The following is a 72089-nucleotide window of genomic DNA, read 5'->3' on the forward strand; positions in this document are numbered from 1 at the left end:
TTATATTATATTAACTATATTAACTATATTAACTATATTAACTATTACTAATTATTAATATTATTACTATTAAATATTACTGATTATTAATATTATTAATATTAGCTATTACCAATTATTGATATTATTAATATTAACTATATTAACTATTATATTATATTATATTAACTATATTAACTATATTAACTATATTAACTATTACTAATTATTAATATTATTACTATTAAATATTACTGATTATTAATATTATTAATATTAACTTATTACTAATTATTTTAATATTACTAATATTAACTACTACTAATTGTAATATAAACTTATTACTAATATTATTTAACAGGACCGTCTTTTTTCCATTGATTCTAAATACATGTAATATTATACAATGATCTTAAATTACATAAATCTTTCTTTGCATTTGATATCTCGTTTAATCATCATTTAATATCATTTAATATTATTTTAATAATACTTTTTGATATTTCGCGGCGAGAAATAAAAATCCGTTCGATAAAAAGAAACGGAACGGAATCGACGACAATTTCTGAATAAAAGTATCTTAGAAATTATCTTAACAAATATCCTGAAAAATCAGTGGCATAATAATCAATCGTCTGCCATAATTACGAGCGATCGGATACGCACGATACAATTACGAAACGAGTATAATTTCGTTAGCAAATGATTCATAATTTTTTAGACAACGGTGATTTCTCTTTCGTTTATAAATAGTTCTCCCCTGTCTTTTTCGTCGAGTCTTGCAAAAAAAAAACGAGCCACCATCGAGTATTTGTGGCAAGGAACGTGAACGACGCACGGGCATGAGAACTGCGAGAGCGACGTTGCGACACGTTGCGGCATTGTTCGACATTGCGGAGAAACTGTTGCGGATCTCATTGCAGAACATCCGAAATTAAGAGGTGCGAGACAGTTGTTAAGGCTGATCTATCTTCTGTGTGATTCGATAAGCCTGAACTTCTTGCTTTATAATCAGACAGATGGCGAGGACTTCAAATTGAATTTCCGTCGCAACGAGCTCGAGCTCGTCTAGTAATCATATTCTAACTAGCAAACGATTGAACCGAAATTCGGCTGCATGATCGCTGCCACTGACTGCCATGATAATTGCTAGACTGCGGGTCTCTCGATTGTCAGAGTCTGGAAGTTCGAGAAAAATGTATTTCTTCGTCTGATGAGGTTGAGATGCTAATGCATACGTAGCAATAATAAATATTCATAATACATTAATAATTATGTTATAATATTATTACATTATTATTGTAATACATTAATAATTATATTATTATATTATTATTATAATACATTAATAACTATATTATTATATTATTATTACAATACATTAATAATTATATTATTATATTATTATTATAATACATTAATGATTATATTATTATATTATTATTATAATACATTAATAACTATATTATTATATTATTATTAGAATACATTAATAATTATATTATTATGTTATTATTAGAATACATTAATAATTATTAATGTATTATGAATATTTAATATAATATATATATTTTTTATATTATTTCTGCTACGTTTTAATAATTATTAATATGTACTAATTTTTTTATATATAATATATAATTTTTTATATATTACATTATTATAGCGTTGTAAAAATAAAGTATGGCAGTGTTGGAAAATTCTTCTAAAATTTCTACAGGTTCGTATTTGACCTACTCATTGTTGCTATATAATAACAAATGCAAAGTTCATACTTTTTCGACACGTTTGAACGATCTCCTTTAATTTGGTAAAATTTTGCATAATTCGCCTTTAACTATGAACAAAAAAATAAATCAATAAATAATGAAAAGAGCTAGAATAACACATATAATATATAATCTTATTATTATATAATTATCAATAAAGATTTGTAACACACTAGTAATTTTGAAAAGAATTATTTCAATATCTTAGTATTTTAAGATAGAAGGAGAAGATCAGAGTTAAATTTTCTAGAAGATTAATTCAAAGCTGCTTAGAGAGAACAATGGCAAATAAATCGTCGAAATACGTGCAAGACACTGGGAGTGAAAAACTTTCATAGGTGGACCCAAGCAGCGCGGTATCGACGCCAATCATGGTTGAAAGCTGCCGTTTTTGGTGGATTAATAGGAAAGTAGCACGGAGCCTCGCGTTAGGAAAGAAACCATAAGGGAGCCGATGAGACGTCTCCATCCGTGCACCAGCAGCAGCAGCTCTCCCCGAGTCGACCCTTCTACCTCGGCGACACGCCCGCACGCGGAACAGCATCCCCGGTTTTCTATTTTCCCTGGCGGCACGCTCTAGTCGCTGCTCAATTTTATCGGCACAGAGAATCGTAAATAAACGGAGATACGCCGAGGGAAATGTTTAAGAGGGATACAGCTGGGAAGGAGGATCAAAGAGGAAGAGCGTCCCGATTCCTTGGCCAAGGGCTCCTGCACTGGTAACGGTAATCGGTACCTGTGCACCTGCGAGCAAGTAAGTACACCCCCAGCAGCGGCTGAAATGTCGCGGATAAAAATCTGATGGTAATAATAGTAAAAATAATAATAATAGCGATAAGAAGAATAATGTAGATAATAATGATAAAAATGATAATGACGATGACAAGAAAAATATTAGAAATAGTAATAACGATGATGATAAAGATAATAATGATGATGATAAGAAAAATATTAGAAATAATAATAACGATGATAATAAGAATAATAAAAATAATAATGATGATAAGAAAAATAATAAAAAATAAAAATAATAATAATTATAAGAAAAATAATAAAAATAAGAAGAAGATTGATGATAATAATGATGATAAAAATAATAAAAATAACAAGAAAATAATAATGATAATAATGATTACAAAATAATAAAAATAATGATAAGAATGATAATAATAATGATGATAAAAATAATAAAAATAATCAGAAAAATAATCATGATAATAATGATAAAAAAATAATAACAATAATGATAAGAATGATAACAATAATGATAATAAAAATAATAAAAATAGCAAGAAAAATAATAATGATAATAATTTAATAACGCAACCGAGTATGCTTAAAATCATATATACTCTTATTTACAAGTCAGGTAAACAATTCGTTTCGAATCCAATAATATCGACTGCAAACACATGCGTCTATTTCGTCGCTATTACCATTAACAATTTGAAGTATCCTGATAAAAAGGATCAATCTTAAATTATACCGAACCATGTATATTCGTTCACTTACAAGTGAAATTAAAATGTAACAAGATGAAACGTTCGAGGTGTCCGAAATATTAAAGTGACCCGCTGCGGGAAGGGTGCAAGTGGGAAGATTAAAAATGCAGATTCCGCGCAAGTAACTTCGGGAACGGTGCCGAAAAATGGATCAGGGAGCAATATTGCTAGTGCGACGTCCTTGTTACGATAGCGTCGCGAACGTCAACGTTGCCGTCGCGGAGAGATCGTTGATAGGAGAACAACTTGCTCGCCCATGCTCGGCTGGTACGGAACGCTCTCTAACCTGCATACGTCTCGTGTGGATTTCCCGTGACTTTAAATTTCATTTCCACGGGGAGCTAAACCCGACCCCTCCTCTCCCCCCATGCCCCGCGACTTTGTCTCTCCCGCTCTCCTTCGGGTCGATCGATGAAGGCATGTCCGGGTCGGGGAAGACCGTCGTCTTATTCCGTTCGAACGGCCACCTTCCGCATTCTTAATTCGATCGTGCTCCGCGATCTCGATAATCGAACTCGGCCGCCGTTTTCTCGCTGCCTCTCGTCGCCTCTCCGTCGGCTTTCTTGCCCGCGCAGCGGATTCTTGATTCGACCGTTATCTACCCGTGTCACCCGTACATCGGCGTGGATAATTTCATAAGAGACTTGGATAATTTTTATCGACGATCTTCGAGAAACGGGTGAAATGACTGCAGAAGCAACGTTTTGTTGCTTAACAATTGTTGCTAATAATAAATAATAATAATAATAATTGTTGTTAATAAACAATTTGTTGCTTAATAAAAACAACATTGTCTAGCTTTTAATAGTGCACGTTTATGTCAATAAACCGGTCGAAAAAAGCACAGCATAGAAAAACATTCGATACGAAATGGCCAACTTTGACCTTCCATAAGTCCGCGTGGAATCATCGCAGGATAACGATCTTTCCCTGAAATTAAAGCTTGAAACCTCTACTCTAAGACACCGTTTCTGGATTTTTAGTTGGACGCACCGCCGTCGCTGCAACCCTTCAAACGCGAGGCCATGTTTGTCCTGTTGAAAATTACCGAGTTGCATGACGAGTGCGCAAGGGTTACTTTCAAGTGCTGTAATTTCGCGGAAAAAGATCTCAGCTCCGCTCCGCTTTCTCTAAATTAAAGGGGAAGGATCGAGCTTTATTCGAATGCAAGCGGCATCATCGGCAAAAGTTACGCTAGGTCCGCGAATTTCACCGAACTTGGCACATTTCGATGCGACGAACATGGTCTCGCATTCGGAGGATTACCGTGGCGAGGATGCGTCGAACTTGAAATCGAGAAACAGTGTCTTAAAGTAGAGATTTCAAGCTTTAATTTGGGGGGAAGATCATCGTCCTACGATGATTTTTCGCGGACCTGTCGTCGGTCCAATTTGGCCAATATTTATCCAAGATATTTTTCTGTGCTGCAATTTATTTCAGCAGTGGACATTCGATGTAATTAATATTCAACTTAGCCAGAATCCACGAATGGCAAAAAGCTTGGAAAAGTACTCAGCAGCTCAATTTTTCAGTGTTCCTTTCATTCGAGAAATTGCTTCGATCATATGGGATTTCCCAGGCTGTTCGATTGGCAGCGAAAGCGTTAAGACATTCGACGACAGGAACGCAGGGTGCATCGAATTGCACGATAAAAAGAATGGCAGCAATGCATAGTATTTAGAGTGCATTCGTGCTGAATTGTTTTGCTGCGCCCTGCTGTTTCCGGGAACGGTCTCTCATTGCTTACAATTATCGGGAACCTGTACATTCTTGAAACGGTTCCCTTCGAATTAAACACGATGTTGCTACTATTCGTAATTCGATGGAATCTTCGTAGATGGTACGTACATTCGGTTTTAGTTCCTGGCGAGATGGCTCGACAAATAATTACAGACACGTCTGCAGCTGCAAAAACACAGCAGCACCGTTTAATCCGTTGGGGAAGAATTACATGTACATCTTATTCCAGTAGTTGCAGCTCCGAGGAAAATATTGTTGATGCTTTAAAAAATCCTTGCTTTCTTCTTTCACTATCTTTGTAGCGTATAAATAACTTTGAATAACTAAAAATAGCTACAAATGATTATAAATGACTATAAATAAATATAGGTGACTATAAATAACTAGAAATGACTATAAATGAATATAAATGACTATAAATGACTATAAATAACTATAAATGACTATAAATGACTATAAATAACTATAAATGACTATAAATGACTATAAATGAATATAAATGACTATAGATGACTATAAATGACTATAAATAACTATAGATGACTATAAATAACTATAGATCACTATAAATAACTATACATAACTATAAATGACTATAAATAACTATAAATAACTATAAATAACTATAAATAACTATACATAACTATAAATGACTATAAATAACTATAAATAACTATAAATAACTATACATAACTATAAATGACTATAAATACCTATAAATGACTATAAATACCTATAAATAACTATACATAACTATAAATGACTATAAGTAACTATAGATAACTATAAATAACTATAAATGACTATAAATAACTATAAATACCTATAAATAATTATAAATAACTATATAAATTTATAAATAAAGTTGTTGTTATTATTATTATAACACTTAATTTATATATTTATTAAAACTAATGGGTTTTTATCACTCGTGTACAACAAATAATAATAATTGAAATAAATGCAAACAAAGTTCTCGAATCGAAAGCAAGGAACGCACAGATTCCTTTCGACGAGTTTCAATGACAATAGATAAACGGAACAGTACCTGTTTCCACGGGAATAGCTGATTCGCCGAGCTCCAACTTTCGTTTCGGCCGCCTCGAATCGACGGGCATCCTTTTGTTTTCGATAGAAACTAGTCTGTCACTGGTTGGCTCGATTCACTTCAATCGGGCTCGTGACTTGCTCGATCCTTTACGTGCAAGTTACGACTAAACGATTTTATACGTTTATTAGACTTTATTACCCTTTTCAGCTAGTTCAAGTTGTTAAAAGTTGTTTAACGTTATTAAAGAATTGTTTTAAAATCGTTGAACATTATTTGAAGCTGTTCGAAATGATTTTGAAGATATCAAAAATGATTTGAAGCTGTTAAAAATTGTTTTGGAGTTACTGAAAATTATTTGAAGCTGTTCAAAATTATTTAGAGCTATTAAACATTATTTTGAACTGTTCAAAATGATTTTAAAGTTATCAAAAATGATTTGAAGCTGTTCAAAATGATTTTGAAGATACCAAAAATTATTTGAAGCTGTTAAAAATTATTTAGAATCATTAAAAATTGTTTGGAACTGTTCAAAATGATTTTGAAGTTATCAAAAATTATTTGAAGCTATTAAAAATTATTTAGAGCCATTAAAAATTATTTTATACTATTCAAAATGATTTAAAGTCATTAAAAATTATTCAAAGTTATTAATTATTACTTAAAGTTATCTCTCTTTGTACATTCGAAAGCTCAGTCTTATATGCGTTATTATTATCGCCCATCAAAATGATATATCAAATTAGGATAATAGCAATGATTTTGCAGCTTCGGAATTTGTTTTCACGATGTTTTTCTTCTGATAAGTACATAAATCCTATATGCTACAGTTCAATGAATGCATTAACTTAAATCTTTTGCAACGGTGGCTCGCGGCGCTTTTTCTTATAACCACAGAATTTAACCCAGTGGCGCCTCCCACCGAATTAAAGCGTGATCAAATTTGACAATCTTTTAGTTAGGAATTTCATTTTAACGTATAACAAAGAGTTTTGCGATACTAGTGCTTCGTTGAAAGCCTGAAAGTCGAACGCCTTCTGCCGAGCATACGAAGTGCTCGAACGCGAATGCTAGCGTTTCCATTGATCGACGCAAATTTGCAGCGATGCTAAACCGTAAAAATTGCAATAGCAACAAGAGACAGCTAATTTAAAAAACTATCTCTGTCCATGGTGCGCGATGCGCGACAGTTTAGCACCGTTCGACCGTGTCCGAAGCCGCGTTAGGTCCGCGAGAGGGTGAAATAAATAGCACGTTGGTCTCGTTTATTCCAGGTTTTTATTATAAAATATATAGTAATGATAGATAACATTTATGCCACGTCGAATATTTACGTACTATATGTATACGCAGTATGTACAGAGTCGTTGAAGATTTACGGAAGTGAAATGACACGGTGTGCGAGCGCGGTTCAGCAACTTTTATCGCCGGCGCTCGTAAAGATCGCGTCGCTTTCAACGGGGTTCGTTAGCCTAAAGAAACACACCGACTCGACGGTGTCGAGGTGTCCCGTTTCCACGGATACCGTTAACAACTGCGCCGATCGTTCCCGCAATTACGCGTGAACCACCACCCCCGCGAGCTGATCGGCACCCCTCGAGGAGGCGAGCTCCTACTTCACCCGAACGCACTCTGGAACAGGCCGACACGATCGACTATCCGCCCCTGCGCTCCGACACGCGACCCGACCGTCGTCGCACCGTGGTCGTTTTCCATGCAAAAAGCGGCTGAAAGTCGGCTTTCAAGAATATCCCCGTAACGCACAATTTATTCGCTAGCAGTCAATTAAACGCGCGGCTTATTATTCGCTACGATCCTTTTTACGATTTGTTCATTTCGGCTGCGCGGCTTCGAAGTAGCCCAGCTGCAGATCATGTGAAATTTATGTCATCGTTTAATAATTATTTTGTTCTTCGAAAATAGATAATTTTTACGGAGTCAGTTTCTACGACAGTGATCCTGTAATTTTATCTTTCAGTGTTTATTTTACTAAGCCGAGGCCCTCGGAGTACGTAAAATTGGAAACATAGAATTGGATTGCGGATCGACGATGATGCAAAAAAGGAGAGAAAAGAAAAGACTAAAAGTAAAATTGAAAGCTGTTGATCGGTCTGACTGGTGAACGTTTAAAGAACTTCTGGAAAAGGGGTGGAAAAGGGTGAAAAAGTTTATCCCAGCGGTACGACAATTTGCTGAGGTAAGAATTCTGTTCGCAAAGTCCGTGTCGGTGAATTTCGAGACTGAAGTATTTACAATATTATAAAAATACCAGAAATGTCAAAATAACAAATATGGAACTGCCATAAAAATATTTCGACCGCCATGGCAGTTGAACAGGTGTCACTGTTCGAGCAGATGTCACCGCGCAATATAAAATAAAATTTCCTTTCCTTCGAAGAAATGATTGCGGCCGAGACAGTTCTAATTATCGCGATTACAAAGAAAACGGTACGGCGAGGGGTAAAAAAGTACGTTCAACGTAGAAATGCCGACGATGTATTTACTTCTCCGGAAACGATAAAGCGATCGGACGAATTCCTCGCGAACGCGTCTTCAAAATCCGCGCGACGCCGAAAATTGAAACTGAAATCTCCGCGGGTGACTCCGCTTCGCGTCGATCGCGAGGTCCTGGATCGTTCGCGCCATTTTCGACCCTCGTTCGCGGACATTCGCAATCGCGGTCCACGACCGGCCGGTTGATTTATTAAACTCCGTAGCGTCGCGTCGCGGTGATACAGTCTCGTCGTCGAGGCAACGTTCCGGCATTCTTTTTTCGCGCGATTCGAGGGAGCTGCAATTTCCATGCAAATAAGGAGGGAAGGGTCGAGAACGGTTACAAATTCTTCGGGCATCCCCCTCGCCCTCCGCTGCACTCCGCGTCGCGGCGAAAGCCGCTGCGACGAAAAACCGATCGCGATTTCGCGTTTCTTCGGCCTCGCGGAAAATCGCCGCGCGAAATCCGCTCGCTTCTAAATATCCGCCGGACCTCGCGTTCCGCTTCAAGGATCCGTTCGGTGCAACGTGAAACTGCTGTAATTTCACTCGGAAATGTCAAATTTCGGGTTGCTGCGAATTTCCCAGTGCTGGTTCTACGCCTATGTAATTTATTGCTACGTCGATGCTAAGGGTGGTTTTCGAATTGCCTTGGAATCGTGTCACGTGGCCTCCGAATTGCCTTTCTCCCGCATTGCTGCTCGGCTTGGGGACGAAAATGGATAAATTAGAGAGAGGAGATGCGATTATGCGAGCCTCGCAGCTCGTTTTTACAGTCGTCGGCAATCGGCGAATATAAAAAACAGGTCTGAGTCGAGGCTCGAATGATAAAATGAGTAATTTCTCCCGGAAATGCCAAATTTCGGGTCGCCGTGAATTTCCCTGTACTAGTCCTCTCATTGGTCACTGTTTTTTCGCTAATAACTCGTAAACGAAGCCGCGGATTGCAATTTCGCCGAGGGAAAAATTACTTCAAATAACCTCGGGAACCCCTCATTTCCCGGAAGTGCCATAATTTTAAGACACCGTGTAGATTCATATTAATGTCGCGCGGACAGGCCGCGGACTTTTCTCGCCGACTGCCCCGAGTTTGTATAAAAACGAGCCGCGAAGCTCGAAAAATCGTGACTCGGTATTCTCGGAAATGCCGCTTCCAATTCCGATTTCCGAACATTTTCGGGAAAAATTAGTGCAAATAGAAGCACCACGATGCGACAGAAAGATGGCGGACTTCTCGATTCCCTTTACACACAGGCACATTTCCAGGAGAAATTAATGCATCTGCTCTTCCGAAGTTTTTTCGCTTTCGTTTCCAAGCCGAGGGACAACGTGGGAGAAATCACCGTATCGCCTTGTTAGATCCAAACGGATCCACGAAACGGATACGTAGAATGTCCTCCGATGAAATCGCGTAGACGATTTCGGGAATCTATCACGACCGCGGGCGGAAATAAAAGTTTTTATTGTCTCCTACCCGTACAATGAATTCTAGACGCGACATTGCCGATATATTGGCGAACTGCGTCTGCTTCGTGTGTTATTGACATTCGGTTTCCAGTTATTTGAAATATTGACAACACGTCCGGTCTTGAGTGGACAATAATAGAGACAATGTACGATCGTTCGTGTTAACATTCGGACACCGTTTAAAACGGTACATGCTTCTGTTTTTCAAGCTGGACCGGATGATTCGAATTTTTCGGAGATTAGAGTCTGAGGGACTAGTTTACCGTGTGCAATGATTGAAATACAATACTTATTTCCGGAACAACAAGAAAAAGAATAATATACTCGCGGTTTTGCGATTTTTTTATTCCGAACCCCTACGACGAACATTTAAAAAATCGTTGGCGTACCGGAAATTGCTGTTGTCTGAAACGACAACATAAAATAAAATTCTCGCGGTTTTGCAGCTTTCTTCCATCTGAACCTATAACGAAAATATAGAAATTTAGAAAGTAAAAGCACGGGTAGACGTAAAAATCTGCAGATTTTTTTAGAGTTATCGAGTCGAAGGTGTCGACGTCGTGGAAAAGCCGCGATTTTCGCGATGTTTAATCGTTCGCGGCTCGAAACCAGGCCGCGGATTTTATGCGTTTGTAACAAAAATGAGTTGGTGAAACACAATACCGTGATATTATTAATAAAAATTCAACGACTCGATCACGTTAACTATAACTCGTTAAAATGATTCGAGACAGGAATAAATGTCTATGGAGTTCCCGTTCATCGCGATCGATGCGCATTATAAACATTTATATTTCGCATAAAAATCGTAGTCTAACCGTAACGTCGAACCGACTTCGATCAAAATTTCCAGCGTATTTTTACCGCAAGCCGCGGAGACCCGAGAAACGCGTACTTTGAAATTCCGTTCGAAGCTGACATAAAAAGAAGTTAAAAAGCCCGAGTTCCTTATCTTTTTATTTCGTTCCAACGAATTCCAACGAATCGCGATGTTTCACAAAACTTTTGAAAACGTCGCCTATTAAACTAGTCTCTCTCTCTCTCTCTCTCTCTCATCTCCAAAGTTATTCTGTCCTAAAAACTGTCCGATTGTCGACTCGCCGCGCGTCGCTAATTTTCGCGCGCGACAATCCGCCGCCAAGCGGCTCGGTTAATTTCGCGGGAAATTAGAAAGAGACGCGTTCCGCAGATTCTAAATCAACGCGCCAACGTGCCCGTCGAACACAGGGACGTCGAAAACACGCTCCTCCTGGAAGAGATTCGTCCGCGCGATCGAATCGCGGCCGAGCGGTGTTCGTTCGAAGAAGTTCGGCGGCGCGCGATCTCCGTTTTCCCGTGATAAATTCCCGAGGACGTGCGCTATCCCCGCGTGATTTGATGGATCTGAGACGTTCGCCTAACCGCGGCCCTCGCCGAGAACTCGGGGCGATTTGTCGGGGCGGATCGACGGAAATCGGCGAGGATCGGGGGACGGGCAGGGTTGGTGGCCGCGGAAAGAAAAACCGAAGAAGACGACGAGACTGGTAAAATCGAGTTCCGGAAGTTCGCCTACGTGGGGACGAAGCGGCGGAATGGGCCGATCGATTTTCGTTCGACGGCAAAACATTTTCCGGGGGCACGGAAAAACGGGCCGGGCCGGGCCGGGGCGCGGCGAGGGGAAACTCGGCGGAACGTTCGCGGGCGGAAAGTCGATCGTAATAATTTTCGAGGGGGGAACGGCGTTTACGTGCGCCGAGCACGCGGAAGAACCGTGAACGACCCCGGCGCGGCGCCGAGACGACCAAAAAATCGCGGGTCCGCGGGACCCGAAACGATTCGAAGCGGGTCGTCCGGGAAACGGACGAGTCCTCGGTCCGATTGTTTCGCGCCGTGAATCCTCTTTTACACGCCGGTCACTTAAATCTCCGACGGTAAATCCTGGCTGTCCCCGCGACTCGATTTCCTCCGGGAGAACTTCCGAGGCGGTCGCGAAAGCGGACCGGGCCGGGCCGAGTCGGGCCGCGCTCGGTCAAAGTCGACAGTCGAGGCGGCAGCTCTCTCGGCCCGCGTGTCCGTTGACGTAGCGAATCGATACTCGAACATTAAAACCGCCCTCGCGACGATTATTCTCTCTCTCACGGCCGTCGTTCTTCGCCGAGGATCACGCGCGCGTCTTATCCGCTCGATACGAACACGCCGCGACTCCTTCTTTCTTTTGCTCGTCCGTTTCCTTTGCTCGCGGTAATTCACGGATTCTCCTCCTCGATGCTGGAAGGATCTTGAACGAGCTTGGGGAGCGTCGACGGATGACGGCTGCGGTGCGTTTGGATCAACGCTGGGTTCGCGGTTCGCTCGGTTCGCACCGCGGAAACAGCTGTTTTTTTTTATACGAGCTTGGGAAAGCAACGAATGCAACGAGACGTTTGTTCGGATCTTCGACGAGCGTCGTTGCAATATTTGCCGCGAGTAACGGACACAGGGTGTTTCATAGTTATGGTAACGCGTTGACTGTCGCGTTATCCATATGCGCGCGACGAAATTATTTAATATTTAATTTCTGTGCTTATGCGTACAAATTTTTTGATTTTATCGAGATTAACTTTGCTTTGCAAGTTTAATTCAATCGATTGAGATACTTTAATTCTATGAAATATTTTGAGATGTTCTCGGCGCGGCCGTCAATGTGTTAACAGGATAGCTGAGGTCGTTTGGAGTAACTTTTTCCTCAGCGAAAATGCAATCCGCGGCTTCGTTCGCGAGTTATTCACGAAAAAGACTGACCAATGAGAGGCGAGCTCGGCTGACGCGAGGCGGCCGAGCCAATGTGCGGAACTGGGCACGCCTCGCGCCAGCCGAGCTCGCTTCTCATTGGTCACCGTTTTTCCTTGATAACTCGTAAACGAAGCTGCGGATTGCATTTTCGCTGAGGGAAAAGTTACTTCGAATGACCTCAGGAATCACCACTTTCCAAGTGTTGACATAATTATGGAACAGCCTGTATATTGGATAAATAATTCATAAACGTGTCTTTACGATCGGAACGAGTGCCAGCTTAAATCAGGGTTCGGTAAAATTTTATTTCGACGACCGATAAGAAATAGAGCCTAACAGATAAATTTATATTTTCGACACTATCATAATAAATATCCGATCGAATAGGAAATTCATTCAGAATTCAACGCGTGAAAACGGGGGAAAGAAATAAATTTCTTGAAAATCCAAACTGGTTCTCGTATTTAGAACTCATTTTTATATATTATATATATACACGGGTGAATACTCGTTGCTACAGTAAAGAACAAAAACATGTAATCATATTAATATTAACATTTTGCATACGTTTTCCTTTATCGCGAAGAGGCGGAATTATTTCGTCCGCGTTTCCCGTCAGATTCTAAATGAATACAATAAATGCTCCCTAATTGTTTTCAGCTTGTTAGCAAAAATGAACAATTTGGGAAAAGGAAATGCGATTTTTTGAGCCCTGCGGCTTCGTCTTTACAGCCGTCGATTGTCAACAACTGTAAAAAAACGAAGCACACGGTTCAAATAATCGTATCTCTTTTTATCTCAAATTGTCCACTTTCGTTCGCAAATTGACGGACAATTGAAAAGAATTCCCAGTACTCATTTGAGTCTTAAAACGCGCGCCTGCTCTAACGATAAAGTGCTGTCAATCGAGAATCACGACTTTAAAAAATAAAACGTCTCCCACATCGGGCACCCTCGTGTTCCGAGTTCCTTCGCGGAAAATGAAAGCTGAAGAAGAAACACGATAAAATAAAGAACCAAACATGCTTGCGACGATTACGAGATTTATCGAAAGCAAGGAATCCTACTTCGCCGGGTAGCCGCGAACAATAAGCCGCGAGCCGGCACGAAAGCTTTCGGGGCTTTCGTCCACAAGCGCGATCGTTCGCTCGAATCCAAACGCACCGTAGCCAAACCGGGAGGTCGCGGAGGTCGCGCACGGCAATCGCGGGGAGATCTTTTCAGCGCGGTTCCGTGACGGGGAATTCTCATTCGCGCGTTACATTCTTTTTCAGCGGTCGATCCGACGGGGCTTGCTCGTCGAACCGCGACCAATTCGACGATGTCGCTTGACGCCGACGTTGACGCCGCTCCGCTCCGCGCCGCGCCGCGTCGAAATCGATTCCGCGATGAACCGGCGGTGCGTGGAGCCAGAACGAACCCCTTGGCTGTTGTTCGAACAGCGGGAATTTAGTCCGGACAATGCGATTGCTTTCGCGAGGACGCGAGTCTCTCTTTCAGCGTCCCGGAAACGAGGTCCCGAGGGTCGTCGCCGCGCTCGCGGCATTCCGTGCGCGATCATCGATCGCCGGCGACGAATCCCCCTGGATCCGAGGATCCGAGGCTCCTGGATCGAGACGGGACCGAGAAGTTTGCGCGAAGAGGAACCGATCCGGATCGTTTAGGCTCGAGTTTTGCAGCCCCGCGCGCGATTCGGTTTCCGCCGAGCGACGCGGCGGCTGCCGCGCGAGTTTAAGTCCCTCGATAGGAATTAATCGGCGGCGCCGTTGTTGTCCCGGGGAACGCGCGTTACGTCCAATTTCGTAATTGAATCTATTATCCTCGCCGGCGAGCCGAGAAACTCGCAACGCGAAACGCTTCGCGCGGCACGAGTTCAACTCGAAGCGACACGGCGCGTGTCGATCCGCGCGCGTCTCGCGCGGCTGCGAGGAAGCTCGGCGCGGCCGGTTAACGAATTATCCTCGACCCGGTTCCTCCCGTTCGATCGCGACGATTATCGCTGCCGGGGGAAGGATCGCGCGTTTTGTTGTTTTTTTGTTCTTTACCGAAGATGCCTCGGAATTGCAGCGGAAATCGTTTCGCGATGGGCGGAACCGATTACGCCATAGTTTCCCAACCGTTTCCGGTCCGCAGAGACACCGTTACGAGGGTCCCCCTACCCCCGTTTCGCGCGTCTTTCGCTCGAGCTTACCCCTCGATGCCGTGCTGGCATCCACGATTTCTCTGAAATTAAGTTTCCTTTTCTTTTCTTCTTTTTTTGCGGAATATTGAATCACTCGACGGGAGAGTTCGGCCCGAAATTTTGGCACCAGATTGACCTGTTCCATTTTTATACGGTATTTTCAATTCGATTCGGTTGCATTTAGTTGGCACGAAATGGTCGGATGCCCTTTTCATTTTTCTACGGTGATACAGCGTAATAATAATAATCGTAGCGGTGATAATATCAACGCTAAATCCAGCGCGCTCGAAATGGTCGTTTCTGCGCAAACTTTGTAGACACTTTGGTCGTGGAGAATGCTTGGAAAAATTGCATTACCGGGGCGAGCTTTGTAACGAAAACTTTGGGAAATTTTTCATAAATTCGATCTTCTTGCTTTGACCTTTTTTTGCACGCCGGTTGCTATCGTTGCTTGATCGGTTTAGCGTCGAGATAGCGTCGAGTTAACAATAATAAAATTGAGAATGAAAACGACATGATTATGATATACAAAACGAGCGCAAAGCAAGCCAACGTCCTTGGCACAACTGTTGACCAAATTGAGGATCCTATTCTCGCAAAAGATCGCAGTTTATTCAAATTTGGTATTCGATGTTTAATGAAAGTTCGTGGAATTCATTTTTGTGTGAAAATTTCGTCGCCGGATCAACGCTGTACGGAAAGCGATCGTCAAGGATCGAAGCAACGAAAGAAAGCAGAACGTTGACCTATAACCCCTTGATCTAGAACACCGTCCAAGGCTGGGAAACTATGGTTCTGTTTGCTATAGTTATTCCGGGAGATATCGCCGGAAGTTGCATTCGCGAAACGCGAGATTCGTTCGATCTCGTCGCTAGGCTACACACGAAAACGTTCGTCGTCCATTAAAGGAGAATGGAGAAGGATCGAGGGGAAGGAGATCGATGGAAGAAGAAAGCAGAATCTAAGAAAATTACGATCGATGGAAGAAGAGAGGAGGATCCAAGAAAAGAAGGCTGATGGAAGAAGAAAGGAGGATCGATGAAAAGGAGATCGATGGAAGGCAAAAAGGAGATCGATGGAGGAGGAAAGGAGGATCTAGGAAATGAAGATCGATGGAAAAGGAAAGGAGGATCAAGGTTAAATTGGAGATCAATGGAAGAAGAAAGAAGGATCAATGAAAAGGGATCGATGGAAGGGAGAAGAAAAATCGAAGAAAAGGAGATCGATGGAAGAAGAAACGAAGATCAAAGTTAAATTGGAGATCAATGGGAGAAGAAAGGAGGATCTAAGAATAGGAGATCAATGAAAGAAGAAAGGAGGATCTATAAAAAGGAGATCAATGAAAGAAGAAACGAAGATCTAGGAAAAGGAGATCAATGAAAGGGAAAAGGAGAATCAAAGAAAAGAAGAAAAAAATAGAAGAAAAAACGAGGATCAAGGTTAAATTGAAAATCAATGGGAGAAGAAAGGAGGATCAAGGAATAGGAGATCAATGAAAGAAGAGACGAAGATCTAGGAAAAGGAGATCAATGAAAGAAGAAACGAAAATCTAGGAAAAGGAGATCAATGAAAAGGAAAAGCAGAATCAAAGAGAAGGAGATCACGAGAAGAAGAAACGAGGAGATAAAGAAGATTTCCGAAAAAAAGAACGATCTAGAAAAGGGAGATCGATGGCAGAAGAAAGGAGGATCAACGAAAAGGAGATCGATGACGAAGGAAAGGAGGATCGAGGAGAGCAACCGAGCAGCCGGCCTGCCAGTAATCAGGGATCGCGGTCTGCGGTGCTCGGGATCAGCAGACGGTCACGAACGAAAGTGTGGTCTTCTTCGGCGATGCGTACGCGTCAATCGATTGGGAGTATCTCGATTGTCAAATGCGCAGCGGATCGGTGCGAGGGTTCGATGGTTTGTGTCGCGCGGCGCAGAAGCTCAGCCCGAAGCACAGCATCAGCAACGCCACCGAGCTGATCAGCAGGTGGCTCGACCAGGACAGCGAGCACTTTCCTGAAACAGATCGACGTCGGAGTATTCGACGATCGAGGAACAATGTGGGACACGGTTCACGGTGCAATCTTGCCCGGTGAGAGTGTCATGCGAATGGGAAACCTCTGCGTTCGGAGCATGAATCCCGATGCTTTGCCGTTCGATCGGGATATTGTTTCGTGCATTTATATCGTTATATTATATCGTATCATTATTCGAAAGCACCTTTGTGGTTACATCCCCCCTCTTACTAGCGCCCCACTGCCACGGTTATCGATCGCTATCGACCGAAAACGGCGACGAATGATCGACGGCGGTCGACAGCGGCCGACAGTTGAGGCGGTGGGGCAGCTAGAAAGAGAGGGGGATTGTGCACGCAACGGTGCCTTCTTGTCGCGCGAAGACTATAGACGCACTTGGCAGCGTTTAAATCATATCCTGTATTATTCTCATAATTTCTCAACGAAGCATTTATGCACTTTTTGGCATATTACATTTTAGTTCCATTTTTTCCCGTGGAACACATCGTCGAGATGTGCACGGAAAAATGCGGAACACCTTGTATATCGAAAGTAACGTGCAGTCTAGTTATTATATATACATTATCCGATTAAAAAGGTATGACTTAGTTAGATTTCGATTCGCCAATTTCGATCCTCTCGCTTCATCAAACGTTACCGTCTTTATTCGAACCGAGTTGATGGGACAATTTTCGAAGCATCCGACAAAGACCCGGAACTCTCGATCGCGCGTTTACGAATTTATCGGCCGCCACGATAAGGGGGGAGATTGCTTCAGGATCCCAGAATGCGGCGGTGAGAAAGGAGGAGAACACCGGCGAGAGAATGCGCGCGGATGCGAATTCTTTCGAAGGGGTTTTAGAAACGGGCGCGCGAATGTTCCCGCGACTCGGCGCAGAGATCTTTTCATGGAGCAATACTCACCGAGATTGTACACGTTAGCACCCTTCCCGCAGGACTCCCGTACTTCTCTGTTATCCCATCCTATGGGATACATCACCAGGCCGCCGCATATCATCGCTGCTGTAACGAGAAAATGGCAGACGCCGTTGTCGGCGGTTTAAACCACGTCGCTTTCTACGCGCGACTCCTTCCTCGTCGCCTCCTCTCTAATACTCTCGTTCGAGAAACGAGCTGTATAAAAATTGTGCAGACTGTTTGAAATGTTTACGCGAACCGTCGAAGCGGACGCGTATCTCTGATGCGGGATCGGTAGACCGCGGATTTTGTTCGTTTATGGCAAAAATGGACGAGTTGAAAGCGTAACGACATTTGGAGAATTTATGGGTGTTGTTACGTTATTTTCGAAGTACTGTGAATTCTCCCTAATTGACGCTCGGATTGACGCTCGGTTATTATTATTATTATTATTATTATTATTATTATTATTATTATTATTATTATCATTATTATTATTATATATTATACATATTTTATATATATTTTATTATTATTATATATTATATACATTTTTTATATATATTATTATTATTATATATATTACTATTTTTAACAACTATATATTATTTTTTTCAACAACTATAAAATCTTCTCTTTCCAAATTGTTCACTTTTGCGTTCTGTGAGTGTCGATTAGGAAACATGTACTGTATTACTATTATTAACGCTAAAATTGTCAAACCAATCAAAACAACCGAATTAGTCAATTTTCGGCAATTAAATGTAATAAATTTCTGTTACATTAGGAACAACGAGAAGGCATAATAAATAAAATAAAATAAAAGAATAATAAAATAGAAAACAATAAATAGACTAAAATAAAAATAACAAATAGATAAAATGAAACAAAAATAACAAAAAACAAAATTCGACGTTCTTCGCGTGAAGTAAAAAATCGTGGTCGTGGCAAACGCGCGACGCTGCCAGCGAACTAATGCGCTAATATCTGAAGAACCGTCGCCGTATTTTCCGAAAGCATCCTGTACAATACACGCTCGAAAACTAGACAACAAGAAAGATATCAACGGGAAGAGATCAACGACGAGAGAGAGAGGTCAACGACACTTGGTGCACGTTTTGAAATTCTAGCTCGAGCAGCGCGCACGGAGCAGAGCCCGCTGGTCGGATCAACAGGACGCTATTACGTTTTCCGAGCTAATAAATAAATTACCCTCGGCACGTGGTTCCCGGCGAGTTCGTTAATAACGCCGCGGCGTAGCAGCGGCGCTCGGTGAAAAGCTATTTTAAAAGCGATAACCCGGCAGAGCCGAGCGACAAGAGACGAACGACGGACGGCGACGCCGCCGCGAGAGAAAATGGAACGTGTCAACCGTTCGAAAGAAGAATGATATTCGAGTAATATCCATTTTCTTCCGCGGGACTGTTCGCTGTCTAGCGTGCTCCCGTCGGCGTAACGCGCGACGCGGAAACGACGCGGACTCGCGCGCGAAAGTCTCTATCTCCGCTGCTCCGCAAAACAGCAGACGTTCCTATTAACCTTTTAGGCCCGACGCGCCACTATAGTGACTTCTGCGGATATCATCTTTTAGAACGATAGTGGCTTTCGCGAATGTCATCTCTCTGGACGACGCGCCACTATAGTGGCTTGCTCTGGTAGCTCACTCGCTCATCGTTTGAACCAAATAATCGTCTTCGTATGCATTGTTTCACACTTCTTTTGTCTTCACATCGATTTACAACAGTCTCCAGGGTGTCCCAAAAATGTCTCGCAATCCGGAAACGGCGGGTTCCTCGGATCATTTGAAGCAACTTCTTCCTTTACAAAAATGTTCTCCGAGGCACCGTTAACGAGTTATTAACGAAAAACAGTGACCAATAAGAATCGAGTACGGCTGACGCGTATGTGACCGCGTGACCCCGTGACCCAGCCAAGCGGCGCGCGAAGCCCAGTTCCGCTCGTTGGCTCGGTCGCCTCGCGCCAGCCGAGCTCGCCTCTCATTGGTCACTGTTTTTCGTTAATAACTCGTTAACGGTGCCTCGGAGAACATTTTTGTAAAGGAAAAAGTTGCTTCAAATGGCCCGAGGAACCCGCCACTTTCGGATTGCGAGACGTTTTTGGGACACCCTGTATATACAGTATCAGCCTCTGTACAACACACATCAGACTCTGCCGTCCAGAGAAATAGCCTCGCGCAGAATTCAGCCGTACCTAAAAGGTTAACGCACTCGCTCGCTCGCTTGCTCGCGGATCCGTCGAACGTTTCAACGACGTCCCACATTCGCAGAAAAGTCCGATCGCGATTGGCCCCTGCATCGCCGGCCGCTAATTTTACCGCGCCCGATCAATTGCCGATCGCGAGCGACGCTCGGAAACGGGAACGAGACGGGAACGTGGCGAGACCGCTTCGAGCGCAGTTTGCGCGCGTCTCGTCGGGAAAGCAATGGCAACCGGGTTTACCTAGTAATCATCGTCTTTGCCACGTCGGCCGATTGTGCTTTGATCGATTGTTTCGAGCGCTCGTACGTTCCACGCACGCCAAATTGGCGCACTTCTCGCCGCCGGTGGAAACCGATTCGCGATTTTCCGAGGAACGATTCGCTAGTTCGATGCATTGAGAATTATAATGCGTAGCGACGATTAACACGGAATAGAATTTTCGACGTTTCTCGAACAACAATCATTTTAATTGGTCACTTTTATTCGCGTTTAATTATTCTAGTGATAATTATTTCGTCGAAGTTCGTTCAAAGTATACGGATACTTGCAGAATATTGAGTGAATTTGTGCAACCGATACGATATTGTTATAATTTCTGAAATTGATTTCGATGTTGATTATATTAAACTGTAATTGGTTACATGTACATATATGTATACGCTGAAATTAGTCCAAGCAGTAATTAAAAAACGCGATGAAATCGACGGAGGAAAACATAAATTCTCTTTTATAAAATTGACGTTATTTTAATTATGATATAAATAATAAATTATAATAAATATTATAATATTATAATATGTATAAAAATAATATTATAATACGTATAAAAATAATATGATAATATATATAATATTATATCTATTATTAATAAATATATATATATATATATATCTATTACATATTTTTATATTTCTCACATTACAATAAAAACAACGTGAATTTTCTAAAAGAAAACTTAATTTTCTTTCCGTCGATATATCCACGGCGTTTTTTAATTACTTATCGAACTAATTTCGGCATCCGTTTTATCAGCACTCCCATTATTTCTGTTCCTATTTGGATCCATGCATTTTGTAGTACGTGGCTCATATTTGGAGAACACATCGGGAAACGATGCGTGTCATGCCGCGGGAAGAATATGAAATGAGCTCGGCGTGTACGCTTTCAACGAACGAAATGCGATAAATTGGTAATCGAATTGCATAAGTAACAATCACTTAATAACTCAATATGCACTTTCAATATGACGATACGATGCCATAAAACTCGCGGATATTAACGAAACCGAATAAAAAATTACGATTTATACCAAATAATCAGGTGTCCCGTTACTTTTGGAGGAGCAGTGAATATATCATTTTGTATGTATTTAAGTATTTACGTGATCTTTCGTACGAACTTTCGCATGTATACGTGAAAAATTAGATCCGTCGATTAATTAACGATTAAATCACGCTTGCTCGTACGTAATTGCAACAAAACTGCGAAGAGAAATATAGTAATTGACGCTCAGATTGTTGGACAGACAAAAATGGAGAATTTTGGAAGAGCAGATATGATTATTATTATTATTATATATTATTGCTATATTACTATATTATTATATTACTATATTACTATATTATTATATTACTATATTACTATATTATTATATTATTATATTATTATATTATTGTATATTATTACTATATTACAATATTATTATATTACTCTATTATTATATTATTATATTATAATATTATAATATTATTATATTATTATACTATTATATTATTATATTATTATATTATTATATTATTATATTATTATATTATTATATTATTATACTATTATATTTTATTATATTATTCTATTATTATATTATATTATGTGCAATAATCCGAGCGTCAATTAGGAGGAATTCACTGTAATCGCGACAAATGAAACGGCGTCCTACAATAGATTAGTCGCACGAGCAGCGTGCATTTAAAAAAAAAAAGTGCGCATTCGCGTTCGATGCTCCATCGCGGCGTCAATTCGACGGGGGAAAGGACGAAGCGATTCGCGCCGGTGTGGTCTTTTTCCTGCATCGCGGGGACTGGCACGCCCGGTCCGGTTCTTTTGAAAAATCCTCACCGCAATCGATGCTCGACCGCAGCGGCAATTCGACGCCAAAGGACGTACCGATTCGCGACAATCTGGATGAGAGTTGAACGAGACTGCTATCAATTAATGTAAAATCGCGGCGCTTTGTCCGCCGCGCTCGCGATTATCCGCTCGTTTACGATCGCCCGGTTCCGGGGGATGTTTCAGGTGTCCGCGGCACGGCCCGGGTATGTTTGCCCGTGAGACTCCGGTTGGTTTTTGTGGAAATTGGCCAGCGCGGTAGAACGAGCGCGGTAGGAAATCCGCAGCGAAAAGGATCCGGATGGTTCAGGGGAGAACAACCATGAATGGGGCACTTTTGTTCGCGACAAGATGACGAAAAAACTTCGAAAAAAGAGGTGTTCCGTTGTTGCGACAATGCATCTGCCAATGAGTTTCACTTGTGTTTACTTGTTTTATTATTCATTCTTTTTTTAAGTGCATTCTATCCATGCATAAAATTTAAAGTGCATATTTTCGTGAATTGGTTGTATTGAATGGGACAGGCAAAGTCACAAATAGGACAGTGTTAGAAAATACAGTAATCTTGGTATTAATCTTCCAAGATAAATATAATAATAATAATAATAATAATATTAATAATTATTTTGTATAATAATATAATATTAATAATAATATTAATAATAATAATACTATATAATGATTTTAAATTACGCGAATGTTTTTTTGAAATCTTTAGTTAACACGTTCTGTGCCGAGCTGTTCTTACTCGAATTTTTACACTGGCCACTTGATATTTTACTAAAACTATATTATATAATTACTATATTATGTAATTATTTATTATCGTATATATGACAATTAGTATTTTATCACAATAAACATTTTAGTACTTTGTCACAATGAACACTTTAGTGTTTTATCACGAGAAATAATCTTTTTAATGAAAAGAAACTGAACAAAATTGATAACAATTTCTAGATAAAAATATCTTAAAAATTATCCTGACAAGTGTCCTAAAAATTAATGGCATAATAAGTATAATAAAAACAAGGTTCTGTTTCTCAACTAAATTATCTCGAAACACATTTCTAATATATTACAAATTTTCTTTATTGTTTATTTAGTCGCGACCCATCCATAAACATTCTTTGTGTCCCATTCATACATTTGGTAAGTACATTAAAACTTTAACTTGTTTGATTGCTACAATAAAAAATAATATACTGTTCGATGCTACATATCAACATTCTTAAAAAAAGATACCTAATCAAATGCAACGAATAAAAACTCGGTAAAAAGCGACAGTATTTCGCGATACAAACGATACAAAAAAAAAAGAAAAATGTTACTTCCAAATACACAAAAGAATTAATCGTCCGCCATAATCATCAACTGTTAATTATCAACATATTCCACTGTTAGCGGCTTCAAATTACGTGTGACCGGATACGCACTAAATAGTTACAGAGCAAGTATAATTCAATTATGAAACGACTCATAATTTTTGCGATAATGCTGATGCCCCGTTCAATGTGTACGTCCCATTCATGGCAGTTCCCTCCCCTATTTCGTTCGATACTCACCAGCGAGCAGCTGCAGGCCGCCAAGCACCCTGGTGTGCTTCGGTGTTTTCAGTATGTGCGGTAGAAAGCTGGAGGCTGCGGCCAGCAAGGTGAGCGCGCCGATCACTGCGATCGCCACGCCGATCCCCATCGTGACGGTGCTCGCCTGCCACCAGGCGCTCGGTATGTCCCAGAAGCTGAAATCAAACCGGGGGAGGGCTTTGAATCACGAGTCCTGCGACCCACTCGGCGAACGGAGGTCCCGTTCACGGAATTCCGCGGATAATTGAATGTCGGCCGCGCGCACGAACAGCCCCGAACGGGGAGAGGACCTAACTCGCAACTCGAAATTAAATCGAAACTCCATTATGGAATACATCCGCGCGCGTTCGGAGCACGCGCTCGTTAATTCCGGGCCGTTCTACGGCTCCTAGCGGCTCTAGAACCGCTGCCTGGCAATTCCGAATCTAAGAGAGCGACCTTTCTCCGCCCTCTTTCCAATCGTCTCGCCGGCGAAACCGCCGCGAAGTGCTTCCAATTATTTCTCGCGAGGAATTATCGACGTTGCCGGAGCGATTTACACCGTTTAGTTATTTCTTTTTTATTATGCGCTGCACTGTTGCGGCAACTTTCTCGAGTCCTGTAAATTTGTCTCTGTCGCTCGTGGTTAATTATCATCATAATTATCATCATAATTATTGGGAAGAGGAGATACGATTATTCAAAAATGTCTCGCAATCCGGAAGTAACGGGTTCCTCAGGCCATTCGAAGCAACTTCTTCCTTTACAAAAATTTTCTCCGAGGCACCGTTAACGAGTTATTAACGAAAAACGGTGACCAATGAGAGGCGAGCTCGGCTGGCGCGAGGCGACCGAGCCAATGAGCGGAACTGGGCTTCGCGCGCTGGTTGGCTGGGCCGCCTCGCGTCAGCCGTACTCGATTCTTATTGGTCACAGTTTTTCGTTCATAACTCGTTAACGATGCCTCGGAGAACATTTTTGTAAAGGAAGAAGCTGCTTCAAATGATCCGAGGAACCCGCCATTTCCGGATTGCGAGACATTTTTGGGACACCCTAATATATGGTATAGTATATCAACATTTTGTATACGGGATGGCTCAACTGAAGATGGTCATGTGAATATCTCCGTCATCGTTGGAGATATTTAACAATAATTTTATTGGCAAAAGCGATGAGGGAAATGGTACAGTTTTTCGAAGTGCAGTAGAACCTTTCTGACAATAAATTTAGATTTTCAAATGTTCCGTTAAGTATCGTAGAAAAACCAACGCGTTTAACCCTTTGAACTCGAGTGGCGATTCCGAGGCGCCATCACAAATTGTTAGATTATAATTTGAAAATACTTTTTAACATCATCGAATTTGTGTTTATATTTAAGAAACTGTGCGAACTGTGATTGTTGCTTGGGTCATAAAATTCAATGTCGTATGCATAAAATGAAGTAAATTATATCAAATGGAAGTACTATAGGTCAGAGAAACTATTTTAGACGTCGAATTAAAATGACTTAGAGTGCAAAGGGTTGATAGTAGTACTTAAAACAATATATTTTGGCAATATTCATACGAATTATATTCGTATATTATATTCGTAGCTATAAAAATGAACCGCGAGGATCGAATAATCGTATCTCCTCTTCCCAAATTGTTCACTTTTGTGGACAATCTGAGCGTCAATTAGAGAGACATTACTGTAGATATTGAGATAATAATTCGGATGTCACAGATGGTTCAGATAATCGAGGATCCATTAGGCTGCCAAAGTCCATAGTGAACATGTTCCGGTCCGTATACAAAAACAATGTTTCAACAATGAGCGGCGACACTGCAACGTTGCCGGATTGGCATAAAAGTCGTCGCAACGTAAACGGACACCGAGATAAACAACGCCTAAGGATGGGCCTCGATTCGTTTTGCGGGTCCACGTATCGCGTTACCGTTCCATGTAAACATAAACGGACAGGCGTGTTGCACCGTCGCGTTTAATAAAACCGATGCATATAGATAATCCGACGCGATGAATAATAACACAGAGAAAGGCTGCGTCGGAATTGCAGGGACACACGCGCGAGGAAAACGGTAACGAAATTCGCAACAGAGCGCATTACGATGAAAATCGGCTCCGCCCTTATGGTGCGGCAGAAATTGCTTTCAGAGCCGTAACATTTCGGTGCTGAAGAGCCGATTTGTAAAATTGATTCTCATAAAAGTTTCAACGGTTCTCATTACGTTGAGTCGCTGAATCGAATGAATGAATCGCCGAGAAACACGACACAACTGTTGAATGGCCGCGACCAACGTTTTTCTCGTTCTTGTAACTCGCGAGGTACACAATGCCGTGAATTCGTTCCTTCCACAAACATGCTTCCCGGTACCCTGCTGCCCGTTTGTTCGCCAGACTATGGACGTTTACGCCGAATAAAAATGCTTCGCGCCGCGCGAACCTCGGCTTCTTCCTTTTAACAATTCCATCAAGTTACCAGTGACCTAAAAATATTGCTGAATTATTTGCCGCCCGCGTCTTTTATATAGACCGAGTCTATTGGACTCAGTCTATTTATATAGACTGAGAATCACGCACACATTTTCAAGCGACCTAGAAATATTGCTGAATTAATTGCTACGTGCGTCGTAAATAGACTGAGAATTTCACAGATTTTCTTTAAGTAAATTATTCCGATGTTGTGGATCTTTGTGCCAAATAAAAATGCTTCGCATGGAATAAAGCTTATCTTATTTTTTAAAACAATTTTATCAATTTACTTAAATTGATAATTCAATTTATAAAACTGTTGTGTAGTATACTTAAATTCTACTATATATGTATATATAGTAGAATTAGTATATTTAAATACTATATATATAGTAGAATTAGTATACTTAAATTCTACTATATATATAGTAGAATTAGTATACTTAAATTCTACTGTATATATAGTAGAATTAGTATACTTAAATTCTACTATATATAGTAGAATTAGTATACTTAAATTCTACTATATATAGTAGAATTTACTATATATATTTCTACTATATATAGTAGAATTTAAGTATACTACTATAAGTATTCTACTATATATTCAATTTATAAAACTATTGTATAGTATACTTAAATTCTACTATACATATAGTACAACTCTACTATAGAATATATAGAATTCTACTATATATATACACTGAAATTTAAGTATACTATACTAAACTCTACTATTGAATATATAGAATTCTACTGTATATATATAGTGGAATTTAAGTATACTATACAATATTTTATAAATTGAATATAATAGTAGAATACTCTCTCTTATAGTGGTATACTTAAATTCTACTATATATAGTAGAAATATATATAGTAGTATACTTAAATTCTACTATATATAGTAGAAATATATATATAGTAAATTCTACTATATATAGTAGAATTTAAGTATACTGATTCTACCATATATATAGTATTTAAGTATATTTAAAGTATACTAATTCTACTATATATATAGTAGAATTTAAGTATACTATACAATAGTTTACTTATTACAAAAACAATTCTACTAACTATATACTTAAATTCAATTCGTTTAAAACTATTGCTGAATTAGTTGCCGATTATGCCACAAATAGGCCGCGAATATCGAGCTTCCTCCTAAAACAAATCGTTTCGATTTTATGGAACTTGGAAAATTGCCGGATCGTCAAAGTGACTTTCTCATCTACTTCCTACGACCTCGAGCATGAGAACTCGACCTCTAAAACTCTCGAGCACTTCTCAGGGAACCTAAACTACCGGCGGCTTCGCGAGTACGAAAACCCAATTTTTAAAAATTTAACCTGCTTCTCGATGGTCCAGAACTTCTATGGCTCCAAGTACGGAAGCCCAACTTTAAAAAATTGAAGATATTTTTTTGATGGAACTGAATTTCTACGGTTTCGGCTACGAAGTCCCAACATTCGAAAATGGATCGTGAAGCCGAACTTCTGCAACGTCGAGCACGAAAAACCGAGTTCGAAAAATGGAAACTATGGTGGAGGGGCGGTTAATTACCGCAGCCTGTGAGCAGTCTTCAGGGTTTGAATATCAAGAGATATCTCCATCGAATGTCAAGAGAAAGAGAAAAAATTCTGGAGCCAGTTACCGTGTGGCTATGATCTACAAAAATCAGTTACTGCGTGCTGTATCAAAAAATAACAAAAAATTAACATAATTTTCGCGGTGTTTCAAGCGATTAACGAAAATTGTCCCACAAGGATTGCAAGATAGAATTTATTCAAATTTTTCATAATTTTCATAAAGAAATATATTCAACAATTTTTAATGGAAGCAGCTTAATAACTTCGATAATTATAAAATAAAAATTGTGAAACCGATCATTTGACTATTAATAACTTATTTTGCAATTCTGCAAACTATAGGACTTTTCAATGGAAAATCCTCGAATAAATTACATCATCGGATCAATTTTTATCATAAAAACAGAATCTAAATAAATTCGATCTTCTCACTTTTATTATAAATTTAGTGTTAACCCTTTGCATTCGAAGCTATTTAACCTGTAAATCTGAAATAATTTTTCCGACTCACAGTATTCACATTTTATGCCCAAAGTGCATTTTATGCGCATGAAATTAAATTATGACTTATATACACGACAGTGTAACAATCTAACAATTTAACAGTTTTTTAAATCTAAACTTTGCTAATATAAAAATTATCCTAAAACATAAAATAAAAAATTGTATTGTTGCCTCAAAGTCGCCATTCGACTGCGGATGGTGAATTTTAACGAATAAATAATCAATTGAACGTTAACGAAAAGCAATTGAACGCGTCTTAATTAAAATATCACTATAATGATTAAATATAACTCAATTATATTTCTCTAATAACTAAATCCAATTATAACTCAATTAAATATTTTCAATAAACCTACATAAAAATAAAAATAAAATTATTATATACAACAAATTAACCCCAAATTTATTAATTACCAATAAAATCTATCCTAAATAAATCTAATTTCAAATGTAAAATTATAATCATTATACTAATTAACTGCAACTCAATTATTTTTCCTAACAATAATTACCCTAACTTTATATTAGAAACTAAATTCAATTACAACTCAATTAAATATAATTTCGCCAAGTACTTATACAAATCAAAATTAAATTCTTCTATATTACAAACTTATACCGCACTTATCGATTATCAATAAATCATGATAAATCGCGATAAATCTGAAGTTGACTATGAATATTGAAAACTAAAAAAAATACACGATAATTTATCGGCCCACAGTAACTGGCTCCGCTGCCCTACCGAAAGATCGCGGCGGCGTCGCCCGTTCCAGCCGTCCTCGGCCAGAATATGGAAGGGTTTCGATGTTTACGCGGTGTGGAGGATCGCGGCGACACAAAGACCGTTTCCGTGTTCCCCGGCGTTCGTTGCTCCACATTCCATTAGAGTGGTCCGAAGCGGGTGGAAGCGGGTTGAAGCCGGCCGACCGCGCCCGAGCGGCCGGCACATCCGCGTGCATGCACACACACACACACACACACGCAAATACACACACGTAGACGCGCGGCGGGGTCGCGCGCGAAAAAAGCGGCCGTGCATCGGCGGGAACGGCTCCGAACTACTTTTAATTAACGAGCTTCGACCGGCGAATTTCGAGCGAATGGGAAAAGCCGGCCACCGACGCCCGCGTTTCCGATTACACGAGTCGCGTCCCGTTCCGTCGATGCCCCCGGATCGAGAACTTTGCAAACATCGTTTCCGGCTCGCGCCGCGAAGAACTTCCCTCCCGCCTTTCCTCCGGCAGCATTACGGGGGCCATTAGAAGACGAGCCCGTCGTCGCGGCGCGTCCCAGCACTTCGACGGCCGGGCGATCCGCTCCGCAGACACCCGCGGAGCGTTGCTTAGTGCGAAACCGTGTTCGCGAATCAAAATATCGAATGACGGAGCCGCTGGAACGGCAACCGTTCCCCTAAGTTACGCTCGGCGAGCCCCGCCGACGATTGTCCTCGCCTCGCGACGCCGCCCTCGTCTTCTTCTCGCGACCAAATTACACGACCTCGTAACCGTTCGCCGTCCCGCTGAATTTTTTTTCTCCGCCTGTCGACTCGACGACTCTCGGCGGAAATTAGATGTTTTTGTGTTTCGTTTTTTTCTTTTTTTTTAACGTCCACGACGGTTGGGAACATCGCTGGGCATTGGACTTCGTGTTCTCGGTGCCGTTTTGTCTCGAATGTGAGTCGATTTATTAATTATTGAGAAATTTCTGTTCTCGTACGTTGTTTCGCAAAAGTCGGGGAAACAATGATCAAATAATAATTAATAAGAATGCGACTGATTTTTGTGGATACGGATTTTCGCTATTAACAGATTTACTGGGACGAAATCTGTTCTGGACGCAAACATCTCTTCTCTTTCTTTAAATAAGCAAATAATGATAACTGGAAAATAATAAATAAATCCTTTTTGCAGAATAAAAATCTTTGCACAGAATAAAAATTGTCTCGATGAATGTCAAGATGTAAGAACTGCACAGACATTTGTTCTTCTTCTTGATCATTTTAACGAGTTGACAGTAACACATATTTTCAAATTGTAAAACAATTTTGTTACTTTGCGTGAATTATTTAGTTGCTATTTTCTAAATCCGTGAAATACAGGATGTCCCAAGAATGTCTCGCATGCGGGTTCCTCGGATCATTTGAAGCAACTTCTTCCTTTACAAAAATGTTCTCCGAGGCACCGTTAACGAGTTATTAACGAAAAACAGTGACCAATAAGAATCGAGTACGACTGACGCGAGGCGGCCCAGTAAACCAGCGCGCGAAGCCCAGTTCCGCTCATTGGCTCGGTCGCCTCGCGCCAGCCGTACTCGCCTCTCATTGGTCACTGTTTTTCGTTAATAACTCGTTAACGGTGCCTCGGAGAACATTTTTGCAAAGGAAAAAGTTGCTTTGAATGACCCGAGGAACCCGCCATTTTCGGACTGCGAGACATTTTTGGGACACCCTGTAGATAGATTGAATTTAAAACGCCGAAGATATTCAAAGAATTTCAGAGGGTGCATGCGTTATTTATTCTCAACTCACCGAGTTTAATAAAGAGAGAAAAGAATGTCTAAATGACTGTTTGTTCGGGAATTTGTCGAAGATAATTTTTACTTGTGTGAAATGTAAATTCAACGAATTCAATCGGACATAACTCAAAAAATGTGTGAAAGATAAGAATTGTGTCTTGCGGCATAATTAAAGTGCACACTAAGTACGTTAAATTCTGCAAAAATTATCTATTTTCAGGGAACAGAACAATTATAAACAACGATGTAAATTTAGTATGATTTGAGGGATGGGCTATTTTGAAGCCACGTAGCCCTGTCCAAAATTAATGAATCATAAAAAAATCATAGTCAACAACAAGCCAAGCGTTCAATCGACTACTAGCGAATGAACTATGCGCTATGGGGATATTTTTAAAAATTGACTCGTCGCGCTCTTTGTTATGGAAACCGGCCACCGTGCGTCGGTGTCAGCGGTTGGCGAGACGCGACGCTCGTCCAGGGTGAACTTTAGGGGTGCGGGGGTGCCTGAGCGCCGTGCATAGCCCGGATACAGGAAGTTTGCAGGCTCGCGCTTATCGCGATGACTACAAATTTGATAGCAGCGGTCTCGAGGCGATGCGAGGCACGCTCCTGCACTCGTCTGAAAGCGATCGAGGGGGAGGGGGGGTGGGAGAGAAGTTGTACCGTTACGTACGCGTATCTCCGATGTCGTCTGAAAGTTCCCGCGAGCCCCCTCGATCCATGGTGTCGTTACACCATGGACATTAACATCTTTATCTTCCGCCCTTGTTGAACGGGTTCGCGTCGATCGCATGCGAACGACATTATTCTTCCATCAGAACTCCCATAACGCGTCGAAACTTCTGTAACCTGGATGGTTACTCCTATATCGCACGGTTATCTCGTAAAATACTTAAAAATTTCATTCGATCGGCGATCGTTCATCCTGCTCCGTTCATTCAAAACGACTTACCGCGACCTCGGAGCCGGTGTACGCCGAACGAACTTTTATTTTAATCTTGTTAGAATATCGGATTACGGAGCAGTTTTTATATTTATCTTTCGTAAACTTCGCGATATTTATATTTTATTATGAGCACGGGTTTCATGCATTTACGATAATATTGAGTGGTTGGGATTTCAAATCGACGAGAGATTGAAGGAATTTTAAAATGTCGATGTCTTATCTCGAATGAATTATAGTTGATTATAATTATAAATGTAATTATTAATTATAATTATAAATGTAATTATCAATCATGGTTAGAAATGTAATTATCAATCGTAATTACAAATGTAACTATTAACTATAATTATAATAATAAATGCAATTATCAATCATAATTATAAATGCAATCATCAATCATAATTTTGAAGAAGTAATTTTCTATTTAGCTTCGATTTCTTGCAACCAATGCAGACAATTTTTATTTTGCACAAAATTCCGCCGTCTAATTAAATGGAATAATTATAAAAATCTCGATAATAAAGATGGCGGAGAAACCAGTTCGGTTAATCGAGGTTCCGCCACAAATGTAACTGTTTCTTTTTTCTTCGAAGAAACGGATCAGTATCGAAGGAGTTCCAATCACCCTGTCCGCGACGAAAATGATACGGCAAAGGGTTAAGCAAACAGCGCGTCGCAACTCGCTCGAAATTCTGAACGCGCGATCGAATCGCTTTATTCCTTATTTTCCTCCATTCGAATTTCCTTTTATGTTTGCCCGTGATATGCGTACACGTTGCCGCGTGCACCGTCCTTTCCTGTTAATTACTTCGCTCGGCCATCACGCCGAGTTAATACAATATTATTATTATTATTATTATTATTATTGCAGTTACCACGGCAAACAACGCCGGCGCGACGCGGCGCGACGCGGCGCCGGAAATAGCGCGACAAACAAAGAACGAAACTCACTTTCCTCGAATGCATATGGCGTTATCGAATTATCACAGTTCGTTCGAAACGTTGGGACCGGCGAACGCCTGTCGGATGGTGCACGGTTCCGTTCCTCGGACGCGCTCGAAATTCCCATAAACGCCGACCGCTTCGCGGATAAGCCGGAGAATCGAATTTAAAAGCCGATACGTACGGAACTCTCTCGCGCGCGATTTCCTCGCGGACCACCACGGACCGGAACTCGGTTCCCGGTGTTTAAGCTCGTTTCGCCCTTTGTTCCCGGTGCTAACCCTCGTCGTCTCGACTGACAGCGCCCGCTACCAACGTTCTGATTATTACTTGTTCCGTTGTAGTCGCCGGCGGCGCGGCGGTTTCACGGGCTGCGAAATAATTCAACGATTTGCATCCAAACAAACACCGAAAGTCCGCGCGGCATCGTTGATAATTGCCGTATCGCGTTCTATGATCATTATTTAACGTTTTGTCAGGTTTGTTTATGTCCAAGAAACTGGTGAATGTGTATGAGTGACTGAGTAACGCTGTGTGAGCAACACGAGTCATTTTAAAATTAATATTAATATTAGTAATAACAATAACATTGATATTAATATTAATAGTAATAATAAAATTAGTATTAATATTAATAATAACAATAAAATTAGTATTAATATTAATATTAGTAATAACAATAAAATTAATATTAATATTAATAATAACAATAAAATTAGTATTAATATTAATAATAACAATAAAATTAGTATTAATATTAATATTACTAATAACAATAAAATTAGTATTAATATTAATATTAATAATAACAATAAAATTAGTATTAATATTAATATTACTAATAACAATAAAATTAGTATTAATATTAATATTACTAATAACAATAAAATTAGTATTAATATTAATATTAATAATAACAATAAAATTAATATTAATATTAATATTAATAATAACAATAAAATTAATATTAATATTAATAACAATAAAATTAATATCAATATCAATAATCAAATTAATTTTAAGGTTAAATTTTAATCAATAAAAAGATTCTCCGTCTCGCATAGGAACGTATTAATGAAAAACACATGTTGATCGACCGAGCTGCGAAAGTAATAACAATGCAACGGATTAACGAGACACTCTCGTCAGCATGGTGGTACTACAATTAACGTTCCGAATCTTCGTAACAAATCTGACACTGCGTCGTAGAACAAAAGAGAGAGAGAGACAAGTAAACTACAACACATTTATATGTATATAGTACATAAAAGGGAGAAGTTCTCTTCTAACGCAGCGCAGATCTGCACGGTTTTACATAGTGTCTTATAACGGTATTGTTGCAGAGAGCGTATATTCCGAAAAGTGTATATACGTACCTGGAGTACCTGGCGCACTCGTAAACAATTTCGGGTGCGGTGTTCGGCGCCCTTATTCGCGGATAGTTGCAGCGCCGAAAGGAACTAAAATACGCGTCCGCTTTTCCCAACAGTCGTCCCTGAAATGCAAAACACAGGTCTACACAAGGAGAGAACGGGAACAAAGCCGGCAACGACACCGGCGTGCGGGCGGTATTGCGGAAGAGCGGCTCGAGAGGCTTGGTTGAGAGAGCGATGGCACTCGCGGGGGAGAGAGAGAGAGAGAGAGAGAGAGAGAGAGAGAGAGAAAGACAGCGCGCGAAAGAGAGCGCAAGAGAGAAAAAGCGCGAGAGAGAAAAAGCTCGCGAGAGAGAGTGAGAGCGCGCGCGAGAGAAAAAGCTCGAGAGAGAGAGAGTGCGCGCGAGAGAAAAAGCTCGCGAGAGAGAGTGAGAGCGTGCGCGAGAGAAAAAGCTCGAGAGAGAGATAGAGAGAGAGTGCGCGCGCGAGAGAAAAAGCTCGAGAGAGAGAGAGAGAGTGCGCGCGAGAGAAAAAGCTCGCGAGAGAGAGTGAGAGCGCGCGCGAGAGAAAAAGCTCGAGAGAGAGATAGAGAGAGAGTGCGCGCGCGAGAGAAAAAGCTCGAGAGAGAGAGAGAGTGCGCGCGAGAGAAAAAGCTCGCGAGAGAGAGTGAGAGCGCGCGCGAGAGAAAAAGCTCGAGAGAGAGATAGAGAGAGAGCGCGCGCGAGAGAAAAAGCTCGTGAGAGAGAGAGTGCGCGCGAGAGAAAAAGCTTGCGAGAGAGAGTGCGCGCGAGAGAAAGCTCGCAGGAGAGACAGCGCGCGAGAGAAAAAGCTCGCGAGGGAGAGAGAGAGCGCAAGAGAGAAAGCTCGCGAGAGAGAGCGCGCGCGCGAGAGAGAAGGGGGAGAATCAGAATTTCGGATCCTCTTCCGCGGATTCCGAGCTTCAGGACCGCAAGAGCTTAAACATCACCCGGAAGTAAGTATACTACTAATTTCACGGCGAAACCGTTTGCGTCCGTAGCCGGGCGTTTTCGCCTCGGCTGCCGCTTTGAGCCGAGTCAACAACTTTACAACGGCCAATTGAACGCGAAAGTCGATCGAGTGGCTCGAACGAGATATACCGATGTGGCCGAGAGCCCGCGAGCTCTCGTCCGGGGTCGCGTTTTTTCGCGATCAGGGGACAACAATCGTTGACCTCGTGCCAGCCAGAGATTATGTCTTCAAGTCTAAGCGGCTACCGTTTTCGAACTGAACACGGTTTGGACACGGGGAATTGTGGGAGATCTTTGACCGATGCAGTCGAAAAAAATCCTTGAATTACAGGGTGGGGGGAGGACTGTCTCCCTAAGCACTGCGAACTAAATCCGATCGCGTCGATTCGGTCGCTAATTAATCGTCACAGCGCAGCGAATAATACAACGTTCAGATTCGCGGATTATTTCTGCGTGAACAATATTTAATATCAATTAATATCGCGGTTGCAAAGAAATTATTTCTCTAGTCGTCGGAACACACGTTACGTGTTACGATTGGAAAGACCGGCGGAAACGTGTTGTACGCGTTTGCTCGAGTTATTGAACGCAGGTTTTTGCAATCCGATCGGAATATTGTTATGCCAACCGAATCGTTTATAATTAACTTTAAATTCTGTTCCGTTCTCGAACAGAGAAAACGACAGAGTCGGAATAATAAATTCTGTACGCATTCGTAACGAATAGATTTCTGCTTTCGTTCACCTCTCTCGCTATTTACCTTATTGTATGTTAATGATAACGTCGATAATATTTAATTAACGATATCACGTTAATATTGCATTACTTTTTCGGTTCGGGCCCGATCGTTCCGCTCGCGTACAGTTCTATTTACATTTCCTGCCAATTCTCGTCGTATCGGGTACAAGGGTGCTCGATGTATTTGTTTTTTTTTCCACGATTTTTAAACTCCTCGGCGATTCAAGGGGAGATTATTATCAACTAGAATTTTGCGCGGATAATTAGAGCGAATTGTAAAGTATCCTCGGGATCAATTAACGTTGTTGTTCGAGGATTACCTGTAGAGCCTCGCGGAATGTCTGTGTACCCATAATTTATCCGTACGTATAATGGCCTGCGGAACTATTTGAACGCTCGTTACTAAAACGCTAATGATTGCGTTCCTCAAACCGAGAACTCACCCTCCTCTGTTTCTAAATAGCGGATGGTATTCCTTCGGATAACATGGAATCGATGGAACTATCGAAACAAATACGAATTAACATTAGATTTGCGGAGCACAAAAAACAGCTGTTTCACGTTAGTTTGTAAAAGTAACGGTAAGATATTTATTCCGATTTTTAACAAATGTTGTAACATTTGCCGTAAGTAACATATGAATTGAATAATCGTAAATTATAATAGTAATTATAATAATAATAATTATTATTATTTTTATTATATATTATAAAAGTAATATATAAAAAATATAATATATAATATATAAAAATAAATAAATATAAATATTAATAGTAATAATAATATATAATAAATATCAATATCAATAGTAATAATAATAATAATAATAATAATACTATTAATATTTATATTTATTTATTTTCATATATTATATATTATATTTTTTATATATCACTTTTATAGTAACAAAAATAATTATAATATTAATTATATAATAATTATTAGAATAATCGTAAATTAAAAAATTAGCGACCCGTCATTTTGACGAGTAAATCTAATATTAAATAAAGCCTGTCGATAAACGACAGCTAAAATCACTATAGCTCTCTGCTTCATTTTCATATTGCGAGTCTAAAGCAACACCAATTTCTCGTGTATCATTAATTTCATTTAATTTCGACCGTACCGAGAGTTTCATTTATTAACAAATCCTCGCAAGTATCGTTATCACGCGAAATAACAATTTTCTGAATCGATCGCAAGAACTCGACAACCGAATAAAAAGCGATCGTTTTATTCGATCATTTTAATCCACTAAAACCAATATCTTGGGACTGTTAATTTCCTTCGATGTATTTATTGTTTCAAATTGCGCACGCTCAAGTTCTCTATAAACGCATAAAATGCATAGTCTGTTTATAAATAATTTTTCACGAATTATCTTCGAGAAGACGATCGATGACATATTTGACATGAACTTTCTCGCACAGAGACATCGTTAAACTGCGAAAAGCTATTTTGTTCTGTTCTTTTTTTTTCGTTCATTTATTTATCGATTAGATAGCGTGAAATCGTGTCATCTCGTTCGCGGCTAAATGAAATAAAAGTTACCATGGCCCGGCCAAAACAAATTCAGCATATTTCGTTCGTTTTTAACGAGTCACGAATTCTCGCGTGCCCGGCTGCCGATGAATGCACGCGAATGCGAACGAAAATAATCCCGTTTTTTGGGGAGGGGCTCTGTGTTTCATACGAATATAACATTTTAATTACCTTTAAATACAAGTTGAAATAACGAGTAAGAAGAAAGAGCCTGTTGTTCGAAAATCGCTGTTTCCGCGGCCATACGGACCGCGAAAATCGAAAAGCACGGTTATATTTATAACGCGCCGCGTATAAATTCGCGCGGCCACCAAAATGTCCGGATACCAACTGCAATCGAACATACGCGAGCGGAAATCGCGGCGCGAGATTAAAAAGTCGCGCGACTATACGGAAAACGTGGCAAGCGAAACGGAGACGAGATGCACTAAATTCCGTCGAGCCGAAAATAAACGCGCTAGCTGATGTACGACGGGATGTTTCAAAAGCGCGACCGGAGCTAACGACGTTATTAATATTAAATAAATAAAGTCGGTGCACTTCCGTGACCCCGTTTCGGTGCGTCGGTGCAACGAACGGTCAATAAATTCCGAAAATAGTATTCGATTTGCCTCGAATTTTATATCCACCGTTTCTGCGATTGCATCTTTTGCAGCGATTGCAGCATCAACTTTTAAAAACTCGCGCCGGATGCTGTTTAAGCATCGTGCTGCTTAATACTCTCGATGTTCCGAGGTGTTACAGTTGCAACTTTTGAAAGCGTTCTCCGAATGGCTTCAGATTTTGCGAAGGCTATTTTGACACTTCCTCTGCGCTTTAATAGGATTTTGTGTGGTAAGATTTTATTCGGAAAGGAATTCACTCGTGCAGGAATTCATACGGAGAATAATTGATTTGAATAATTGATTTGAATAAGAAAATTTGAATATAAAGTGTTTTTTCATAGTTTATCGATTTATTTCTTCCGTGTTACTTTTTCGAGTTATTCGAGTAAAGAGTATTTCGAATTATTCGAATACAAAATTATTCGGATGAAGAATCGATCGGATAAAGAATTATTCGAATTATTCGAATAAAGAATACTTCGAATTATTCGAATAAAGAATCATTCGAATAAAGAACTATTCGAATAAAGAATTATTCGAATAAAGAATCATTCGAATAGAGAACTATTCAAATAAAGAATCATTCGAGTAAAAAATCATTCGAATAAAGAGTCATTCAAATAGAGAATTATTCGAATAAATATATAGAATAATTTATAACGAAAATAATGAGTTATTCGAATAAAATATTCGACTAACAGGAATTCATTCGGATAATTATTTTAGACAAATATTTATTTGGAAGAATCTAAAAGAGAGAGAGAGAGAGAGAGAGAGAGAGAAACGTCCAACTCTAAAATATAATTGAAACAAGGGTTAAGATAAGAGGCCCATATTAAAGATCCACATTCATACTATTCCACAAAAACGCGTTCGTTACAGCTGTTAATTCTTTTAGCCGGGATGATGACAACCATCGGCGTAAAAATCATCTGTTAAAAGCACGCGAGTTAACCAGGATTTCTCGGAAAATCGTGGAAAGTCGGTTGAAGCGAGCCGCACGCGTCCTGGCGCGAGGCGAGGCGAGGCGAGGCGAGGCGCGACAGGGCGAGGCGGATGCACCGAGAAGCAAATGTAAATTTCCTTATGCATTTATTCATCCCGCTACTCGAGTATTTTCAAAGCCATTCAGAGCCCTCTTCTGCATTTTGCCACTCGAACAGGGTAAATGCGTGTGTACGTTTCAAGGGGTCAGGGAGGAGAGGGGAGGGGAAGGCTCGGGAAGGGTCCGGCCTCGACGGTCGTCGTCGTCGACGTCCACATTATTCATCGGCTGTTTTGCGATCGTTTTCTTCTTCCGTCGTCGACTTAACGACGATCCCGGCAAACATAAACAATCGGTAACGAAAGGCACGGCGGGGCCGCGTCACCCGGGGACATTCCTCGGAATTGCCTCGTTATCGGCGCTCCATGGAATATCGTTGTTTGCGAACGGGCCAAGTAAATTGTCGCGTCGGAACAATTCCTCCGGTCGGAACTTTCCGAAGTCGGAGCACCCTCTTCCGCGAACTTTTTCTATCGGCCGACGGGAAGTTACGGAAATTCCTACGGCACCCTTTCGGGGCAGCTAGTTCTCCTCGCGGCGTTACGCTCGATCGACAAGAATCCAATGTCTCGAGTTCCGGGATTTAGATAACCGTGGATGTTAAAACTCGCGTGACAGCACGCAGTGGCCGTTAGCCGGGTCTCGCGTGACCCGTGCCAGCATCTACGCACAAGGTGCGTGAAAAATTGTAGAAGCACCGGTCAAAGGATGATTGTATGTGCAACTATAAGTCGCAAATAAGATGATAACATTGCTTTTTTTTCATTTGAGGCTGCGTTTTCGGGAAAAAGTAAGTTGAGAGGATGATATATTATCGAGTGGGAATATAGGGGCAATTCTGGCCATTGCAGGCCAATTCTACTTCTCGTTGTACTAAGTGTGCAAATCTGGCGGATCTTTGAAATTATTTATTTCGAATGCGCGGTTCTAAATGAAAAAATTTTACTCTTTTTGTCGACTTATTTCTTCATGGAGAATCATCTCCGGTCAGTTGTGCCACGATTTTTCAAACACCCTGTATACTGTGGCCCATGAACGTGTACGTACACCTTTTAAAACGCGATAACTTTTTTTATCTGAAAAGGGTAAATTTAATTTGAAAAAAAAGGTGAATTTGATTTGACGAAGGGTGAATTAGATCTGAAAAAGGTGAATTTAATTTGAAAAAAAGGAGAATTTGACTTGGAAAAAGGAGAATTTGATTTGGAAAAAGGTGAATTTGATTCGACAAAAGGTGAATAAGATCTGAAAAAGGTGAATTTAATTTGAAAAAAGAAATGAATTTGATTTGTTGGAAGGAGAATTTCATTTGGAAAAGGAAGAATTTGATTTAGCAAAAAGAGAATTTGATTTGGAAAAGGGAATATTTGACTTAATGGAGGGTGAATTTAATTTGAAAAAAAAGTAAATTTGATTTGTCGAAAGGAGGATTTGATTTGGAAAAATGAGAATTTGATTTAGCAAACAGAGAATTAGATCTGAAAAAGGTGAATTTAATTTGAAAAAAATGGCGACTTTGATTCGTTGAAAGGAGGATTTGATTTGAAAAATAAAAATAAAACTTGCTTCGATCAAAGGTGAATTAGATCTGAAAAAATCGTATTCGATCAGGAAAATAGCACTGGCCTGTAATTAAATATATTAACGTTTAATACGAATACTCAAAAAATAATCAATACTAAATATTAAATAAAATAAAACGTGCCGTATCACAAACACCCTTAATAATCCTCGGACAACAAACGTTCAATTTTCCTGAAGATTAATCGCAGACAACGCTCAAAGATTAATCGCAGTGGCTTTTGCATTAACTGGAGAAATTTGTCGATCATTCAATAAAATCTCGTCAAAATCCGGCAGTCTCTCTCGCGTTAAAATCTCGTCGTGCAGCAGCAGCAGCAGCAGCCGCAGCAGCAAGGAAAGCGTCGCGTCTGGTCGCGTCGGGATCTTTCGAACGACGCCTCTCGCGAAGCCTGACCTCTCCCTCGCCGAGGAAGCTTTAAATAGCCGTTCCTGTTTTTCTCCAGGCTGTGCAGTTTCGCGTTCGTCTCGATACAGAGCGCGCGCGAAGGGAAAGCCCCGAGACCTCGGGGACATTCTTCTCCGTTACTCCGAACGAGCGACAGCTTTCTGCGAGTCGACCGGTGCGCGCAATTACGGATGAAAATAAAACGAGAGACGCGCGCGAGTCGACGCGGAGTCATCTTTCGCCGCGCGATGCGCGAAAACGCGCCGAACTCGAAACTTCGCACGGTATCGGCCGCGATAAACGCCGCGTTTCCGCTCGCGCCCGCATCCGTGTCGCGTTTCTGCTTCCGGGAAACTTTCATTTCGCAACTTCGGATGGAGCTTTTAATCCACCGGTATCGAACGGTGTTAATCCGATCACGGCCCGCGCGAAGAAGTAAGCAACTTTGTTTGCGAAACTTCGGCAACCACTTTTGCCACTTTAATGCAACGCTGCAATTAGCTTAAGCAACGTTATTAACGAGTCCGTTGATTTTTTGGCTTAGAAAACAGGACGATTTCACGTTTCGCCGCGATCGGGCTGCGACCTCGCGTATATTTCACTTTCGTGGCATTTAAGGACAGTTTTTAATTGCGTTTTTATATTGGGTTGGCAACTAGGTAATTGCCGATTTGTTCGATGAAATAAAAAATTTTTTTTACTTGGAACGAAGTTTAATCTGTAATGTATTTTCCATGACCTTTTGCCATCTCTCTGACAACTTGAAAATTCCACGCTCGTAGAAAGTCTGATCCTTTTCGGCCAAAAACTGAGTTAAGTGAGATTTTACAGCGTCATCGTCGTTAAAAGTTTTACCACGAAGGGAGTTGTCCAAGGATCGAAATAAGTGGTAATCCGATGGCGCGAGATCAGGGCTATATGGTGGGTGTAACATCAATTTCCAACCAATATCCATCAATTTTTGCCGAGTGGACAAAGACGTGTGCGGCCTAGCATTGTCCTGCTGGAAAATGACACCTTTACGATCGACCAATTCTGGTCGCTTTTCCTTGACCGCTGCATTCAATTTGTCCAGTTGCTAACATTCACGGATAATAAAAAATAACATAATAATAATAATTTTATAATATAACATTTACGGATATCATAAAAATGGGAGTGAGAGACATCTATAACTGAAATCGGCAATTACTTAGTTGCCAACCCAATAGATTCATTGATCGATTGGTTTAGATATCGTGCGATCTTTTGTTCCGCTGCGATTCAATAATCCAATAATTTAATAAATGTAGTGAATTTAATAAATGTAGTCAATTTAATCAATTTAATAAATGTAGTCAATTTAATCAATTTAATAAATTTAATAAATTTAATCAATTTAATAAAATTAATAAAATTAATGTAATAAATTTAATTCAATAATTTAATTTTTTAGCAATGTTTTCAGCAAGATCGTTCACTTCATCTTTTAGATATTATACAATCTTTTGTTCTCATGCGATTGAGTCGCGATTTCGCGTGTTCAACTTCGATGTATCGTAACAATAATTGTTTTCAGCAGTTTTGTAACGGATTTATTTTCGAACGTTTTGTTTCTCCGCGGCCAACAATGAATTCTGATCCGCTGTGACCAGTTTGAAATCGCGCACCCTTGGATTAAAAATGAAAGTTTAAATTGCGAATGTCGAACGCATCTGATCCGGTCGACGCGTAAAACAAAAATATCGTTCCGCTGCAATTTCTACGAATGTGCATTTTCGAATTGACGCGACGAAATCGATGGTAAAAGCAAATCGACGTCGAACGAGCGTCGATAGTAATTATTAGACTGCGGATTTTTGTGCAAAATAAAAGATATCAAGCATCGATCGCATAAAAGAGAAACTAAATGACAGGTTTATTCGTTCTTCAATCATTTCGATTAGAAATAGTACATCAACGTTTATTTTACTTCTTTTCATCCGTCTACTGTTTCAAGTCGAAATTACCTAATTTTTTCATAATAATTCAATGCATAAAATCCGCAGTCTGGTAATTATTCCACAGAAATTTGTATAAATCGCATAAAAGAGAAACTAAATGACAGGTTTATTCGTTCTTCAATCATTTCGATTAGAAATAGTACATCGACGTTTCTTTTAGCTACCTAATTTTTTCATAATAATTCATTGTATAAAATCCGCAGTCTGGTAATTATTCCACAGAAATTTGTATAAATCGCATAAAAGAGAAACTAAATGACAGCTTTATTCGTTCTTCAATCATTTCGATTAGAAATAGTACATCGACGTTTCTTTCACTTCTTTTCATCCGTCCAACTGTTTCAAGTCGAAGCTACCTAATTTTTTCATAATAATTCAATGCATAAAATCCGCAGTCTGGTAATTATTCCACAGAAATTTGTATCGACGAGATTCTACCTAAGATTTCCGAGACAAATTGAACGTAATGAGCGACGTTGAACGTCGATGAATACTATTTATTACCACTGTGTAATATTATTACATGTTATTATCGCTATAAAAATTAAATTACATTTATAATCGCCGACGAGTCCGCGTACGAGCACGATGTTCCATCGAGTTGCATCGGGCGCTACGAGTTCAGCCGTCGTTCGAAAAGGCGCGAGGAGAACGTTTCCCGGCTGCGGGTAAATCGCGCAAAAGATCCGTCGGATTTCCAGCGCGTTGGAAGTAGTCTCTCGTTCTCGCGGCCGTTCCTTCGACTCCATTAAAAATCTGTGCCGGTCCCATGGAGCAACGCGAGCGAAAGCTGGCGCGAGATTCGGATCGGTGAGCATCGAACGGACACGTCTCGTTCCGGGCTCACGTTCCAGTGAATCGGGCGCGTTCATCCGAACCGTTGCAATGGAGATTCGCCGGGGCTCTCTCTTCCTCTCTCTCTCTCTCTCTCTCTCTCTCTCTCTCTCTTTCTCCCCGCCGCGCCCGAAAGAACAATTTCCATCGGCTGTTTATTAATCCCGCCAAATGACCGTGTTTAATTTCGAAAACACTCCGCCGACGATATCCGTTCGGTCGCGCGCGATACAATCGATATTGAAAATTTGATTTTATCGTGTCGGATATCAGGTCCCCCTTCCCCCCTCCTACGCCGCCGCCGCCGCCCTTCGAGGCTGCCAGATCGGCGCGTCTGGGTGCGTGCGAACGCGCGTGGGCGTACGCATCGCGCGCGCTCGAAAACGCCGCCGCCCGCATCGCACACGGGCACTCGAGCCGCAACGTTGTTCCGAGAAATCGACGAGAGATCCGTCGACGCGATCCGTCGACCCGCCGCGGCGTCCCCGTCGCAGCCTTTCCAATGGCGCCCGCTGGACAAAACCGAAAAAATTTCCAACAAAAATATTCACCCCAATGTCGATACGTATTCGCGGCGCTCGCAGATTTCGTCCCGTCGAACAGTCGTCTCGCCCTCTTTTTAATGGACAACGGCGTCCGAGAAGCTGTTCGAACACCGTTCGCTGCTTTCGCCGCGTTCGCTGTGTTCGGGAGCGACCCTGGAAAGGCTGGTAGATCTTTGTCAAGACCGGAAACACGCGTTGAATTCGATGATCGGAGCTTCCACTTTGCGACGAGCACGCTGTATCGATCTCTTTTCGGTGTTTTATCGAGCTTCGAATGAATTACGTGCTGCACAGTTGACGGTTATTTGTGATCCTGATCCTGGGACAATGTTCTTAAAAAATTTAATTTCTTCCAATTTGCAGTTTTTCAATTTTTCAATTTTAAATTTTAAATTTTTTAATTTTAAATTTTTCAATTCTCAATTTCTCCATTTTCAATTTTTTAATGTTCAGTTTTGAAGAAATCCTATATTATCCTGTGAAATCCTAAAAATCCTCGTCGCGTACTTGTTAACAAAATGTTATTGTCAGTTTTGCAAATGTTAAATGTTTTTTCTTTTTTATTTGAAAAAGGCGGACTCTCCGGATTTTCTGCGTTTACGGGCGGAAACGGGTGGATGCAAGAGAAAACGGTAGAAAGATTAACACGATCCAAGCGTATTTACTTAATGCGCGACAAAAACCGTTTCTTGTAATAAGTTTGAAGGCTGGCGTCGAAATAATGAGGCATTATAAAAAATGCATGTAGAAAAAAAAGCGCATGCGAATCGAAGCAAATAAGTTTGCTCAATTATTGTATATGCAATAATTAAATAACGGCATATAATAAAGAAGTCGAATAAAAAAAGTCTCGGCACGGAACGCGTTCAAAAAAGCTAAGAATGTTGTTGTACTAATTTCACCGCATTAAAATTATTAAAGAAAGAAAGATGCGTTTATGGCGTAAATAGGCAAGTGAAACAGAAAGTACAAAAATTAGGAGAATTTTATATATAATAATATAATACTATATAATATAATATAATAATATTACTATATATAATATAGTAATAATAATATAGTATAATAGTATAGTATAATAAGTATAGTATATAGTATAATAGTAATAATATAGTAATAATAATAATAATAATAATAATATTACTATAATATTACTATATATAATAATATAATATAACAGTGTTATTACTATACATAATAATATATTTTACTATATACAATATAATAATATAATAATATAATATAATAGTGTTATTACTATACATAATATATTACTATATATAATAATTACTAAAACACATTGAAAGTATTATTCCATCATTATATAGTCAATTTCGTATTTCATAAACTCAATATACAACTCGGTTCATTTTAGACGATATCAACGATTTCGATTTTTTCTTTTATTAAATATATAACTACGTACACTTAAATATATTAAATTTGAAGCGCCACTATCAGAGATTTCCGTGAGCCGCGATTCCTCATTTCCTGCCACGTAAACGCAACCGAAAGAAATCGTACGTCAAGTCTTGACAGATCGTCGCGAAGCAGAAGCTCTCGCCGCTTCGAATCCATAATGGATTCGTGTGTGAACAAAAATTTTCCAATGTTTCCGCGAGAACGATCCAGTTCGTGTCACTTTCCAGATAAAGAAAAAAAAAAAGGCCGGCCTCTCGGCTTCCCGACTCTCGTCGTATCACGCGAGAACGAAGCGATGGGCGAGGCTGAATGATGGATCGCGAAAGTAGAGGCTCCGAAATTGAAGCTCCGTTTCGAGATTATGAGAGAATTCGCGGCCGCGACGGTCGAACAAGTGGACACGTAAAGCTCGCGCCATTTTCACCGATGAAAATATGTAAATAACGGAGCATAAAGAAGACCGTGCCGCTGCAGATACGAAAGAAAAATTGTGCGCGCGCGCGCGCGCGATGCATTGTGACATATGTGCGCGCGTAGAAAATTGCGCGCGTGTGATGAACACGGTTCGCGAACGCGCGCGTTCGCGTTTTGCTCGATTAAATCGTGAAAATGATCGATTTCGATGTGAATCGTCCCCGTATAACCTTGAAAAAGATCATCTCGGTGCCCTCGAATCCGATGCAAAAGCGAAAGAGTTGTTGCACAACGAAAAATCATTGTCGTCGATGCAAAACCGCACTCATCCCCCCCACATCCGAATCGCCGCGGCGAAATCCTTATTTTCAATTTAGAGTTGCACGCGTCGCCAGAATCCTAATTATCATCCAGCAACGAACTTCTTATTTTCAATCCGGAGTTGCACGCGTCGCCTGAATCTTAATTATCATACGGCAACGGGACCGTCACTTTCAGCCTGCAGTTCGATTTGATCTGTTTTGTTAACGCGCGCAAGCCCTTTAGTATAACCATAAGAGAGAAAAACGTAACGGATAACGAAGAACGATGTACGGATTGTAACTCGTAAATTAACTGTACATATTACGTTCTGTCGGAGAGAGGCGAAGGCAGCGAAAAAATTCATTCCGTTGCAGCAACAATTCATATTCGTGACAATGCTATTTATTCATTTCTTAATTTATTTGTTCGTTGCAGCGGCAGGAACCCGTCAGTATTATATATTATTTATTTCATTTGTCAAATAGGTACGCGAGGTCAACCATTAGTTATAAAATTGTAAAAAGAAAAAGAAAATTAATAGAGGATTTATGCTGCACTGATTTTTCGTTGTGCAACAATTAGGAACGTAAGCAACACGCGCGATTTTGAAACGACGACAACGATCGTTCTCTCGCTGTTTAAACAGCGACGATTATAATTCGGGCGACCCGTGAAAATTCTGAATTGGATAGAAGGATTTTCGCGCTGCGCGACGATTGGAGTATTTATAATAAAGAACGCGTGTATAATTTTGCATCGACGACGACATCGATTTTTCGTTGCGCGAAAATTCGAATTTGAGCAACGAGTGCAGCCTTGCATCGACGACGTCGATTTTTTCGTTGTTAGACAATGCGAATATTAGCTCTCTCTCTCTCTCTCTCTCTCTCTCTCTCTCTCTCTCTCTCTCTCTCTCTCTCTCTCTCTCTCCTCTGGAGTCCAGAAGCATCATTGCTGACCCATGTTTTTATGTGCAATGTTTATACGTATAACTAATAACTGAATCGCGGATCTTTATGCAAAATAAAAATCGACTGCACCAATTGCAAAATGTAGGAGCCAAGTGCAGTCTTCTTAGTCTTGTTAGTGCAGTCTCCCCTAAATAATCTTAACCCTTTGCGCTCGAAGCCATTCGAACTGTAAATCTAAAATCATTTTTCTGACTCATATTATTTCCATTTTACACGACGAAGCGCATATTATGCATACGAAATTGAGTCTTGTGACTCGAACAACAGTTACAGTTTTAACAATTTTTTAGATCTGTGCTTTGACAGTATAAAAATTATCTTGGAACGCGATGCAACAATTTTTTTTTCTGCTGCTTCAGAGTCGCCACTCGAGTGCATAGGGTCAATAATTATTAACATTAACATATCCGCATTTTTACTTTCTTTCAATGTTTTTCACCGTCCCATGCTCCGCCTATTCATTTCCCCATAAATGCATAAAATCCGCAGTATACCGATAACTCTGGCGACACTCGGCACGTCCGATTTCGATGCTCCTCCTCGTTTTGTTAGGTCGGCGCTGCCCTTGGGAACCTCATTCTACTCATCGAGATTTAGTGCGATTGACCTTTTTTGCTGGATATTTCAACTTGTCAACAATAACAACGGCAAAATAGACGTATTTGCGTCTCCCTTTCTTCCAGAATCGCATAGAACGCGTTATGAACTTTTTAATAGCCTGAATCGTTTACTTAGTGCCTGTAACCGATACCGTGCGTTCAACTAGATCTCTTTTGCAACCCTTCTATTTCCTTCAAGCTTACTGCCCTAAATGCTATCCGCCATTCGACCTCATCTCCGCTCACAATACAATTAAATTATATTTTACGTATACTTTTTTCTTATATTTGAGCTCTTTCTCTTCCTTTTCCTAGCCGCAAGTTTTTACACTTTAACCGCCCTTGTGCGACCGTCCTCCCTATTATCATCAATACATTAAATTAATATTATTATTATTGTTATTCCTGTCAATGTCACAGAATTTGAAACAAATTTTGATAAAGCATTTACCCAATTTACCGATTCTCTGCCAGTCAAAAATAAGATTTTTGTTCTCCTATTGTAAAAACGGTCGTTCACCCGTATAAATAAATAAATAAATAGATAGATAGACAAATAAGCAACGCGTGTAGCTTCAGATCGACAACGATTCCGCCGCGATGGGACAATCGAGGGACGTAAGCCGACGATCGACGATCGTTCGCGACGTGGGAGGAGCCGCGGCGAGTCGAAGGGCGCTCGATCACCGGTTCGTCGGAGCGAAATCCCGGATCGAGGGTGCATGCGTGGTAGGCGATCGCTCACCTGAATCCAGTAAGGCAGATAAAATCCGGAACAGGCGAGAATCGACGCCACGGTGGACAATGTTGCCCACAGCACGCACAACACTGTCATCTCATCGGTTTAAAAGCGCGTCCCTCCCTCCTTTGTCTGCTCCGTTTCACCGGTTTGTCGGCCTCCCGCCTCCCTCACCTGGTTCCTCGCTGGTTCCCGCGGCTTCGACCTCCACTTTACTCGCGCATGATTAGCGTACGTTCCGAAAACTGGCAGCAGCAGCCGCCGCCGCTCGTGGATCGTCGACCCGGCTACGATCGTCTTCTACTCGGCTCGACGCCGCGGTCCTCTGTTCGCGCGTGTCTCTTCCAATAATACCCGGCCACTCCTCCTCTCTCCCTCTCTCTTTCTCTCTCTTTCTCTTTCTCTTTCTCTCTTGGTCTCTGCGTCGACGAGAGAGTCGAGGTTTCCTCGCGGCTCGGAATTCGCGGCCAGAAAGCCGCCGATTTCAGTAGCACGAGGCCCCGGCTGCGTCGATGATCTTCTGACGAACGTTCAGGTGCGTCGACGATCTTCTGACGAACGTTCAGGTGTGTCGATAATGCTCTCAAGAATGTTCAGATGCGTCGACGATCTTCCGACGAAGGTTCAGACGCGTCGACGGTCCTTAGAAAACTGTTCAGATGCGTCGACGATCTTCCAACGAAGGTTCAGACGCGTCGACGGTCCTTAGAAAACTGTTCAGATGCGTCGACGATCTTCCAACGAAGGTTCAGACGCGTCGACGGTCCTTAGAAAACTGTTCAAATACGTCGACGATCTTCCGACGAAGGTTCAGTTGCATCGACGATCGTTCAAGGAAGGTTCAACTGCCTCGACGATCTTCTGACGAACGTTCAGGTGCGTCGAGGATGCTCTAAAGAATGTTCAGATGCGTCGACGATCTTCCGACGAAGGTTCAGTTGCGTCGACGATCCTTCAAAGAAGCTTCAGCTGCCTCGACGATCTCCTGACGAACGTTCAGGTGCGTCGATAATGCTCTAAAGAATGTTCAGTTGCGTCGACGATCTTCCGACGAAGGTTCATACGCATCGACGATCCATCGAAAACTGTTCAGATGCGTCGACGCTGCTGCGACGAAGGTTTAGTTGCGTCGGCGATGCTCCGATCAAGGCTTAAGTACGTCAACGATCCTTCGAAAACTGTCCAAGTGCCTCGACGATGCTCCGACGTAGGTTCAATTACGTCGACGGTCCTTCGAATAATGTTCAGACGCGTCCGACGATGCTCCGACGGATGTTCGCGCGCATGGACGATCCTCCTCGGAAGGCTCGAACGCGTCGACGATCCTTTAAGAACTGTTCAGACTCTCCAACGACGTTGCAATCAAGGCTTAAATAACGTCGACGATCCTTCGAAAACTGTCCAAGTGCGTCGACGATCCCCCGACGAATGTTCAAACGCGTCCAACGATCCTCCGACGAATGCTCAGACGCGTCGACGATCCCTTAAAAACTGTTCAGTCGCGTCGACGATGCTCCGATCAAGGCTCAGACGCGTCGACGACCCTTCGAACTCTGTCCAAGTGCGTCGGCGATCCTCCGACGGAATGCTCGGACGCGGCGACGACGCGAAATCGAGCAGATCGCCGACAGCAGAAGCGGCAGCGGCCTCCGTTGCGGATCTTCGCGGGCAGAAACGCAGCGAGCGTTCGGATCCGACGAGCGTGGTTCTCGTGCAGCCGGAGAAGCGGAATCGAGCGGAACGGAGCCGAAGATCCGCAGGGCCTCATAGGCGTCGCGGCTGGCTGGAGAACAGGCAGATGCTCGTGGTGGTCCTCCTCCTCCTCCTCGTCCTCCCCGTCCATCCGAGGTATTTCGATGCGAGGGGAGAGCGCATCGCGGGGTCCCGTGGGGCGAGACGAGAATACACCGCGTTTATAGGTCGTTTCGAGGAAGCCTCCGGACGGTCTCTCTTCTCACGGTCAAGGTTCGCGCGGCCACGGTGCCGTCGGCGCGGGAAACGGTCGGGCTGCGTCGGCGACCGGCGCGTATCCTCGAACGTGACCGGATCGAATCGGATCGGATCGTTCAACCGTGCGGAATTCGATCGCCGTTAATTACAGCCGGCGAAACGGAGTCACGTAGCCGGCCCCTGGGCCCCCGGCGGACGTTCGCCGTGCCGCCTCATTCTCGGCGGTAGCGCGCACTGATTAGCCCGGTGTTCCGTGACCCTCGCCGAAGGACTCGGCGGCGGAGGTCGGGGGCGAGCTAGTGGAACAGGTCGACGAAACGGTCGGACACCGGTTCGCTCGGATCGCCGGCTCTTGTTCGGGCTTCCGCGCGAGATTCGGACGACCGGGTTTCGAATCTGGGTCGGCGATCGCCGAGATCTGGGAGGGGGGGCGGGGAGAACACAGTCCGGCGACCCGCTCGCCGCCGCTTCGTCACTGCGACTAACCGAGAGCGGGCCGGACTCCGGTTACGCCGCCGTCTATCGCGCCGCTTCGCCGAGCCTCCCACTCTACAGCTATTTTGCCAGGCATGCGTGCACCGTGCGGCATGCGGAGGACGCGTGCCGCGACTGTGACCGCGCGGTGCGGCTGCGGCGCCGCCGCCGCCGCCGCTGCGACCCCGACGCGAGACATGCCCCGGCCCAGCCCTCTTCGGTCCCAGATGTGGCCGCACAGCCTGGCTCTGATTGCTCGACGCCGTGGACTTTCCTGTGCGATGAGTCTGTGGATCCTTCGAAAGCTTCGGATACAAAATTCTTGTTCTATTTTCGTTGAGTATATTTCGAGTTCTTGCTGGTTTGCAGTAAGTTCTTCCTAGTCTTTTTTTAGTGTTTGTAAACAAAAATGAATTATTATTTGGGAGAAGTTATATCGAAAAAGCGTTCTGCTCTTTTTCTAGCGATTATTCTTTGTATTCGCTGCTTGTATCGACAAATCGATACATTCTCCTTAAACAGAAAAATCGTTGTATTCTGCATGCATTTAGAAATTATTGTACTTTATTTATATCAAAAATCGTTCTACTATAGTTCTATTAAGAAATCGTGCACTGTACTTGCATTGAAGAATCGTTCTACTACTCTAGTTGTATTAAAACATTATTTACTGTAATCAGCTACCGATCGCAGACACGGTGAAAGAACATTTTCATACAGGAAGATTACTGTAAATTTTTGTTTAAATTTACAAGTTTTTAAATTTTTACTCTTAGTGTAAATTTTTCGATCGTACTTTCAGATCCTCGAATGAAGAACAATAATTAATATCATAATATTGGCTGCAATATATGTATTATGCAGTATAGTATGAATGTCGAATGATAATCGAATGAATAGTGAATGATAATTGATGATCCATAGTATACTGTGATTTGATCAATTTGATTCTTCGCGAGTCATGCAACGAACATTATCAAAAAACGTGACGTAATTTTTCGCTTTCATTTCGCACTCGCATCCACTCTATAAACCGCCTATACTTTTTTCTTCTTGCCATTTCATAACGAACGAGTAACTTCCTATATTCGATAAATAAAATAAACAATAATAGTTTTTTCATTGTAATAGTTTTCTACCCCTGCGACGAACAAATACCGAAGCAAATTTTTTCGACGCTCTCGCCTCCCTCCGACGGGACCATAATGCACGCAAGCCGCGAGCCACGCTCCGCAAATCCATTTCCAAATAAATAAATTCCGTCTAAAAAAATACGCGAACAATTTCGCGCGTCGCGGCGGCGTCTGCATCCAGCAATCAGCGCGCTAAATTCGCTCACATAAAAATCAGCAGTCCTCTCTGATTGCGTTCGAAAAGAGTTCGTCGCTTCTCCCGCCGCCGTTTTCCTTCTCTCGCTGCAACGTCAGCAGCCGTTGGAACAGCGAAAAGAAGAGCGAAAAGAAGAGCGAAAGTCGCGACCCCGCAGCCGCCGCCGCCGAGTCGGACGCGTGGCAGCGAAGCGTCTATTATTTAGAATTCAGAAGGAACGTCGCGCGCGATCCGTTGGATCGGTCTGGCCGAACTCGTTTCTCCTTTCGGATGGCACACGTGGCCGCCAGATGTTGCCCGGAGGGGGAGAGAGAGAGAGAGAGAGAGCTCTCCGGGAGGGATTTCACCGACGCGCCGCGTTAAGTTGACAATTAACCCTTTGCACTCCGCTGTCCCCTCTCGTGGGACATCGTAATTCTAGCATATCACTCGGATGTCCCCTCTCGTGGGACATTAAAGTTTATTAGTGATTACGGGGAATTCAGTTATTTCAGCGCAACTTTTTGAGGCATGCATGTTTCCCTGAAGTTCTCTCTTGAAATGGCACAAGAAATCAAATCAAAATATAGTAAAATTACTAAGATATATACAAGAAATATCAGCGGGTTTCGAGGAGAACGTGAGAGGCGTGCTCACGACGGTCCGAGCACTTCAAAGGCGCCATTTGAAGAGAGCGATAAGGCAAGTTTGTAGAAGAAAGATCGGTATGCGAACATAGCACGCACTGTACAGTGAGATTTAGAATCACCAAATCTGGAGGAAAAGATTTTCAAAGCTGAACTCGGTCTGGTTTGAAGCGTCGAGCGGTATAGATAGATCTAACGAGTGAGAAAATCGGAAAAGTAATTCTTCTCTTGGTGAATAAATTGTTTGGTAAAAGTTTCTTTGGTAAATATCATCTTGCGAGTTGGTAATAACAATTAGAAATTTTCAACCTATGTATTTATTCATATTTTTTATTAGAACAATGGCAAAACGTTCGAACACGAATGAGTTTCATGACGCAAGTAGTAGCGAAGATGAGCTCCAGATAGACGTTTATACGGATATGTTAGAAAGACTAACTGTAGAAGGTTTTCTTCTTAACCGTACCTAAAAGGTTAACCTGAATTCTGCTGAATTCTGCGCGAGGCTATTTCTCTGGACGGCAGAGTCTGATGTGTACTGTACAGAGTCTGATACTGTATATACAGGGTGTCCCAAAAATGTCTCGCAATCCGAAAGTAGCGGGTTCCTCGGGCCATTTGAAGCAACTTTTTCCTTTACAAAAATTTTCTCCGAGACACCGTTAACGAGTTATTAACGAAAAACAGTGACCAATGAGAGGCGAGCTCGGCTGGCGCGAGGCGATCGAGCCAATGAGCGGAACTGGGCTTCGCGCGCTGGTTGGCTGGGCTGCCTCGCGTCAGCCGTACTCGCCTATCATTGGTCACTGTTTTTCGTTAATAACTCGTTAACGGTGCCTTGGAGAAAATTTTTGTAAAGGAAAAAGTTGCTTCAAATGATCCGAGGAGCCCGCCATTTCCGGACTGCGAGACATTTTTGGGACACCCTGTAGACTGTTGTAAATCGATGTGAAGACAAAAGAAGTGTGAAACAATGCATATGAAGACGATTATGACATCCGTGAAAGCCACTATAGTGGCGTGTCGTTCTGAAAGATGACATCCGCGAAAGCCACTATAGTGGCGCGTCGTGCCTAAAAGGTTAAACGTGGCCGCGCCAGGCCCGGAGACGAGCGCGGCACGCGCGCACCGCTCCCTTCGATCGAAAACTGTGCAGGGAAATGCCGGATCGATGGGGGACCGGCGAGATCTCTCGTCAACAGGTAGCAACCTCGGAAACCGATTAATATGTTCGGAGCTGATGGCCCCATAATGCCGCGCGATCGCGGCACTACGTTCCGGCGCACGATCCGACGCGTTAATTGGCTGCGTGCGGCATCCCTTCGCGTTCTTCCCTCCACGGAAACGGTAATCAATTCCCGTCTTCGCCCTGCGAAATCCACCCCTCCGAGCTGGTCGGAGTTCAGACCGTCGCATAATTGGTCAGTTTCGATAGAAAAAACGAAAGAAACATGCGACAACTGAAATTATTTATTGTAGCCTTACTTTTACATTTCATATTACTAGTACATATATTTGGGTTTTTTGGGGGGAGGAGGTAGTGTAATGAAAGTAAAATGCAGTGTTTTAATTTTATGTAAGCAAACTTTTTAAAATGCAATTTCTGTTTCCATTTCTACTATTACTGATATAAATATATAAATATTGATATTATTAAATAAACACTGATATAAAAATATTATATATGAATATTGATACTGTTATACATATAAAAATTGATATAAATATATGAATATTGATACTATATATTACATAAATATTGACATTATTAAATAAACACTGATATAAAAATATTATATACGAATATTGATACTATTATGCATATAAACATTGATATAAATATATGAATATTGATACTATATATTACATAAACATTAATATAAATATATGAACAATGATACTATCATACAAACATTGATATAAATATATAAATATAGATACTATTAAAGCTACGCATAAATAATGTCGATCTAAAATTATTTATTTAATCCTTGTGTGCTTCTACATTTTATATCAGCAGTACATATATTTGGGTTTTGGAGGGAAGAAAGGGGGGGTTAGTATAATGAAAACAAGATGCGATGTTTCAATTTTATATAAGCAAAGTTTTTAAAATGCACACACAATTTTTGTTTCCATTTCAATTCGATTAAATTGAACAATTGACTACTACTTTTGTACGAAAATCGAAAATAACAAATACGACAACAATTTTCAATTCTTGGCGACGTTCGTTTTGGCCACGACTGCGCGATCGGATGTCACCTTGTCAATCGAGCTCGCGACGAAAGGGGTGGGGTGAGGGAGATATACTACTTATGAAACATGTTGAAATGCGTGCGCCCATTCGCAGCGTGAGTCATGACGCAACTAATAATGAGACGTATTTGCAGGATACAGCGCAGTGCCACATTAATCAGGAAGAGCGACGTAACTGTTCTCCGCCGGCCAAATTATGAAGATAAATGAATAAGATTTCCATAATCGCTCGTGCAACGTCTCTGCCACATTTTCGCAGTGATAACGCGAAAATATCGCTTTCGAGCAATCGTATGATTATCAACGTTCATTTAATCGTGCGAGAAGCCGTAAGAATTCTACGAAATCGATTTAATTGGTTTATCGGCACTGTTTATATGCGCTTATTGTTTATTGATGATCTTCTCGTCAGAATCATTATCGTTTCATGGAAAATTGTCGAGACAATTTCGTTGATGCAAAATATTGAATATTGATATTATTATATAAATATTGATATAAATATATAAATATTGATATTATTATATAAACATTGATATAAATATATGAATATTGATATTATTATATAAATATTGATATAAATATATGAATATTGACACTATTACATAAACATTGATATAAATATATGAATAATGATACTATTATATAAACGTTGACATAAATGTATTAATATTGATACAGTCTAGAACAATGAAAATAAAGGTTATGTAGATAAATTAAAGACCCGCAATGTCGGCCGCGTTAACAAACAAAAAAATCAAAACTTATTTTCTTTCCTTCATTCATTCATTTATTTATTGAATATGCACGTTACCCATTAGTTATATATATATATTATAATGCGTTCATCTCTCCGACAGATTAACAATTCCCTCCCGTAAGCTAACAATATCTCCACTAATTTAGAAAAGCTCCGATCCATTTTGCCCGCTGTACTTATCGCTCGCAATTAAGCTCGACAAATTAGCTTTTCCGCCAAAAACTCATCACCGGATTCAAAGACGCGATACTAATGCTGCCTGGTCTCGAAAAGTCGCAGGGTCCGCCGCCCGGTAATTATTTATCTTATCCGCGCGGCGGCTCCGCGCGAAGGATTCCAAATCCGCGAGCGACTGCGACGCGACGAAGTTTCAGGCCACCCTCACCCTCCCCCCTCCCCCCGCCCGTCGAGAACTTCGATCAAAGTTGAAGCTTTCGACAGCATTTATCGACGTAAACGAAGCGGACGAGGGCTCGGAATTGTGGCGCGATGCGAACCGATCGAACGACGTCGGAGAACAATCGCCACAGTTGCCGCCGCGGCGCGCGGCGTTACCTTTCCTCGAAAAGACTAAAATGCAATTTTCGAAGAATGCTCCGGCAAAAAGCCGTTCCGGTATACATATTTCATAGATTTCGCAGCGTCGAATGCCGTTTGAACTTTCCGAACATCGGTGCACGGTTGGCTCAGACGCAGACCGTCGAACCTGACGAATTCTCGTAGCAACGCCGCGCGCTATAATTTCACACTCGCAGGTGTATTAATTAACATCGAAGCCGCCGAGATCTGAAAAGCGACTGATAAAAATTTGCCTCCTAAGAATTACGAGATAGAATTTATTCGAATTTTTCAGAATTTTTATGATAGTGTTTCTCTGAATAGAGGAGCATGTTCAACAATTTCTAATGGAAGCAGCTTCAATTACTTCGATTTATAATTTATAATTTAATTTATATAATATAATACAATATAATATATATAATATAATTTATAATTTATAATATATAATATATAATATATTATATAATATAACATAATATAATATAATATAATTTATAATATATAATATATAATATAATATAATTTATAATATATAATATATAATATAATATAATTTATAATATATAACATAGAATATAATATAATATAATTTATAATTTAATTCATAATTAATAACTGATCAATAATTCAATTCGATAAAAATTATTTTATTTTTAATTTGTATTTATTGTATTCTAAGGTTTACTTCAATGTGTGAATATTGATAATAAAAGGATAGAATTTGATTTCTAATTAAGGATGATTCATGCGAAATAAAAATTGTCTTCATCAATTGCAACGAACACGAGTCGAATAGAAACGTTTTTCTTCCCTTAATAATTTTAGTGACCCGAAAATAATATATAATATTAATATAACATATAATATTGATATAACATATAATATTAATATAACATATAATATTAATATAATAATATAATAATAACATAATATATAAGATATTAATATAATATATAATTATATATATTTAAAGGGAAAATTATTGAGATATTCGCATAGAATAACACGAAAAAGAAGCTCAGACGAATATGATCCCATATTTCGCGTCTAATTCTTCTTATCGTTCGATTCTCCGAATCGAAGTAAATCAGATCGACACAGAGAAACAGAAGCAGAAACAGGAAAACTCGGTGCTCCGGCGCGGTCAACTATAATTTTCTGTTGCGGACTCGGGTCCGCGTTTGATTGTGGCATCGGGGCGGGTTGCGGGGGCCGGGTAACGGGCGCAGTTTGCTTCGTTTTTCAAATAGGAGGGTTCGCGCGTTGCTGGAAGGCCGTAGCTTTTTTCCGCGTCGATTGGAGTGCCGAGAATTCGAGGGGTAAACGGCGTCGACGTAATTGGCAGGGAACAGGGCGTGTGCGCGGATTGATGAAAAGCCAAACGGGAAAGCGCTAAACACGATAGAGCGGAAGGGAGCGCAGACCGGAAGGAAGCTCGAAAGTCGGTCGGATCGAAACCAGATCGAACCAGTGCCCCCCTCTCGCCACCCTCGCCCTCTCTATCCATCTATCTCTACCCTATATCTGCATCGACGGTCATAAATTCAAGACGATGAATTCCAATTTCAATTATATGTACACACATATACAGAGACGCTGGTTAATATTCGGACACCAGAATATTTTCCTCAAATAATTTTTATAGAATTTAATTTATTTAGTATGCACTTAAATTATGCTGCAGGATAATTTTTTATCTTTCACAGTTTTCGAGTTTCGTCCGATCGAATATGTTGAACTTTCGTTTGACAAGCACAAATTATCTTCAAAAAATTCCAAATAAACGTTAGTCATTTAGAAAAGTGGAATGACATTAGTCATTCAGATGGTCAAAGTTGCCCTTAGAGGTTTTTTAACGAGTATTATACCGTTCGATAGCTGACCAAGGAAAACTTATCCGTGCAAAATTTCAATCTTGTATCTTGTCCCCGCGAGTATAGTTGCTTTCCCGCCCATTTCGCAGCTTCGGTGGCTTTCCAAAATTTTGAAAAAATATGTGGCTTATTCTGGGCATCGAGTCGCACGTTACAGAATTTTTTCAGATTTTTCGGTCGCAATCTGTGGTTCTCGAAAATGAGAAACCAAAAAAGAAATCGGAAAATTAAAAATCTCTCGGAAGCAAAGAATCCTGCTTTTTTTATATTAATTCCCTGATAAAGTACCGTCGTAACTAGTGCACTCGCGATTTTTCTCAGATTTCTCGTCCGCCAGCGTCATTGTCAAAATAAACGAAAACGATAACCTCGGGAACCCCACCCTTCCGGGAGGTAAGAAGTTTCCTGTAAAAGCGAGCCGCGAGGCCCGAAAGATCGCGACTCAAAATTCTCCGATCTGCCGGTTTCAGTTGCAAGCTCCGAACATTTCCGGGTGAAATTACTGTATCTATCCATCTTTCCGCCCCTTTCACCCCCGTAAAAAATCCGCTCGTCGCCGGGGACGCTGCCGCTGATCGCAAGAGCGAGGAAGGTCGCCCACGCAATTTTCGACGAATCGGACGCTGCCCGGCGCGATCATCCTCCCACCCGGTTCTTCTTCCCTTTTTTTCTGGTTTTTTTTTTTGTTTTTTCGTCGACGAATTTCAACGAGAGACCGCGGGAGTCTCGGCGAGAGATTATTTACGATCGGTGGGCGCTCGCAGTCCGCGGTGAGTTAAACGTTTCCAAAACAAAAGGGACGAGAGTTACGGTACACCGAGCGGGGCGCATTATTTTCGGAGTCGCGGCACGCGGCCGATGTTTCGACAAAGCCACTTGTCCGGAACAATATTTTGACGTTGTAACACCGCGGCGAACAACGCGAGCGATTGGAAAGCCGACAAGCTTTGAATTTTTTTCCCAGGGAATTCGCGCACGTACACATACCCCGCGCGCCCGTCTCTCTCTCTCTCTCTCTCCGCTCGTGTTTTTCGTTTTCTTTCGCGCGTTTTATACGGCCGCCGTGTCTCTGCCTCGTTAACACGGTACCAGACGACTCGCGGCCCGTTGTTCCCGGAAATCTGAGATCGAGGATGACGCTGGACCCTCGGCCAATCCCTCGCGCGAGTTTCTGGAAATTTATGTTTCGCCGACATTCTTTTTTTCGACGTCTTTTTCGCGCGTCTCGTCCGGTATTTTAGAACTTCCGATCTTTTGGACATTTTCGAGGCGTTCGTTTTTCGTTGTTGAAGAAGTTGTTCTTTTTTAACGCTAGATTTACGGAGCTCGTAAAATAGTAAATAATATGTAGTAAATATAAAAGTAACAATAAGACATTTATTCTGATTTTTAACAACAAGTGTTATTGTAACATTTGCCGTAAGTAACATGTAAATTGGATGAATAGCTCGTAAATGTGTCTTTGCGATGTGAATAATCGTAAATTAAAAAATTAGTGACCCGTCGTTCTTTTTTAAAGAATGTTGGGATATTATTTACAGCAAAATATTTGCTGTCGAAAAAGTTGAAATGACTGGTTTTCGAAGCGTTCTCTTTTACAATTGTCTGCTATTATAAAAATGGGAAATATTCTTGACGGAAATTCTTCCTACGAGAAATTTCTTGATAAAACGTTGCTATAAGAAATTCCTTGATGAAACGTTGCTATAAGAAATTTCTTGATGAAACGTTCCTATAAGAAATTTCTTGATAAAACGAATCTGCAAGAAATTTGTTGATAGACGTCTTTATTCAAGAATATATACATTGTTTAATAACTAGACTGCGGATCGTTATGCAAAATAAAAGTTTGCCCGCCTCAATAGTAAAAAATAATAACCAATTAAAAGTTTCCTCCTTCCTTTAACCTTCCTTAACAAGTTGAGAACAATAATTCAATGTATTTGATTATTTAAACATTAATTTAATTAACCTCCTTCGATGCTTTCACTGTTCTACACACTGTCTACTAATTTTCGTGATAAATACATAAATTCTGCTGTCCAGTTGGAACAGAAATCGCAAGAAGATTCGCGAAAATGAAATCTCGCCATTGTTTTCAAACAATGTACACATTGGTCGCGTTTGTTGTTCTTTCGCTAAATAGTAATCATCTCGCGGGAACAATCAAAAAGTCGCATTTAAAACATCACGGAACGAGAAAATGTTTGAAATCCTAAAACGGTCAACTCTCTCTCTCTCTCTCTCTCTCTCTCTCTCTCTCTCTCTCTCTCTCTCTCTCTCTCTCTCTCTCTCTCTCTCTCTCTTTGCGAGATTTAAGGCAGCCTGTAACGAGAGAACGTTTCGCGTTGCAACAAAATCGTTGTATGTATATTGTTACAACTTCGTTCGGGAAACCATTGGAATTTGCGGTGCAACTTCTTGCACGATTAATATCGTGTATCGCCGGTTTTCTAAGACTGCGGACGGAATTGTTCGAACTCCGGTTACATTCTCGTCTGGCACGACAACGTTGCCGGTCGTTTCGAATTTCTCGTTTTCCTTGGAACGGAACGAATTCGCGGCGCGGCGCGACGCGACGCGACGCGCGCCCCGCTAGAACCGGGGCTAACGATTTTCCATTCACCTCGTCCGCTTCTCCATTACTGCCAATTAAATCTCGCTCCGGGATGAAACATTTCACGGGGTCGCGGTCCCCTAGGAACTTTTTAATCGCGGCCACGGTTGATGCGAAAATAATGCTGTCCCCGGTAGCACACGCGACACACCGTGGCAGCTCCATATACGCGTTGCAAGAAACTGCGATATACGTCGTTGTTCGGGAATTATGGGATAGGTGACGCTGTCGCGAAGCATTCTTCTCCACTTTCTTCTTCTTCTTCTTCTTCTTCTTTTTCTTTATCTTTCTTCTCCTTCTTTTGTTCCCTTTTTTCCTGTTCGATTATCGTCTTCTTGCTTGTTTTCTTTGTTCCAGTAAATTCTCCCGGAAATGTACGGAGCACGGAATTGAAACCGGCAGATATGAGAATACCAAATTGCGAATCATCGATGAAATCACTGTATACTGTGGCTCATCAGTTACCATTCACTGTCGACACGTTCGTACTGTATGATATGTACAGGTTTTCCCAAAGATGTCTCGTAATCCGGAAATGGCGGGTTCCTCGGATCATTTGAAGCAACTTCTTTCTTTACAAAAATGTTCTCCGAGGCACCGTTAACGAGTTATTAACGAAAAACAGCGACCAATAAGAATCGAGTACGGCTGACGCGGCGCAGCCAACCAGCGCACGAAGCCCAGTTCCGCTCATTGGCTCGGTCGCCTCGCGAAAGCTGAGCCCGCCTCTCATTGGTCACTGTTTTTCGTTAATAACTCGTTAACGGTGCCTCGGAGAACATTTTTGTAAAGGAAAAAGTTGCTTCAAATGGCCTGAGGAACCCGCCACTTTCGGATTGCGAGACATTTTTGGGACATCCTGTATATTGCAGCCAATATAATAAGATTCAAAATGAATTTATATAAACTGTTTATTCGATTGCTGACTCGCTGATTCTCGGTCTTTATTAATATTAGACTTTGTTCTTTATCGTGAAAATGGGTTTCTATCCGTATATATAAATAATGTCCCAAAATTATGATACTTGCTCGATTGCTATGCACGATTTTACTATAATCGATCACGATCTCCTTTTTCTCACTCGTGATCTTCTTTTCTTTTTCTCGTTCGCGATCATCTTCCCGTCAAGAGTTCGCGAACAGTGACATCGTACATTAAGCGGAGCACTATACATAATTTCTGAACGCGTGTAAAGTGCCATGATTTTTGGATCTACGTAGAGTCCGACAATATTTCAACGCAAGCAGAGCAGAACGATTTTTCGATGCGAGTAGAATTAAACGATTTAGCGATGCATGTAAAGTGGCAGGATTTTTTAATACTACGAGAGTCCAACGATTTTTCAACACGAGCAGAGCAGAATGATTTTTCGACGTAACTACAGTACTACGATTTTGTCGATGCAAGTGGAATTAAACGATTTATCGACGGAAGCAGAATTAAACGATTTATCGATGCAAGTAGGGTGCATGATTTTTTAAATGCAACTACAGTAAAATGATTTTTTTATACAAGTGGAATTAAACGATTTTTCAATGAAAACAGAGTGCAATGATTTTTTAATACAACTGGAACCGAACGATTTTTCGATGCATGTAGAATGCATGACTTTTTGATAGAACTAGAGTAAATAAAATACAATAATTTCTAGATGCATGTGGAATACGACGATTTTTCTGTTTAAGCAGAGTGTATCGATTTGTCGATGCAAGCGGAGTAGAAAGAATTTCCGATAGAAAAAGGACAGCACGATTTTTCGATACAATGATAGCGAAACGATTTTTCGATGTAGATAAAGTACAATAATTTGTTGATATAAATAAAGTACAATAATTTCTGATGTAAATAAACTACAACAATTTCTAAGCGAATGTAAGTAGATCAAACCGAATGCATGACTTTTTGATAGAACTAGAGTAGAACGATTGTTTACGTAAATAAAGTACAATAATTTCTAGATGCATGTGGAATACAACGATTTTTCTGTTTAAGCAGAGTGCATCGATTTGTCGATGATTTTCTGTTGGAAAAAGAGCAGCACAATTTTTCGATACGACAATAGCGAAACGATTTTTCGGTGTAAATAAAGTACAATAATTTGTTGATATAAATAAACCACAACAATTTCTGATGTAAATAAACTACAACAATTTGCAAGTAGATTAAAATGCAAGTAGATCAAACCGACGTACAGACGCAACCGTGCAACGCAACGATTTCTCGACTCGAATAGAACGATTTCTCGACAGTAGCATAAAAGAGCGATGTTCCGACGCGAGCAGAGCAGCGCGATCTCCCGATGCAAGTGAATCGACGTTGTTTCGGCTGAGAAGTCGGCGCCCCCTTCCCGCCGACAAGTTTCCCAAAGGATGCGCCCCTTTGATCCTGCGGGCGGAGCCGGGGGTGGCTCGCGGAGCAGGAAGATATCGATGTCGACGGGGGTATAAAGGCCGGGAAGGTTCGAAATTTCCAGAAAATCGGTCGGTACCCTTGATTTCACGGGTATTTTGCGCGCGGTCCTGTTCCCCAACGGCGACGGCGTCGTCGACGAAACGGTGCCGTCGACTAAACGGAGAACGCGGCGTGCTTGGTGTTCGTCGGCAGGGAACGGCGGGTGCGAGGGGGGAAAGAGGACTTGTAATCGAAACGGGAGCAGGCGGCAGGTAACGGCGAAAGCGGTAGTAAATGGCGCGGGAATCAAAGCGGCTCGAAGTGCACCGGGCCCAAAGGTGAGAGCAGGATAAGAGAAAACTTTGACGCGCCAGAGAAATCCCAAGAGCGGCGCGCCCGGGAAGGAGGATAATAAAGCGAGAAGGGGGTGATGGATACGGGAAACGGGGGTACGAAGTGAGAGGAGGAAGGACGAGGTGGCAGAAAAGTGGCGCGATGTAACCTTCCATTTCGTAGAACGGAATAAAAGTTTCCATTCTGGTGGATGGTACGCGAGCACTCACGGGCCATACTTCGTTCGTCTGCTGCTGCTGCTGCTGCTGCTGGCTGCTGCTGGCGCTCGTAACCGAGAGCAGAGCTGCACGCGCGCGCGGTCAAAGGTGTAGGGATAAAAAAGTCTCATTTCGTTGTAAATTCCATCGAGTTTTATTGTTCCCGGCCACGGCGCGGCGACGGGGCGAGGGGGTTGCCGCGGCGTGGCTCGCTCGAAATCTCGTTTGGCTAAGCACGCTTTCACGCGAACGCGAGTCTGCCCTCCATTCCTCTCCCCCGCCGCGATGCATTTATTAATTCGGAAGTTCGTCGCGTGTCCGCGAAATACGACTCGTCTCTCTAACGATTTTGCTCCGACTCGCGCGCGATCGCTCGCGAGATCGATGGTTTTTCGTGATGATCTGTGCGCGATCGTCGAACTATGCCGATACAGGAATGTCTCTCGAATTGGCGCTCAGATCGTTCACGAAAATGGACAATTTAGGGAGAGGAGATACGATTATTGTACGCGCGTAGAAAATTGCGCGCGTGCAATGAACACGGCTCGCGTTCGCGTGCGTTCGCGTTTGGCTCGATTAAATCGTGAAAATGATCGATTTCGATATAGATCGTCCCCGTATAACCTTGAAAAGGATCATCTCGATGCCCTCGAATCCGATGCAAAAGCGAAGAAACGGAAACGCGGTTTTGTCCAGCCGGCTGGAATACAGTAATGTCTCTCTAATTGACGCTTAGATTGTCCACAAGAATGGACAATGTAGGGAGAGGAGATACGATTATTCTCGATCCTTGCGGTTCATTTTTATAGTCACGAATTGTCAACGACTATAAAAACGAGCTGCAAGGCTCGAATAATCGTATTTCTTCTTCCCAAATTGTCCATTTTTGTGCACAATCTGAGCGTCAGTTAGGGAGAATTTACTGCAATTTGAAACGAGAAGGATGTAAAATTACTAGCGTATGTGAATTCGTAATGTGTTACGACTGCACTTGACAAATTGTTTCAGCTGAATCTCTGGATTTCATTCTTTCCAATCACGATTTTACTATAATCGATCACGATCTCCTTTTTCTCATTCGTGATCTTCTTTTCTTTTTCTCGTTCGCGATCATCTTCTCATCAAGAGTTCCCGAACAGTGACAATCGTACATTAAGCAGAGCACTATAATTTCTGAACGTGTGTAGAGTGCCATGATTTTTAGATCTACGTAGAGTCCGACGATATTATTTATTATATATTATATATTATTATATTATTATATTATATTATTATATTATATTATTATATTATTATATTATTATATTATATTATTATATTATTATATTATTATATAATATTATTATATTATTATTTATTATATATTATGTATTATAACGCAAGCAGAGCAGAACGATTTTTCTGCTGTACTTCGATCTCGGGTACAACAACAATGGCTGCAATAAACGATGGCGAGTGTCTGTTCCTTGAATTTAAAGAGTATTATTATTATTATTATAAGAATATTATTATTAAATTTAACCCGCAGGGGATCCTGGTGCTGGCATAAGTGCACCCTTAAGCGAACCTTTGAAACGCTGTTGGAATAGGCGACTTGATTTTTACGGATCTTCGTGCAAAAGGGACGGGTCGCCCTTCGTTTGCTCGCGTCTCAGATGTTGAATAAAAATGTACTTATTCGTTTAATAATTCTGATGCGTGGGAAATGAGAATTTTTGTTTTAATGGTCTTAATGCGTGGGAAATGATGGTCGTTCTTTTAATGCGTTGAAAGTAAAACTTGTTCTTTTAATAGTTTTAGTACGTTGAAAGTAGAAATTTTTGTTTTAATAATTTTAGGATATTGAAGATTAAACTTGTTGTTTTAAATAGTTTTAATAGATTGAGAATGAAACTTTTCCTTTTAATAATCCTAACACATTGTAAATGAAATTTGTTCTTTTAGTAGGTTTAGTATATGGAAAATGAAACTTCTATTTTCAATAATTTTAGGATACTGAATATAAAAATTGTCCCTTTAACAGTTTTAATACTTTGAAAATAAAACTTGTTCTTCTATTAGTTTTAATACATTGAAGATATTATTATCATCACTCTTATTATTATTACTATTATTATTATTATTATTATTATCATTATTGTCATAATTATTATACGGGCTGCCTAAGCACCCATTAATACAAAAGAAGATACAAAATGCATGAATAATACACTGAATTGAAATCAAAGTGAACATTAAAACCAAGCCTATAATTTAAAAAAATGCTAAAATATAAGAAAAAAAATCTAAAATACAAAAAGAAAAGTACCTAACAGAACTTTCATACGAATCGAGGGTTCCCGAACAAAATTCATCACTAAATCCACGTACCTGTATTCCGTTCGCCCACAATTTCCACCAAAAACGAGCAAAACCGTCGTCAACTAATCCGTCGTATTACGCGTTTCACGTCCGACCATGTGCAAAAGATAAAAATTCTAGAAATTACGACCGGGAAATTTTATTATACATGGACGATGCCTCGAGAGTGTATTCGCTGGGAACGTACGGCGGAAGAAATTATGAGGCTGGATGAACACGGGGGAGACATTAAAAGTGTAACATTTATGAAAGAATTCTTCTGCTTGATTCACGAGACCGTTTCAATTACGCAAGGAGAATCCTCCGGGGCGGACGGAGAGGGATGGGGGGAGGCACGAGGAGAGGGCCAGTTCCAGGTGGAATGTACAACTTTATTCATATGCAAAGAGAAATTCCAAACAAGTCCGCGAACTTTCCGGAAATCCTGCACGAAAAGATCGTCGCGTTCCGAGCAACCGAAAGGGGCTCGCGTGTTGTTCGTCGAACGAGAGTTCCGTCGACGTGCCGTCGCGTCGGATCCCGTCGACCCCGGATCCCGTCGAATCGAATCGAATCGAATCGGATCGGATCGGATCGAATCGAATCGGTTCACGGAGGGTCGCGGCCACGTAAAAGTATTACCTGCCGTCGCGTCGTCCAGACGCAATCTGTTTCGGAGAAGACAACGATTTCCACGGGCCCGTCCCGATACCCGATAAAGCAAAGACCGCTTGCTTTTGTTTCGGTCGGCCGAAACGCAAACGTAATAGCGAACAAAAGGCGCCGGAGGGGCGGGGAGGAGGGGGCAGGGCGAGGAGCGAGGGTGGCCGGGAAACGAAAAGAAAAGCGGCTGTCGAAGTTGGCCAACAGTTCTTTCGCGTTTCCCGTCGACACTGAGGCGAACTATTACCGGAGAACTTACCGGCCCGTCGCGAACTTTGCGACACGGATCGACGAGACCATCGAGAACTTCCAATTTGCGGCGTCCACGTTTTTCCGAATCGGTTGACCGCCGTTATTCCGAGAGACCCACGCGACTCTCGGTTTCGTTCGCCGATTCCTCGTGCGGACAGCCGGCGACAAGAACCGCCGGCACAATGCCGCGCGAAAGAAAGCCGCGAGGATCTTCTGTGTCGCGTTTTTATAGTCTGTACAGGGTGTCCCAAAAATGTCTCGCGATCCGAGAATGGGAGGTAATTTTTAATTCCCGAGGTAATTTGAAGTAAGTTTGTCCTTGGCGAAAACGCGATCCACGGCTTCGTTGACGAGTTATTAGCGAAAAAGAGCGACCAATGAGAGGCGAGATATGCTATGGCGCAAGGCGGCCGAGTCAATAAGCGGAACTGGGCTTCGCGCGCTCATTGGCTCGGCGAGCGCTAGGCGAGCTCGCCTCTCATTGGTCAGTGTTTCTCGTTAATAATTCGTGTAAACGAAGCCACGGGTTGCATTTTCGCTGAGGAAAAAGTTACTTCAAATGATCCCAGAAAACTTCTCATTTCCGGGTTGCGAGACATTTTTGGGACACCCTGTGTAAACGTTGAACACAGTTGCGGCGCAGTCGATCGACGTTAACGTTACGAAACGACTCGAACAGGAACGAAGATTTCGAGCTGAAATTTTGAACCCCGGTAAGTGACATCGACGAAAATTGTGTGAAGGATCTTTCGATGGGATAGTTTTTTTACAGGAAAAAATAATTTTTCTCGATTGAAGCATGGAAGTTGGGAAATTAATTTCTACAGAATTCGATTCGGGATAAAAAATGCCATGGGAACATACGTTTCCAAGAATTATGTCTGAAAAATGACTGGTATGCTGTGCAGTCATTATTTGTATGCATAACAATGTAGTTTTTATATTTATATTTTTTATAATGCAATAGAATGAATTATACAATATATATATCAAATAAATGTAATCGATATTGTATCGCGTTCGATCTTATTTTAATCAGAAATATTTGTATAAACTATATCGTGTTTGGTCTCATTTTAATCGGGAAATTATCGGCAATATGTTAAAAATAAAGTCAGTTTTAAAATGTTAAAATTGAAAAAAGTGATGTCATTGTATTATGTGTTGTCTTCCGGGAATTCGAGTCAAAGGATCACAGATACAATTCCCAGCATACCGACATTTCGCATTTGCGGGAAAAACTACTGTATTTTATAATAAAATAATAATGTGCAACAATGTAATATATAAATGATAAATAATACAATAATATACAATAATACAATATAAAAGTAATAAATAATACAATAATATACAATAACACAATACATAAATAATAGATAATACAATAATATACAATAATACAAAATATAATTAACAAATAGCACAATAATATATGATAATCAAATAACAATTAAGTAATACAATAATATACGATAATCAAATAACAATTAAGTAATACAACAATAAAAATAAACAATGCAACACAAACGTCGCTATTTGAAGATTCGCATAAACTCTACCGCCTCGTTATATTTTTATCGCCGCACAGAAAGATTCCGTAGAAACTACCAAACGATGAAATACAATAAACATGAAATCACTTTTCCGCCGAGTAGACACAAATACGGATAAAATACGATAACTATTCCGGACGAGATTCGAGGGATTCAAAGCCGCGCCTTTCACGTGTAGCTGTGCGCGCCTTCTCGCAGCTACGCGAGACAATCGAATGTGCTCTGTTTCACGGGACACGATTCGCAGGCTAAATGAAACGAAAGAAATAAACCTGTGCAGAGGACGCGCGTCAATGGCACGGACACAAAGAAGCGGCCGAGTATATTCTAATACGCGGAGCGACGTCCGGCCGAAAGGACACGCGCGATGCACTCGCGAAAGGGTCAAAGCGCCGCGACCGGGATCGATCGATCCGCTTGCCTGGACAATGAAGATCGGCGATCGATAACACGGTTAAATGACGACGATCGATGCCGGAGGATAGAGCGGCCTCGCGCTCGCTGGACCGCCGGGCAATAAGGTTCTTCTTATCTGCGCCGATAGGGTTGGAGCACGCGAAGAAGGGGCGCGATGGGAAAACTGATATTCCAATTCCAGGTCGGCGGATAACGTTGCACCGTGGCGGATGCCACCGATTCGGCCCTGTGCGAACCGCGACCGGAAAAGATACGCCGCGACGATTCCCCGGAATTTTCTAATACCTGGACGCTTCCGACGATGCCAGAGCGGCGAAGCGGCCGCGGCCGAACCCACCCCCGCGTCCGCCGTTAAAACACCGGCGATTAAACTGAATCTCGCTGTCCGATCGATGCGCACCGCGTACTCTATTAAAAAGTACATTCATTCGGTGCCGCCGCGCCGGTACGGTCGACCATAATAAACTCGTTCTTTCGATCGGACCCGCGTCATTCGAGCTAGCTCGCGGTTTACTCGCCCCTTTTCGAGATACAGTAATGTCTCCCTTATTGACGCTCAGATTGTCCATTAAAATGGATAATTTAGGAAGAGGAGATACGATTTATTCGAGCGTTGTAACTCGTTTTTATAATTGTTGTCAATTTGTAACTATAAAAATGAACCGCAAGGATCGAGAATAATCGTATCTCCTCTTCCCAAATTGTCCAGTTTTGTGCGCAATCTGGGCGTCAATTAGAGAGACATTACTGTACTATGAATTCTTTCCAATTTTTCTTCGGTTTGTAAACAAAAATGGCTTGTAAAATAAACATATTCGTATTTCTATTATATTTTTCTTAATATGCAACGAGTCTTGTTATTTACACCATGTATTTTCGAAGTAAGCCACTGTATATATTATATTCTGTAATTTAATTGGTATTTCACTCGTTTCATTCACAAATGAAAAATAAATAAATAATCAATAAATAATCAAGAAATGAATAAATAAATAATAAATGAATCATCAATAAATGGATAAATAAATAATAAATAAATAATGAATAAATAATAAATAAATGAATGGATAAATGAATAAATGAATAAATAAATAAACAATAAATTTCGTTTGGCCCTATCACGAATGGAAAAGACTTCCGCATCGAATACAAGAATAATCATAATGCCGTACGTTTAACGCGTGTACGCGATAAAATATTTTTCGCCAGTATTCAGTTTTGCATGCGTAGAAAATTCAGTAGAAAAAATTGGTCCACGCGGCTGGAAGATTAAAATTGAAATAAAGAATGCCTGACATGCGAAGTTTCAAACGGAATACGTATACGTAAAAGGGAGAGAGAGATCGTCGCGCAGAAACGGCGTTCGTGCGAGCCCTCCCGATTAAAAGGCCACGGTCGGACAGTTCGACGTTTAAACGCGTCGTCGAATATATTCGGGCGCGAACTGCGACCTCTCGTCGCGGCCATTCGCGTTGGAGAAGGGTCGACAGCCTGCGGAACGGCCGCAAAACCTTGGGAACACGGAGCTTTATGAATGTTTAATGAAATTGGAATATTCAGGGGCGCGGCGGCGAAGCCCACCCGGGCTTCTCACAATACTTATTTCGCAATAAAACTTTGGCGGTCCGCTGTCGAATTCCCGGGCTCCCGCCATTACATTCGGATGGCCGCGAGTCTGAAGTACATATCGCGACGCGTTATCGAAACCTTGAATTCTCGATGGCCGCTCTAAGTGACACCCAGACGGTGCTTATTAGACGAGAATATTCAGCGACTTTGTAAATATTGGGTTGGCAACTAAGTAATTGCCGATTTCAGTTATAGATGTCTCTCACTCCCATTTTTATGATATCCGTAAATGTTATATTATAAAATTATTATTATTATTATTATTATTATTATTATTATTATTTCATTTATAGATGTCTCTCATTCCCATTTTTATGATATCCGTAAATGTTATATTATAAAATTATTATTATTATTATTATTATTATTATTATTATTATTATTATTATTATTTCATTTATAGATGACTCTCCGATTTCAGTTATAGATGTCTCTCACTCCCATTTTTATGATATCCGTAAATGTTATATTATAAAATTATTATTATTATTATTATTATTATGTTATTTTTTATTATCCGTGAATGTTGGCAACTGGACAAATTGAATGCAGCGGTCAAGGAAAAGCGACCAGAATTGGTCGATCGTAAAGGTGTCATTTTCCAGCAGGACAATGCTAGGCCGCACACGTCTTTGTCCACTCGGCAAAAATTGATGGATATTGCTTGGGAATTGATGTTACACCCGTCATATAGCCCTGATCTCGCGCCATCGGATTAGCACTTATTTCGATCCCTGGACAACTCCCTTCGTGGTAAAACTTTTAATGATGATGACGCTGTAAAATCTCACTTAACTCAGTTTTTGACCGGAAAGGATCAGACTTTCTACGAGCGTGGAATTTTCAAGTTGTCAGAGAGATGGCAAAAGGTCATCGAATAAAATGGAAAATACATTACAGATTAAACTTCGTTCCAAGTAAAAAAAATTTTTTATTTCATCGAACAAATCGGCAATTACTTAGTTGTCAATCCAATAGAACATTTCGTGAAATTTATTCTTGAAAAATCAGTCGTGTAAAAACACTGCCGGCGCATACTGGGTGTCCCATA

At 41.1% G+C, this 72089-nt stretch overlaps 1 protein-coding gene across 1 annotated transcript; it reads right to left on the bottom strand.

The window, feature by feature from the left end:
• Positions 1-7297: 7297 nt before the first annotated feature.
• Positions 7298-51217, bottom strand: LOC117225013 (LHFPL tetraspan subfamily member 6 protein). Its single transcript, XM_033478295.2, has 5 exons — positions 48795-51217; positions 34095-34213; positions 23743-23918; positions 17858-17956; positions 7298-16934 (listed from the first exon to the last, which is right to left on the bottom strand). The coding sequence occupies exons 1-5, from the start codon at positions 48882-48884 to the stop codon at positions 16801-16803; spliced, it is 618 nt and encodes a 205-aa protein (XP_033334186.1). The 5' UTR covers positions 48885-51217; the 3' UTR covers positions 7298-16800.
• Between the last annotated feature and the right edge of the window lie 20872 nt (positions 51218-72089).

Source organism: Megalopta genalis, chromosome 3 (assembly GCF_051020955.1).
Source record: "Megalopta genalis isolate 19385.01 chromosome 3, iyMegGena1_principal, whole genome shotgun sequence".
Classification (NCBI taxonomy): domain Eukaryota; kingdom Metazoa; phylum Arthropoda; class Insecta; order Hymenoptera; family Halictidae; genus Megalopta; species Megalopta genalis.

What these genes read in the sequence shown, in the direction of transcription:
- LOC117225013 (XM_033478295.2), bottom strand. Translation starts at nt 48,884, where the DNA reads ATGACAGTGTTGTGCGTGCTGTGGGCAACATTGTCCACCGTGGCGTCG. An exon ending in ATCTGCCTTACTGGATTCAG is followed by an intron (nt 34,214 to 48,794) that starts GTGAGCGATCGC and finishes TTTGCATTTCAG; the next exon opens with GGACGACTGTTGGGAAAAGC. An exon ending in CGGCCTGCAGCTGCTCGCTG is followed by an intron (nt 17,957 to 23,742) that starts GTGAGTATCGAA and finishes TTCTCGTTACAG; the next exon opens with CAGCGATGATATGCGGCGGC.